Below are 72,089 nucleotides of genomic sequence, written 5' to 3'. Positions count from 1 at the left end.
ATCTAACCTTTATATACATCTACCCTTTATCTACATCTACCCTTTCTCTAGATCTAACCTTTATCTAGATCTGCCCTTTCTCTAGATCTAACCTTTATCTACATCTACCCTTTATCTACATCTACCCTTTATCTAGATCTACCCTTTCTCTAGATCTAACCTTTATCTAGATCTACCCTTTCTCTAGATCTAACCTTTATCTACATCTACCCTTTATCTAGATCTAACCTTTATCTACATCTACCCTTTCTCTAGATCTAACCTTTATCTAGATCTAACCTTTATCTACATCTACCCTTTATCTAGATCTACCCTTTATCTAGATCTAACCTTTATCTAGATCTAGCCTTTATCTAGATCTACCCTTTATTCATGCAGCGACGTACATGAAACCTGCCTTGGCGGAGATCTGTGCTCTCTGAGTGCACTTCTAGTTCATATGTCCCCTTTAATGTTAATATTTCTGCCATTTTCTACCTTAGTGTTCTCTAGGGGACATGGATTTTACTAATTTACTTAATTTGATTGATGCTTTGATATCCGTGTCAGTGTGCACTCAAAATGGTTCATCACTTCAGTTCCAACAGACATACAGGCAGAGAATCAGCTGGAGAGCTGATGTTAAACTGGTGTAGTTTGAGCACTCCCTACGTTACTCTGTGAATCCATACATTAGTTACTCCATGTTGTGATTGGAACCCTAACCCTAACAGGAGGACAGACGGCTGAAATCGCTAACAGAATATAACCAGCACCATGTAGGCTTACTGCTGTAGTCAACGTGCTGTAATTCGTAGACACCATGAAAGCTGACAGCACATATTCTCACAACACCGGCTCTCAAATGTCTAAAAGTGCTTTCTGTCAAGACAAATGGCCACCCAGAGGCATGGAGGTGATGTTTATTTGTGTTACCAATAGCCATTAAAAAAGATTTCATCCTTTTTGACATATTGTTACATCGTGCACAATAGCTCCATTATCAATATATTTAATTACATAGTTCAGTTTGACCTAAAAAAAAAAAAAAGTCCAATAAAGGTGCTAAATGCATTTGGGAGCATTTCTATTTCCTCCGCATGTCTCTCAACATGGCGACGGCTGATCCGGGTGGCTAGCAGCTAATGGTGCTAACAGTGCTAACAGTGCTAACAACGGCAGCAGTTCTGATAGAGCTAACAGTGTTAACCTTGGGGGTGGGGGGGATCGGAGGGTGGGCACTACGCTTCCACAACGGCTTTGTGGGTCGGGACGGCGTTGTCAGCTGTAACCGCTGAAGAGCGGCGGCCGTTAGCTAGCCAGTGGAGCACGCTCACATGCGCTAACATGCACTAAAATCAAAGAGGAGCTCTGATTACATCACACACAGAGGGAGAGAGACTTCATTCTCTGCTCAGGCAGACATTACTCCTCTTTATTACTAGGCTGTGTTGAATACTCGATTCTGATTGGTCAATCATGGCGTTCTGTAATTTCTCTATAAGAGACCGTTGCTATGTATAGCAGACTGTTGCTATGTATAGCAGACCGTTGCTATGTATAGCAGACCGTTGCTATGTATAACAGACAGTTGCTATGTATAGCAGATATTTGCTATGTATAACAGATCGTTGCTATGTATAACAGACCGTTGCTATGAATAACAGACCGTTGCTATGACTAACAGACCGTTGCTATGTATAACTGACCGTTGCTATGGGCGCAGCTCTGATGTTGGACTCTGGAGGACCGTCTTTGTGTCAAAATATTGATTTCTTCAGTACGTAACCGTGTAATAAGCGGGATAATGTACAGCTAGCGGGTCATTGTCGTGAAAGAATCCCCGACAGGGCGATGCTGGTCTCTCATCGACCTGAAGGGCTTCAGATACTGACAATAATCCTCCATTAACCTTTTGATAGGAATGACAAAGGTAGACAACAGAGCGATGGTGCAGAGAGGGAAAGAGGAGAGCAAGGGGAAAGCAGGACAGAATGAACCAGACATCGAGAAAGACCGGCTTTTCCTTTCTATTTCTCTCTAAATCCACGAGAGCATTTAGGAACAGAAACTTAAAGGTCCAAGGAATCCTGTGAGATGATGCCAGTAAACTCCACACAGCATGTTCATATACCAAGCAGTTCATCACGCTTCATGTTTTATGGCGTATTACTGCAGAGGATCAGCTTTTTGCATGCCTCCAAAATGTCCTGACGTTCCAAAAATGTCCTCAATCTCACGAAAAACTCAAATGGGTCCTCACAAAAATAGCAGTACAAGAGCACCCACATACATAGATTTGTCAGCCTGCGTGTGTCAGGATGTTGATAAAATGGACACTACATGAAAATTCTCCATTACTGTCCGTTTCCAATTTAAATCACAAGTCTTTCACGGTAAATCACCTCTTGACAATCCATCATTTCAGAGTCGGCGTATGGGAGAAACAAAGCCATAAACTGTCATGGTGGCGACAACTGATATAAGCTGAGGCCTGGAAACATCAATCAGTCACGCAGAAGAGTACTGCCTGTATAAGCCTCTTATCAGAATACAATGTAAGAGGTAAAATGAATCATTTATTTGCAGTATATGCCTGTGTGTGTAAGTGTGAAAATGTGCATGTAAGTGTTTTATTCCAGGGTTATTGGGGAAAAAAATAATAATTCTATATAGGCCAGATGTGTTTTAACAGATGTGTCATTCATTCATCTCTTCTGCTTCCCATTCCAGTGCTGATGTCTTCTCTTCATAATGCCGGGCGTTTATTGGTTCTTGCCTATTGCCAGCAAGTCTTTCATGAGATCTGTGCAGATGGCATGTGGGGGTCATTGGATTGTATAGGCACATGTGTGTACACTAGGGATGGAACGGTTCAGGTAAAAAATCTGACCCGTCTCGGTTCGCTAGTCACGTTTCGGGACATGTATGAATTTTTACGGTTCATTTGAAATAAGTTATGAGGCCGATGTGTATTTTTTTCATGTAGAGTTTGGCTCCCGTTTATTGTCACACTAGAAATCAAGGCGTATGGAAGGAGGCTGGGACACGAATGGACATGGGTCTTGAGGCACGGGATTTAACACACGCGCAGTGTAACTGAAGCTGCTGTCGTGCGTTGCTATTGGCTCAATTTTGGCAAAACCAGATTTGACTGCGCATGTGTTGATGAAGCGTGACCCAGACCCCTTCACGAATTAAGTGGCGAGTGCGGCTTTCACTCAGGTAAGGAAATGGTGAGTAGACACGATAAAGTCCAGTTAGAGAATCCACCAGCATCGTTTGGCTCTGCTGTATGGGAGCATTATGGATTTAGTGTTACGATGAAAATGACGGAAAAAAAGTGGTGGATAAAACGGTGACTGTGTGAGCACTGTGCAACACGTGTGGTTGATGCTAGCGGCAACACTTCCAATATGATGAACCATTTATGAAGACATCACCCCGGTGGGTCCGTCAATAGCGTAAGGAGGAGAGAGTCGGGTTGGAAAGAGCAACTCCTTCTCCCCGCAACATTTAAACAGCCTCTACATGCAGACTCAGACTCAGACTGGGCAACAAACACAACTACAGCATCGGGGAGGTTTATAGTGAAAGATATGCAGCCTTATGTAGTCGTGGAGGACGCTGGATTTCAGCATATGATTAACGTAACGTTACTTGAGCCACGCTATACACTTCTAAGCAACACAGTAATTCCAGCAGCACAATCCCTGTAATGTGTTTTATATTTATTCATTATTTTTAAATAACACAGTGGTACAGAAATCCAACCGTAATCCTCCAAATAATGCACTTTGAGTGGAAAAACTAATCTTTCAATTAAGAACTGATAATCAGGGAATTGAGACATATGTTAAACTGTTGGGTTCTTTTTTTTTAGTATAGTTCTGGTTGAGCTTATGCTTCAATTTATGTTGATGGCTTTAGTCTATTATTACATCATATTTATATGAAAATAACAAAGCTGCATTTTTTGTTTGCACTAATGACTGTAGAAGACCTATTCTTTCAATTAAGATTTGACAATGAAGAAGAGTTTATGTTTCTTATGGAAGCCATACTTTTGTTAAGGCAAACATTTGTTAACTTATTTTTGCCAAATAAATGAAAAGCATGTTGAAATGAGAACATGACCTCCTTGCTGTAACATAAACGAACCAAACCGAACCAAAAACCGTGACCCCAAAACCGTGTTATGAACCCAACCGTGAATTTTGTGAACCGTTCCACCCCTAGTGTACACACATAGGCTAAACATGCGCACACACACGCACACACGCACACACACACACACACACACACACACACACACACACACACACACTAACAGGAATCTTGGGTGAGCTGAGGACAGCGTATCCTCAGGGCATGCTACTTCCTGTAGTTGATGCATCAAACATAAATAATGCACTGAGAAAGGAAGTTGAGGCTAAATGATTCAGACTGAATATCTACACTTTATATACAGTATGTGTGTGTGTAAGTGTGCATGCGCATGAGAAACTGTGTGTGTATGTACTTTACATAAATGCATGTCTCACATGTGACCCTTGAGATATACTATGCAGCCGGAAGAATGTAAACACTGTTGTATCTCTAATCTTAGCAGGAATTACTTTCCAATCTGCCAATATCTACATTTTAGTTCCTGTTGTGGTGATAGTACAGTAGTAGGTAGTAGTAAGATCTGCCAACATCTACATTTTAGTTCCTGTTGTGGTGATAGTACAGTAGTAGGTAGTAGTAAGATCTGCCAACAACAACTCTAAATGTCTCTCTATTCTCTATTCGCAAGCTGGAGTGAATTCAAGATCCCACTTGCACGAGATAGTGTGATGTATATGCGTTTTACGAACTGCATGTCAGTTTACTTCCTGTCAGCTCTACAGGAAGGTTACTGTCACCTCCAGTTATCACCTTACTGTGCTTTTTCTTAGTTATTTCTCTTTGCACGGTTAGCTTTGTACAAATTGTTAAAGGCCCCATATTGTAAAAAGTGAGATTTTCATGTCTTTTATATTATAAAGCAGGTTTAAGTGTTATATAAATACTGTTAAACTATCAAAACGCTCAATATACAGAGTAATACACAGAGCCTGTATTCAGATATTGTGTGTTTGAAATAAGCCGTTAGGGTTTCTGTCCATTTGTGATGTCACAAATATACAATATTAAGACCATTATGTGGTTTTCAACATAAACATTCTAAATGTGTCCCAGTTTATTTCCTGTTGCAGTGTATGTAAATGACATTAGTTGACAGGATATAAACATGGACCCCAGCTGTTGCCTAGCAACGTGATTTCGTTGCAATTCCGTTGAAATGCACTAAAACGGAGCGTTTCAGACAGAGGGTAAATACAGGTATATTCAGGCAGACAGTATGAGGAAAATAAAGTCTTTTTTGATAATTACAGGATGTAAACATGTTCTTGTAAAAATCCAAAATTATAAGTATGAACCTGAAAATGAGCACGATATGGGACCTTTAATAGTATTTACTGTTCATATTAAGTGTTGTTAGCAAGTTTCATCGTTTTTGATAATCGCCTCAGTCTCTTTAAATAGCGAGGTTAGCTTTCCTGGCTACTAAAATGAAGTAAAAGCACCGTAAGAAGAGCTCGGTCAGCTCTACTGAGTTTCGCCCCTCTTTGCTCTTCGTCGGTTAATGTTCTCTTCCGCGTGGGCGGCTGTGGCTCAGAAGGTAGACCAGGTTGTCCACCAATCGGAAGGTCGGTGGTTCGATCCCTGGCTGCTCTGGGTCACATGCCGATGTGTCCTTGAGCAAGACACTTAACCCCAAATTGCTCCCGAAGGCATAGCCATCGGTGTGTGAATGACTATTTAGATTAGATCCTGATCGACAAAGTTGGCACCTTAGCCATCAGTGTAGGAATATGTGTGTGAATGGGTGAATACTGACATGTAGTGTAAAGCGCTTTGAGTGGTCGGAAGACTAGAAAAGCGCTATATAAATGCAAGTCCATTTACCATTTACCATTCCGCGAGCTTTTGCTCCTTTCCAGCTGATGCTGAGCCATAGCGACCTAATGTTAAAGCTGTGAAAATCAGGATGACCTTGGTGTGATGCACAGCAACCACAATAATAGCACAACAGCTATAGGTAGTAATACAAATAGGACTAATAACAATAATCAATAGCAGTGGATGTAATAGAGTGATATCAGTAATAATAGCTGTAATAATAATATTAATAATATAAGTATAATTACTACTAATAATAAAGAGGCTGATAATAATGATAGTAGTAGTTGGTGTCAAGCAGGCAGCAGACGCGGCAGCAGACACAACAACGAGTGTCTCGGTGTAACCCCGATCCAGGTGTAACCATGTATACCTGCGAGACGAGAAAGCACAAAGGCTCCGGGGTAGAAATCACGTTAGTAACATGGATGAATGGGACATGAATATATACAGAAATAAAAATGAGAGAGGAGCTCAGTGTGTCATAGGAAGTCCCCCGGCAGTCTAGGCCTGTATCAGCAGAACTAGGGGCTGGTCCAAGGCAGCCTGAGCCAGACTTGGGCCAGCCCTAACTATAAGTGTTATCAAAGAGGAAAGTCTTTAGCCTACTCTTAAATATAGAGAGGGTGTCTGCCTCCCGGACTGAAACTGGGAGCTGGTTCCACAGAAGAGGAGCTTGATAGATGAAGGCTCTGGCTCCCATTCTACTTTTGGAGACTCTAGGAACCTCAAGCAACCCTTCTGCATTCTGGGAGCGCAGTGCTCTAGTGGGGTAATAGGGTACTATGAGCTCTTTAAGATATGATGGGGCCTGACCGTTTAGCGCTTTGTAGGTGAGGAGGACGATTTTAAATTCTATTCTTGATTTTACAGGGAGCCAGTGCAGAGAAGCTAATACAGGAGTGATATGATCTCTTTTTCTAGTTCTTGTCAGTACACGTGCTGCAGCGTTCTGGATCAACTGGAGAGTCTTAAGAGACTTATTGGAGCAGCCTGATAATAAGGAGTTGCAGTAATCTAGTGTAGATGAAACAGGATGTTGCTGATTTTTGCAATGTCACGTAGGACATATCCTGATCAAAGATTCTTTCGGTGGTGCTGGAGGCCAGTGCAATGCCATCTACAGTAACTATATCATTAGATAAATTGTTAGAACTTCAGTTTTGTCTGAGTTTAACATCAGGAAGTTGCAGGTCATCCAGGTTTTTATGTCCTTAAGGCATGCTTGAAGTTTAGTTAACTGGTTGGTTTCGTCTGGCTTGATCGATAAATATAATTGGGTATCATCTGCATAACAATGAAAGTTTATGGAGTGTTTTCTAATAACATTGCCTAAAGAGATCAACTCATATAAAAGCACCGCCTACTGACCAATCAGAGCTAATATTACGTAGTATTACACAAAGACAAAGAAGTTTAAGTCATAATCAGGCTAAAAGTAAAACAGTTTAAACTGACAGATGCAGGAAGGAAAGCTGGCTGTGTGCTGTGGGTGTTTACCGCTTTGAATTATGTTTTTATATTTATTTTTTTATTTGCTCCCAAGTCTGTTTCACACCGCCGGAGACGGGGACGCAGCTGAAAGAAGGTTGAAATAGTCGCACACGCCACAATATTATCAGAAGGCATAATGTAGGCTACTGTAAGCTATTCTGAGAGCTATTTATACATCACTGCCCCATCTAGATAAATATATCTGACTTTTGAGTTGGCTTATTCTGTTAAATGAATAAGTCTGTTAATTTACACATTCACACATCGGCAACTTTTTTTTTTTCTTTTGCCAGCTGTTGTTTCTGCATTTGGCAGCTTCAACTGTGTCAATTTTAGTCTGATTATGTGTTTAACTTCTTCATATTTGTCTTCATATTATAGTTTGCTCTTGGTTTGTAAAATGTGCCGCTCTGCTGACAGTAGACTTGTCCATGTTTGTGATTGGTCATATGCTGCAAACACCACCCCTTTTATGTGAACGCGCTCATATCCAGACTGAGAGACCCTGGGTTGATTTACCGAGTTGATAACCACCGTCGTATGATGGTGAACACGGTAAACATGACCTGCTATCAGCTGACGTTAGAATTTATTTATACTTACATGCCAGAGACATGGCTGTAGACAAACTAGGACGCAAAAACAACTCCTGCAGCTGTTTCGTGTTACTTTGTTTCATGACAGTTATGGGATGGAGTTAGCTGTGGTATTTAAGTAGCTATATTTCTCAGAACTTCACTGAATGAACGAGTGAGCGAATGGAAAAATAAAAAAAAGAATTTTGTAAATAAACTCCAACTTGAATGAACCCTGAGTTATTCAACACTGTGCCACTGCTTTCTGAATATCTTTTCTATATACTTAAGAATCAAGAACGGCTTCCTCACATGGCCTCAGCGAGTGTGTGAGATGCTTCTGCTAAGAATATGTGCAGAATGTCTGCGCTCGACCGACCTTGTGTGTGTTTGAGAGGGAAAGAGAAAGAGAGAGCCAGTGCTACAGTCTCAAGTTCTAATGGTGTGAATCAACTTGTGCTTTTACCAACCGTATTTTTGAAAGAATAAATTCCGACTTCCACACAGCAGCAGTCAATCGGCCTTGAGCTTTCAAGAATCAAAGCAGCTTTTTTAGAGAGATTTGTTTGAATAAACCATTTAGGGTTAGGGGTTACAGGTTACATTGTAACCCCCGTTCTCTGAGAGAAGGGAATGTCTATACGTAGATGGAAAACAAAATTCAGTCAAAGAGAAGGAGGGGTAAGAAGTTAGCCTGTAGGAGCTAAAGTTGCCTGTTGATTTATTTGATTTTCTTATTTGTTAAGTGTGAGTCTAGATTTTGGGTTAAGCCAGAGTCGGACTGGCCATCAGGAGCACAGGTGGGCCGGGACTTTGATTGTGCACCAGCAGCTGCACATTCTAACCTGTGTCCTATTGATCCTGCAAGATACAAAACCCAGTTCCCAGAAGGAGGTCGGGTCTGCCGGGCGCCTATAGTCATGCTAGCGGCTAGGGATGTCACGATACCAGAAATCTAGTAGTCGATACCAATACCAGTGAATTTCCACGATTCTCGATACCCAATTCGATACCAGAGTAAGAAAACAACAACAACAATAAATCCCATGTAATTCAACACGCACTCTTTTATTAAAAACATTTGAACATTACAAAAAACAGAGACATGTAGCCTTTAAGTAATAAATAAAAATAACTAACCCTTTTTGTTCATTTTTGCGTATCAGCGGCATGTTATCAACCGATAGTCAGACAACAGACACTACATACTGACTGTGAACGCATCTGGTCCGTCAGCTCAGAGTAGCAGTAGCAGGAGCAGAGGATTTATTGTGGAAGCGAAAAGCAAACGCTTCTATTTGGCAATATTTCACGTTTTGTCCCAACGCTATAAGGGAACCATAACGTTAATGAGGTAATCGCCTCGAGCACGGATGGAGTCGTCACAGCCGGTGTGCACGGAGCAGCGGCGACAGGTAGACCCGACTTGGTACCGAAGTATCAGTTCTCGTGACATCCGTAATAGTGGCTCTGTGAGGCTGAACTTCGGCCCAGCTGTACTTTGAGCTAAATGCTAATGTCAGCAAGCTAACAAGCGGATGTTTAGCAGGTATGTTTACCATGTCTACCATTTCAGTTCAGCATGTTAGCATGCTTACATTTGCTAATTAGCACTAAATACAGTACAAATAAGAATTGAACAAACTAATCAACTCTCAACAAGGAAAAGTCAGAGGATCATTGGTTCATTAGGATTCATCCTCTGGGGACCATGAACATCTGTACAACATGTCATGTCCATTCATCCAATAGTTGATGTTCACTGTTGCAGCCTGGACCAGAAGGGTGGACTGAACGACTGACATTGCCATACCTAGAGCCTCTCTTTAGCCCCTTAACAAAGTCTTCACACTGGGGGAAGGGGTATGCTCTATGACAAAGACAACAAGTTGAAAGAAACAGTGCAAACACACATTTATTAATGTAGAGACAGCAGAAACACACTTCATCTCTATATTTCTACCAGTATAGCCAAAGGTGGCAACAAGACAGTAGATTAGAGTAATTAGGGACACCTGGAGAAAGAAATAACATTGGAACCTCTCAGTGTTCGGTAGGTCCAGGGTCTCTCCTCTCCCTCTAACATGGTTCAGAGCCGAGCAGCTTGCAGCATTAACTTAACTTTTTTTATGTTTTCCGCATCAAAGTGCAGCTACTTAAACGCGGGGGAAAATTCATCTTCTAAACCTCGTGCACAAATCTGACCTGATACCATCTGCAGTCCTCAGAGATCAAAGGTTGATTCTGAAACTATGAATTATACATGGTCAGACATGTGGCGTGTCAGGCTTATTCATGTATGTAAGCAAAGGAGATCCGCTGCAGTAGCACAGGCCGCCCCAGCAGAGAACGTTTAGAGTTCATTTTATAAGATGTACAGTATACATGGCCTGTCAGGCCAACGTGTTCCACTTGAAACTGACTGTTTTTTTATGTTATCAGTGTTCAATTTCTTATACATAGATTTCTATTAAAGCCAGTTCTAGCTTCTCAATGTGAGGATGTGCTGCTTTTCTTCACCCTCTATCATTGTACAGTGAATATCTTTGGGGTTGGTTGGACAAAACAAAAAATCTGAAGATGTCACCAAGGAATTTATGGAATTTTTTGTGATGGGCATTTATTCATTGTTGTTTCACATGTTGTGGACCAAACAATTCAAATGATATCTCATGAAAATGATTATTAGTTGCAGCCCTACTTTTAATTGACTTTACTGGTTAAAAGCATCTAGCTAGGGACATTTTCTCATATGTAGAATCAAAAACCACAATGGACTGTTTTATGCTCTCATTTGGGGGGAAATGGGGAGTTTTGATGAATGTTGATGTTAACTTCAAGATCTGAAGAATTCCTTTGCAGGGAAGTTTTAAGCAACATTTCAAAAGCAACACAGGAGATATGAAATGTATTTTGTTAAGAAGACAAAGCTCACAGGTTACAGAATATAGTCAAAACTATTTCACAGTTTCATTTATTTGTTTTCATTATATATTAAAATCAAAATCATTAAAGGTCCCATATCGTGCTCATTTTCAGGTGCATACTTGTATTTTGTGTTTCTACTAGAGCATGTTTATATGCTGTAATGTTCAAAAATACCTTTATTTTCCTCATACTGTCTGCCTGAATATACCTGTATTTACGCTCTGTCTGACACACTTTTCAACGGAATTGCAACGGAATTGTGTTGCTAGGCAACAGTTTGGGTCCATGTTTACTTCCTGTCAACTGATGTTACTCATATACACTGCAACAGTCAGCAGAGACTCCGGCCCTGGAGACCAAAGCTACGGTCTCCCCCGCGTCCTCCGACTGCGGCCAACACTGTTTAACAGATGGGCTTCACTAGATACAACCAAGAGGTTTTGGTGCTTCCGTGTAGTTTGTGTTGGAGTCTGAGTCTGCGTAGCCACATGCGGGTGCGCATGGGACACCGACCTGGATTGATTTATACGTGTCCCTTTAATGAGAACAGAGAAAAAACTATTTTCAGATTTGGCCAGGATAGTGTGGCTGTGATGTTAGTGATGTTGTCTTCCACACGTCAGCTGCTTCTCTCTCTCACACCTCCTTCTACTTAACCCCAGCTCTAATCTGCCAGCTTGTTCTTCGTGCTATATGTCCTGTGCAGGAGATTAGGGAAAGCAAAATGTAAGATGTTGGTATGCAGAAACACACTCACAAGTTGTCAGTACATATGTCCATAGATGCCATTAATAGTGGAAGATAACCTTGAGCATGTATGAGCATACACAAACATGTACGTGTAGAAATTCGCACATACACACATCAATACTCACTCATTTGGCAAAGAGAGCAGATCTGTGTGGACCAAAGCGAAGCTGAGGAAGCCGCCCCGAGGCAAACCTTTGCCCGCTGCATGCTGCATGCTGGTGCTGTTGCTGTTGTAGTGAATAGCAAAAAACATGGAGAAGCTAATATAGCTCTTTAGCTCAAAGACTATGCATGCTAGAGGCTGCGATCCTGCACTGAAGCTACGCCAAGTGTGTGGGCATGAGTTTCTGAGTACGTGTTTGCATACATGTGTGTACGAGTGTTTTCCGGAGTGTATCGGAGTGTGTGTGGGCGACAGAGAGGTGGAGGAAAAGAGCCAGAGTGCACCGTGATAAAATCAAGAGGTAGAGGATGAGGGGCGATCAACAGAGGCTCCAACGCTCATCCCCCGCCGGGTATCTACAAGTCTCTGTGAGCATGCATGTGCTCGTCTGTTTGTGTGTGTGTGTGTGTGTGTGTGTGTGTGTGTGTGTGATGCCTCAGTGCTGTTCTTTTTCCGAGTGTCAGCTCTACAGGGGGATAGCCACCTGCTAACTCCTCCTTCACTGACTGCTGTCGAGCTTCATCCATGTGTGTGTGTGTGTGCTGTTTGCATGCTGTCTTAGTGAGTATGTGTGTGTGTAATTCACTCATCTTCATCCTGCATGTCTTCAGTGTGAAACCAGTTAGATCTGATGAACTGGAGAGCAGCAGGTCTTCCTGATAGGACTGATGTGCAGCTTGGTAGTAACTCAGTAACAAGCGTTCCCAGAATGCTTTACTAACCGTACCGATGGTTCGGTGTCCCTCTGTATAGGGTTAGAGTGAATGGATAAATATGTCTGCGATTGGCTGAGGACATCGCCGGTTGTTTTTTTGTGTGATGTTTGTCATTTTATTTTGCTGATTTAATGGTCTGCCCCCGAAGAACGAGAGCTGCTCGGCCGCCGCTCAGCGGGCAGACAGACAGACAGACAGAGATACAGCGGTGGAAGACAACGTGAAGAGTCGGCATATCTAACTTGGTGAAATAAAGGTTCATTTTGACTGTATTTAAACCAGAGTTGGTGAATGTTGGAAAGACAAACCAAGACGGTTTAGGTGAGTTTTATTTTGTTTCTGTCGACTTTGAATGAAGTGTGTTTTATAATGATCTGCCACTAGAACAGCTGATCTCTCAGCTGTTCACTAACATACTGTACATACACCTGTGCAGATATATTGGCAATCGGCAGTTGTTGTGCTGATGATGGACTGTTGTTTAACCCTTCAGGGTTTTCATACAACGGTGGATGATTTCTTACCGGGGTAGATCGCCATAGTAACTGATGCTGAACACCTGACCTGCTCCAGAGCAGGTTATGTTACAGATAAGAGATCAACTCGTATAAAAGTACGTCCTACTGACCAATCAGAGCTCGGTGCGCGGATCGTAAGAAAATATTACACAAATACAAAGAAGTTAAAATCATAATCAGACGAAAAGCGTTGACGAAAATGTCGTTCTGATACAACCAGACTGCACTATGAATTATATTTCAATGTTTTTTTTGACATATCACAAAATATGTTTCTAATCTTAGCAGAAGTCGGAGGTCCATGTAGGGAGGAGGTCGGGGTGGATTGGTCAAACACACAGGACATTCCCCCAGGAGACCCCTGTTACAGCCCGGACACACCAGGAACGTCAGGAGCGCGTGGCGGCTGCGTTAACTGTTGTTTTTTATTTCGGCGTCCGAGTTAACAAGTTAGAGCAGCCACACTGCCCGCGTGAGACGCGTGTCTCATCTAGAGAATAGAGGTCTCGCCTATTTTTGACGGTTGCCACGTGCGTCTCACAGCAGCAACAGACAGTGAAAGTGATCTATTGACTGTTTATTAACATCATATCAGCTACATTACTACAGTTTCAATGTCTAGACATCTGTAGAATATGTCACGGACAGTGAAGGTGATCTATTGACTGTATATTGACATCATACCAGCAAGATTACTTTTTTTCGATAAAAAAGTTTTAAAAAAAGTAAAGACTTATTTTTAAATCAACACTTCCTGCTTTCATTTAAAAATAAAAGCCCTCAAGAGTATTTTTCTGTGGACAGAATTTCTTCATTTGTTAACACAAGGCTTTTATTCTGAAATATGTGCCGTGTTCTAGAACATGCAGTGACTTGGAGAGCTCCATGAATGAATATAGTAGAGTTTTAATTGTGGATTATTACTATTATTTACAAATTACCACACGTTTCTTAACCTTTCTCAGTCTAAAATAAATATAAATTATATTTATAATGAAATGAAATGTCCATTAAAAGGCAAACTCTATGTAGAAAGAAAGGGCTGACAGCAGCAGCTGCAGCAGCAGAAATGCAGCTGACACGCAGCTGAAATGCAGCTGGTGTGAACGCCCGACGTGTGAATCATATAGCCGCCACGCAGCCGCCATGCCATGCAGCCGCCACGCGTTCCTGACGTTCTTGGTGTGTCCGAGGCTTTAGTGTCCCATGTGAAACCACAAGTCACCGTTGACGTTGACGTTTGAATTTACGTCCATAACTTAAATCACGTAACTAATAAACTTGATGTTTTACTAAACCTAACTAGTTTTGTTGTGCTTCTCTTTTGGTTTTGTTTCAGTTTACAACCATGTAATACAAATATTATTACCATGTTTTTTATCTGCGATCGGGAGAAAATACGTTTCCCCTGAGTGCAGTTCAGTTGTATGGGAACGTAGTTTTATAGAGGACAGTGTTGATTGAGTGCTCATCCATCATACCTGATGACACACAAGTATCTGTTTGCTGACAACAGCTCATGTCTTACGACAACACACTGAAACCTTCTAAATGTCATTTTTCAACATTTTCCATTCCCCATATTCTCGTAAAATTACAACTTTTTCTTGTAATATTATGACTTTATTCTTGTAATGTGACGACTTTTTTCCCGTAATAGTATGACTTTATTCTCGAAAATCTCAAATTTGTTTTCCCTCGATCTGGCCCTTATGCTCCGTCGTACATTCGCTCTTTGGCCCTCACCGCATTAGACTTATATACTATATACTTAGACTATAAACTGTGTTACCTTCATCACAATGATCAAATGTTTTGCGGCTCCAGACAGATTTCTTCTTCTTTTTTTTTTGCCTAAAATGGCTCTTTTGATAGTAAAGGTTGCTTACCCCTGTCCTAGTACATCAGAGGTGTGTTTGCCTCTCGGTTCACCTTTTCTTGCATACTTCGAAAGTGTCCGCTGTACCCTTACCTGGCAACCTTCAGACGCTGCATGTCGAGAGACTTCAATTCATACATAAATTTGATTGGATAGGAATCCTGAATAAGCTGACGGCTAGCAATGAATATAGCGCGTTGAATGGATTTCAGAGAGGACGGCCTGTGATTTGTTTCAGTCAGCGTTTCTGTGGGATTGCTTCCACCAAGGAGATCCTCACTTCCTTTGCTCTTGTCCTCTTGGAAAACCCAATGCAAATGTTGCTGCAGTAGTCAGATTGGGTTTGATACAAGTGTTAGTGAAGGATGGTGATGAAGGGTTGAAGGGGGGGAGGGGGAAGTGGTGAGTGGGTGAGGTAAAGAGAGAATGGGCGACAGTGATCATGGAGAATGGAGGGGGAGGGGGAAGGGGATGAAGAACGTATTTGTATGGGAGAAATGGGGGTTGGTGTTTATGATGTGCATGGATGTGAGTCTGTGTGTGATGGGGGATGGGTTGTGTGTAACGGGGGGTTGGACGATCAGTAGAAGTGGTTAGTGGCTGCTTGTGAGAGATAAATGTGCAGGGAGGCGTTATTGATGATAATTAATAGAAGATGAAGGCGATTCATGGCCAGTCGTTCTCCGTTTAGAAACACTGTGAAGATGAGGTGTCAGCAGTGCTTCTCTTTAGTCACACAGAGGGCCATGTCAGGGTTTACTAACCATTATGGCGCCTTTTTCTGGACCTACAAATGAAATAAAGCAGCCCTTAATAACTGTAACCTGATGGCTCAATACTTCATGAACACACTAAATTATTAGAAAGGTCATTGACTGAAATCCAGTCGTTCTTGTGACTGTGATATTTATGTTCTGTGGCGTTCTTTACACCATCTCTGCATCATCTTGCCATTCCTTTACCAGAAATCAAGGCATCCCACGTCAGCCATTTAGAGAATTATGGTCTTTCACACTGTTAATTATTTCAGTGTAATTCCTATTTCACACAAAAATCTCCTGGATGTTTTCTAATGACCTATTTCCTTCCAAACAAATAGTAATGGGAATATGTTCAGTGGTTATTATTAAATGTAGGATGGGTTGTGATTCTTTGACAAATCTATATTTATATAGCAGAGTATGACTGAGCAATGCTCTCTGTTTCAGGTTATGCTTGAAAAAAGTAGTTTGTACAATATGTTGTCTGCATTGAAACAGAACTAACATTAAGATTTAGGAAAGAAAAGATCACAGTTTGGGTTAGAAGAACTTTGATTGTTACGTAACTTCTTATTTAAAATAACCCAACGTTGATTTCTGGTTTCACTTGGGACAAGAACAGCGGCCTCCTGGGTGAACGTCCTGTGTTCGACGCACCCGTCCACCTCAACCTCCTCCCCACACGGAGTCTGATACAAACGTATTTCCACTGAACCAGAAAAATGCATGTGTCCACCACGACAAAGGAGCTAAGAGACTTTCCATTGGCATTGTTTCCGTGGTGACTACACGTAATTTTGACATTGCGTGTAGTCACCACCACGTTACGTGCTGCTACAAGGTAATGTGTTGTCAAGGTCACATTTGACTTATTCCTGTGTGATCAGGCTGGTTTCGAACTGCCACACTTGTTGAGCCAGAGAGGACGCGTTGTTCATATGGGGGATAATATTGGGAGCATACATTCAGACCGACTTTCCTCGAAGGAATTCATGGCGTTGCATACGGAAAGGGACCGAAAACGGTCGTGTTCAGAATAAAAGTGTTTTGGTTTCACTGCGGTACACTGCAGGAAACGGACTATGTCGGATTATCTGTTTGAGAAACTGCCAGATGTAGCCCCCCTACTCTGACCTTGAAACGGTGTGTGTGGGGGCGGGCGGGGGGGATTTCAGATGCTGTTGGAGGATTGGACAAGCTCTTTAGTTGAATAATACTGATTACACCTGGAGCCTGCCCGGTTAAACCAGCATTTTACAGTATTAAAGACATTTTTTTCAATAAATGATTTCCATGGAAAAGAGGTTTCCCTCATGGAGGTGAGGTAAATGTCTCTGAAGCTTCAGCGTTGAGTACATTCAATGAGCTTTGTTATTGTTTAATGTGAATTTACAATTTTTAATCAAACTGTTTTAAAGGGACTGTAAGAATCAGAAATTGCTTGTTAACAGTGACACCTGTGGTCGTTTAGTCAACGAAAGTCAGCGTCCTGTTGCTCGTGCTTGTGCTCGCTCTACATAGACATGAACGAGCATCGCTCAACACAGTGAGGCGACACACGTCAGCTAAAACCACAATATCACTCTATATTTCAGCTGCTTGCAGTAATGTTAGCTGACCAGACGAAGGTCTCTCCATGAATCAATGCTGATCCTAGTGTTGGCTTTTCCTGCCTCAGCCTCCCGACCGCGGCCGGAGGGAACAGGGGAGACACCGGAGTTTTGGTCGGAGACGATAACGTTTCTCTCTGCAGAGCCCCGTCACTTCACAAGACACGGGAAACCTCTGTTGGTCTGGAGGAGCTGCAGCAGTTATTTCTGCACAAACGTCCACTGTACATTCACTAGATATTCTCAGAGCTAAACTAACTCTTCTGCAGTGTGGAGTGTGCGCGCATGCACGTGAGAGCGGAGCAAAAGCGCGAGAACGAGCGCGGTGTGTGAGTGAAGGCAGGCAGAGGAGCAGAGTACAGCAGAGACTCCGGCCCTGGAGACCAAAGCTACGGTCTCCCCCGCGTCCTCTGACCGCAGCCAACACTGTTTAACAGACGGGCTTCACTAGATACAACTTTGCGGTTTTGGAGCTTCCGTGTAGTTTGTGTTGGAGTCTGAGTACAGCGTAGCCACACGCAAGCGCGCATGGGACACCGACCCGCAATGATTTATACGTGTAAGAATTGGTGTCTGAACACGTTTAAAGGAATAAAGTGTTTACAACTGTTATGAACGGCTACACTATAGAGCTGCAACGTTTAGTTGACTGACAATTGATTAATCATAAAAAAATTGTCTTTTAGGAAAACTATGCCCAAATTCTGTGATTCTGGCTTCTCAAGTGAGTGTTTTTGTTTTAGTCTTCCATCATGGTAAAGTGGTTCTTGGGTTTTGGACAGTTTAAGATCTCTGAGATGAAACCCCAGTTACATGTTCAGAGTTTGACAGCATGGAATGTGAAGCGTCTTCTTGGTGTGTCTCCCGTCTCCATTTACAGTTGGAACATAAGCTTGGGTATACTTTCTGCATGCGCATGTGATTGTGTGCTTGTGCGTGAGTTAGTGCCACTGTAATTGAGACCTTTTGGCATCACATGACATAAAACCATGGGATGGTATCTGGATCACAGAGATTCTGATTGGCTGAGCATCAGTGAGAGGTCCACCTGATCTGCATCATGAGAAACGCACACACACACACACACACACACACACACACACACACACAGCAGGTGGAGCAGTCAGAGGAGGATAGGAGGCTGAATTAAATGTGTGGAGCTGTCAGACCAAACATAATGCATGAGTGTGTGTGTGTGTGGGGTGCATCCACTACGATACTGGCACACACACACACAGCTGAGGAAGCTCCGTGAGTATACGCCGCCCAGTGTCCCCACACATATATATAAACCTTGATGCGTGGCGGGACGATAAATCACACGACTAACAGAGCGAAGACCCCGTCTGCTGAGGAAAGATGGCCTTTCATGAATATATATGGAAAGAGCGTGCGTATCTTTGCCAAGCCGCCATTTCAAGTCTGCTCTCCCTGACATGATTGAAGATGGAGTGATTATGGGTGGTGGCACGCCCGCTGTTTGACAGTGGATAGACACGTATATAAACACACACACACACACACACACACACACACACACACACGCAGGTATACACACCTGACATGCATGAACTGGAGACGATGTGTGTGAGGAGGACAGAGCTGGACAGAGTGAAACCCACACAGAGAGATTGGACTCCAGGAACTGCAGCTCTGTCACACTCACACCTGCAACATCCATCTCCAACCTGATCAGGGACGCTGATGAATTGCTCTTCGGGCTGCTGATCGAAGGGCCACCGGTGCCAGTTAGCCAATCACAGCAGGAGAAGATCCAGCCAAGTAGCTGAACCCTCAAGACCACAATAACCACCCAGTTCACGTCCCTGTCCTCCGTCTCCCTCTGTCCACTGCTTTATACAGTAGTGTCTGGAGACCAGCAGTGGGGAATCTTACTCTGAAGATCGGGTTGTTCTCATGTATCCCTATTTGTATCTCACCATGCAGATGGCTTGGGTTTCATTTGGCCAGGCATTGAGACACTCATTTTACATGTTTCAGTGTCCCTCCATCCACCAACTACATCCAACCACCACCAACTACCAACAACCACCACCAACTACCACCAACTACCACCAACCACCAACCACCACCTACTACCACCACCAACCACCAACTACTACCACCAACTACATCCAACCACCACCAACCACCACCTACTACCACCAACTACCACCAACCTCCACCAACTACCACCAACTACCACCAACCACCACCAACTACCATCAACCACCACCTACTACCATCAACTACCACCAACCACCACCAACTACCACAAACCGCCAACAACACCCCTCCCTCTCCATCCCTCTCTTTTTACATGTCTTAGTGTCCCTCCATCCACCAACTACCACCAACCACCACCAACTGTGCTGAGAGGGTAGAGCAGGTTGTCCACCAATCGGAAGGTTGGTGGTTCGATCCTCGGCTGCTCCGGGTCACATGTCGATGTGTCCTTGAGCAAGACACTTAACTTAAATTGCTCCCAAAGGCATAGCCATCTGTGTGTGAATGAGTATTTAGATTAGATCCTGATGGGCAAAGTTGGCACCTTAGCAGCCTCTGCCATCAGTGTATGAATGTATGTGTGAATGGGTGAATGCTGACATGTAGTGTAAAGAGCTTTGAGTGGTCGGAAGACTAGAAAAGCGCTATATAAATGCAAGTCCATTTACCAACCACCACCAACTACCAACACCACCCCTCCTCCTCCATCCCTCTCTCTTTACATGTCTCAGTGTACCTCCATCCACCAACTACCACCAACCACCAACAACTACCACCAACTACCACCAACCACCACCAACTACCAACACCACCCGTCCTCCTTCATCCCTCTTTCTTTACATGTCTCAGTGTCCCTCCATCCACCAACTACCACCAACGACCAACAACTACCACCAATCACCAACAACTACCAACAACTACCACCAACCACCACCAACTACCAACACCACCCCTTCTTCTCCATCCCTCTCTTTACATGTCTCAGTGTCCCTCCATCCACCAACTACCCCCAACTACCAACAACACCCCTCCCCCTCCATCCCTCTCTCTTTACATATCTGTGTCTCTCCTCTTCTACTTCTCTCTCTCCCCACATACAGTAGCTCTCCCTGTATAGCTCTACATCACAGCTGCCCTTCCATCCTCTAAGTCCATCCATCCACCCATTCCCCTTTGTATCAAGGCCCTCACTATTGACTGCTTCCTCCAGCCTCTCAGTCCTCCTCTTCCCTCTTTACTTCTGTTCTTCTCATCATCTTCCTTTCAAATCAATAGTTTCATTATTTCCATCTTCCTGATCTACTCTTCACATCTCCTATTTCTCTCAATTGATTTTTGCCGTTTCTTTTCTCCTCTTCCTGTCACCTCCCACCTCTCCATTCCTCTGCCCACCAGCTCTTATCTATTCTATTCTTCTCTCTATTCTCTCTCTCTGGATGCTGGCTCTTTCATCATTAGCTGTTAGACAATAATCACTCCACCCTTCCTTCACATTATTACAGCACAGCCTCTCTTCTCTCTTCTCCATCCCTTTCTCTCCTCCTTCCATCTCTCACATCACTCCATCCATCCTTCTTTCTCTTCTTTGTTCTTTAATACAGTACACTCTTTCATCCATCTCCTCTCTCACTTCAACCCTTCACCTCATAACACCATCATCATCGTCATCATCATCAGCTCCCCCGCTCTTTCACCCTGCCCCATTGGGGAAGACGCTGCATTCAGGTCACCATGGCAATGACTCAAACACTGTTGCCGTGGCAGCCCTATCAGCTAATTGAGGCAATTCTCTCCTCATCCCCTTCCCCCTCCACTTTTCCATCCCTCCGTCTTCTTCTTCTTCTTCTACCCTCCCCCACCTCTTCCTCGACTCTCGCGTCCCTCGCTGCTCACTCCGTCTTCTAACCTCCATCCAATTTGAATTCTCCCACTCCCTCCACATCCTTCATTCCATCTTACTCTACATGTATCCATGGCTTTCCCATCACATTCCTATTTTTTGATATATTTTTATCTTCCAGTGAAAACCAAATGAGAGCTCATGAGGAGATCAACATGATGCTTTGTTTTTGTGCCTTAAACTGCAAAAATCACACAAGTAGTGGGTGGAAAAGTAGGAAATCACTGCCTGTTAGCTCAGAGTGAAGAATTACATATTAAAGGGCCCATATTTTAAAAAGTACGATTTTCATGTCTTTTATATTATAAAGCAGGTTTAAGTGCTATAAAAATACTGTGAAAGTATCGAAGCACTCAATATACGGAGAAATACACACAGCCTGTGTTCAGCATTTGAAACAAGCCGTTAGGATTTTTGTCCATTTGTGATGTCACAAATATACAATATTTAGACCATTACACGGTTTTAAATGTAAACATTCTGAATGTGTCCCAGTATATTCCTGATTGCAGTGTAAGTGAATGACATCAGCTGACAGGAAGTAAACATGGACCCAAACTGTTGCCAGGCAACGCAATTCTGTTGCAATTCTGTTGCAATTCTGTTGCAATTCTGTTGCAATTCTGTTGAAATGCACTAAAACGGAGCGTTTCAGGCAGAGGGTGAATACAGGTATATTCAAGCAGACAGTACGAGGAAAATAAATGTGTTTTTTTTAACATTACAGCATGTAAACATGGAATGGAAAATGCATCACGATAGGCTTGTGATTTTTCAGAGAGAAGAAATCAAGTCCTGTAGAGTCTCTTTTCATGATCTGCTTCAGCTGATCACTGATCAGTACTTATTCAATCTTGTACTGACCCACTTTTGTCTGCAAGCATTGCAGCCATCTAATAATGTGTCCACCTCCACCTCCCCATGTGAAGGGCAGATGATGTTATTCATCATTTGTCAATAGGAAGCAATGATGGTGTTGTCTTGTTATCATCAAGAAGGCAGCGATGGTGCTAGTGGGTCCTCTTCCTCCTCTCATTCACTGAAGAAGCACTTCAGGTCCCCCCCCATGGCCACCAGAGACCACAAGCACTGATGTTACGGGAAACGAAGAGGGGTGGGGGGGGGGCACACAAATTAAACTGTGCACGTTCAAATGTAGACACACACACACACACACACACACACACAGAATTCCCTGGTGTGTGATGTGTGTGCAGCGTGTCATTCAGTGTGATTGCTGAGGGGCCTGCTTGGCCTGCTGGGCCCTCGGCTTAGACACAGAGCTCTGAGGGTTTCAACATGTTTTATGTTCAAAAGATATTTGCTTATGCAAATGCTCAGGTTTATTAAAACATCACAATGTGTGAAGGGTTTAATGCATCTAATAAATATTGGCCAGTCTTGTGTAATTAAATGAGTGAAGAATCACTGCATCACTAAAAAGAAGCAAATGTGTTAATTTTACAACTATAGCCACTATATCTTAAATCAATTCAAATAAAACAAATGTCCACATATCCCTGACAGATTCAGACTCTATAGATGACATATATTAATAATATACATATACTCTTTTGATTTGGTCGGGCGTCGGCGTCGATTTGAGATGTCAGAGGGTGAACGCCCGAGAGCGGCTTGGAACGTGGATGGCTGAGCGTCACCGGGGTCGCCGGCTGCGTTGGATGTTTGGAGATGTAGAGGGCTCCGGGACTTCAAGAGTTTGCAGATCTTCTTCAGACAGATCGGTGTCTGAAGGATTGAGATAGAGCTCCTGGTCCATGGTTGAGGTCAGCTGTTTTCAACTCGTCTGTCGCTGACACGGGTCATGTGAAAACTGAGTTAAGAGGAATGGTGAATGATAAATGGTAAATGGACTTGTATTTATATCTCTCCTTTCTAGTCTTTTGACCACTCAAAGCTCTTTACACTACATGTCAGCATTCACCCATTCACACATACGTTCATGCACTGATGGCAGAGGCTGCCATGCAAGGAGCCAACCTGTCATCAGGATCTGATCTAAATACTCATTGACACACCGATGGCTCAGCCTTCAGGACTGCTCCTTAGGGTTCAGTATCTTGCTCAAGGACACATCGACATGTGACCGGAGCAGCCGGTGATCGAACCACCGACCTTACGATTGGCTCTACCCTCCGAATGGATCAGGCAAGCTCAAATACGTATGTACGGAAATGGGATGTGTTTGAGGCATGGTCCTTGTTCCTGAACTTAGATATAAAACTTCATACTTCATTATATATATACAGCATATATGGCATGCCGTTTAGGAAATTATTATATATATATAATGTGAAATTTGAGAATATTGAATTAAATCCTGAATATATAGAATGAACCCTGAGAATATTGAATGAATGCTGAGAATATACAGTATATATCAGCATTAATGAGCTTTTTTTTTTTTTAAATTCAGCTTCTTCGTAACGTTCCCATGATGACCAGGCAGATGATAATGACGTTGTCATCCCAACTCGTCACATACTGACACTTTGGGATCCACAGTGCTCAGTGTGGTCTCTGAGCCTCTTTTTGAAACTGGTGCTTCCATAAATACAAAAAGTTTTGTGCAGGGTGGAGGAAAATGAGGCATGCCTGTTTGTGTTGTTGGCACGTAAATGCATGCTTAACTAATGTATGCACAAACGCCTGAATGTGTGTGTGTGTGTGTGTGTGTGTGTGTGTGTGTGTGTGTACCATCTCATATTTTTCTGTGCATGCAGAGAAATAGTGGGAACTCCAATGCGTGAGCAAATGTATGCCAAACTCCTCATGTTAAGGAGCTGCTTGCATCCACTCAAGAGATTCTCCCGGCCAATTACTGGGAGGGCCTGTCTTGCGTGTTGTGGGGTGGGGGGTGGTGAATACGTGGGCATCCACACAAATGGATGGTTAAATGTGCAATACCACAGGGGAGTGTTCCTCAGCGAGGAAGTGTCACATCATCAAGAATTCTCTCCAAACACAATGTGTTGATGACTTATTGAATTTATAACATCATTTACAACATGATTTATAACATAATTCACACATATTGTGATCTCATCCACGTTCACATTGAACCCTGCTGACAACTCCTCAGATATCCTCAGACCAGTAGCAAAGCAAAGGAAACGCACCATCCTCTCCATGTGAGCTCTCCTTTGAACATTAAAGAAAGCTTGTAGGGAAAATCAGCAGGAGACTTGTGAGTAAGTGAGATTGATGCAGGAGGAACTTTCAGAGCGGCGTGCCCGTGCTCAGAGCGTGACAGGGAAAAGAGAGAGAGAGAGAGAGAGAGAGAGAGAGAGACTGGGGCGTGGGTGTGGGGGGGGGGGGGGGGGGGGGTGTAAATGTGTGACAGTGGCTCTTGTTCAGCTGTGGTCTTATCTATCTTACACAGATGTATTTCTCTACCTCTTTCTATGTCTCTGTACAAGCCTGTGTCCACACATGAGTGTGTGTGTGTGTGTGTGTGTGCGTGTGCATGTGTGTGTGAGTGGAGCTTATCTCTCTGGCCACTCAGCTGGAAGGCACCCTATCACATGCAGAACACAGTGCAGGAGAAACAGCAGACCGGCTGCCCGTAGCATTTCTGCTATACGCACGGCTGATCTGAATTCAGCCAGATGTTACGGTTAAGGAGGCCCGCAGAATATGATATCATGACTTATACTCATACGCTGAGCGAGGGAAGAGATACCCACGTGTCAGTTTATTCAGCAGCTCTAAACAGTGACATTAAACTGCTTTTCACTGGGCTCAGATTTCCCTTTTATAGCCCATTAAAGAAGCTGGATGGGATTGTGTTTTCTAGCTATAGAAATTTGTCTAAAAAATGCTTTCTGGTGAAGGATTATTGACAAAGCTGTAAAACCCCTTCAGTTAGCAGATCATCCAAGTTAGCTTGTTGCTCTGTAATGCACATTAGATTACTTAACATTACACAGCAAGACGTACGGCCAAAATTCCAATCCAGCCCCTACACCCTCCCCAGTCCGTGGTGGAGTGAACTCCGTTAGTTGTCGTTACACTCACAGTTCAGTGAAGCTCCTTCTTTAAGATGGAGGGGATCAATACAGCGGCCACTTCGGGACCAACTTCCCTCTCTCCGGCAAGGAAATAAATATATAAAATCATAAATACTTTATTGATCCCCTTGGGGGAATTGAGCTACGTTTTTCTCCCGTTCTAGAATATAAACATAAATATATAAAAACAGAGGAAAATAAGAGGAATTGGGCCATAGACTGTATATAAGAAGTGGACGTAGTCACCGTGATGTTGGTTTGTGGACTGCCATCTTGAAGCCGCGAGTGACACCAGAGGGTGGAGCTAAGTACAGCTGAACGCTGAATACGAAATTTTAGGAGACTGAAAGGTTATAATTAACTTTCATCAATGTGGTAGCGAACTGTCAATCACAAGGTAGCCCCGCCCCTAAAGCATCCCCTGCTTTATGGTCTATCTGACTCCAAATGGGACCATAATTTACTAAATGAACATCATGCTGTATTGAAGAAGACTTGAAACTAGCTATTGAGACCATAAACTCATGTTTACAACTAGGGATGCACCGATACCACTTTTTTCGCCGATACCGAGTACCGATACGAGTACTTCTCTGTGCCAAAAGACCCTCGTTAACAGCCAGCTGGAGGGTGTGAGCGACACACGGCAGGCTGCCGAAGGTGACTCGCGATCGCAGCTTTACAGCGCTCCCTGCTCGGACCTCGCCGGACACCGTGGACAAAGGACTCGCTGCGCCCTCTGTGGCCCCCTGCTCCCGGTGCGACTGTCGACCGGAGCGGACTGTCCTCAGTGCGCCCCAACCGGAGCGTGAGCATCCAAAAGATGGTGATGAGAGGTTAATGTCATGGCGCCATAAAGAGGTATCGGTGCCGTTGTATCGGAGCCGTTTTGCGAGTACGAGTACACAAGCACAGTATCGGACCCGATACCTGATACCGGTATCGGTGCATCCCTATTTACAATGTTTACTGAGGTAATGAATCAAGAGAGAAGTAGGCTTCATTTCATGAAGGAATAGTAATCACTGACTTCTCCTCTTGCGCCACCATGAGGTTCACAGTTTGGCTGTTTTTTAGCGGTCTAATGCAGCGTTCCAGACAACTCGGAGGTCAACATTTTCCCAGTTGAAATTTTCAACTTCCAAACTCCAAGCGTTCCAGGTGCACAACGCCAAACATCAACACAAACCATGACTGACCGTGACAAAGTGATGTTTCTTTGGCCGGTGTACACACAGCTCAGCTCTCAGCTGTGCAGCCTGCACACTTGATTTTGGCATTTTAATGTTTTCCTGAATAACTTTTGTGCAGAGAAGATAACGTTCAGATTTTTTACTGTAACCAGCTACCTGACGATATATTTTGACATCACTTTACACGCAGAACAGGTTTATGATAGCATACATTCATTTAATTAAATACAGGCAAATATACTTCATGTTGCTTTGTAGTTGATGGTTTAACATTTACAATGTGTTCTTCCTGTTGTGTGACGTGGGATGGCAACTGCTTCAATGCCATGACAATTCCGCTCCGCTGTGACTCTACGCTCCGCTGTGACTCTACGCTCCGCTGTGACTCTACCCTTGCTGTGACTCTGCACTCCGCTGTGACTCTACCCTTGCTGTGACTCTACGCTCCTCTGTGACTCTGCACTCCGCTGTGACTCTACGCTCCGCTGTGACACTACGCTGTGACTCTACGCTGTGACTCTACACTCCGGTGTGACTCTATGCTCCGCTGTGACACTACGCTGTGACTCTACGCTGTGACTCTACACTCCGGTGTGACTCTATGCTCCGCTGTGACACTTCGCTGTGACTCTACGCTGTGACTCTACACTCCGGTGTGACTCTATGCTCCGCTGTGACACTACGCTGTGACTCTACGCTGTGACTCTGCACTCCGCTGTGACTCTACGCTCTGCTGTGACACTACGCTGTGACTCTACGCTGTGACTCTACACTCCGGTGTGACTCTACGCTCCGCTGTGACACTACGCTGTGACTCTACGCTGTGACTCTACACTCCGGTGTGACTCTATGCTCCGCTGTGACACTACGCTGTGACTCTACGCTGTGACTCTGCACTCCGCTGTGACTCTACGCTCCGCTGTGACACTACACTCCGGTGTGACTCTATGCTCCGCTGTGACTCTGCGCTCCGCTGTGACTCTACGACTCTACACTCCGCTGTGACTCTACACTCCGCTTTGACTCTATGCTCCGCTGTGACTCTGCGCTCCGCTGTGACTCTACGACTCTACACTCCGCTGTGACTCTACACTCCGCTTTGACTCTATGCTCCGCTTTGACTCTGCGCTCCGCTGTGACTTCATGAATGAACCAAACATACTCATGTGGATAAAATCACACACACAGACACACAGACACACACCAGCAGCCACAGTGTGACGGTCCCAGTGTGGCTGCTGGTAATGAATCAGTCATTCAGGGTGCTATAACGCAGAGGGACGAGACCTTTGGAGCTCATGTAAAAAGGCCAGGGTCAGGAGGACTGTTATTGGATATTCAGCCATGGCATTTTCTTTCCTGCGCACGCACACACACACACACACACACACACACACACACACACACACACACACACACACACACACACACACACACACGCATACACACACTCACACACACACACACACACACACACACACACACACAGAGTGGGAATCTGCTGAATGATTAATGCTCTAGTCTCCTCCCAGAGTGGAAAGTGTGGATGTTAAAACATAAGGAGGAGAGGTCGACATTAAACACAGAGAGTCTCTTCAGTGCCTCTATTTAGTCCATGTGAAGCTTCATGGAGGCCATGACATGGTGACTGTTCATTGAGCTATAGTTTTTAGTATAGTGGTATAGTAGTATAGTTTTAGTTTACTTATGCAACAAACTACCTGGTTAAAAAGTTGTACATTTGTTATGTAACATGACTATGCTTGTTACAGTGACTGGAGTTAGTGAAGTTCTGGAGTTACGTAACAAAATTAGAGTAAAATAAGTCAACGATGACTTTGTTTCACACGGGACATGAACAGCGGTCTCAGTCCAACCTCCCCTCCCACCCTATGCACACTTTCTCTCTCTTGATACTCCATCATTGGCTTTGACCGTCTAAATACTGACGTGGGTGGGTTTGTGTTGGAGTTGGTTGAAAGCCCGGTACGTCTCATACAGACACTAAAGGGTGTCTCCGTGCATCGGTATCAGACCCCGAGGGGCGCTGACCGAGCGGTGGTGTTAGAGGAGTTGGAAGTGAGAGTTGGTAATCACCTTGCCTTGTCGCCTTGTCGCCTCACAGACTGAGATGAAACAAGTTGTCAGATTGTCTGACAGATTTCTTGTTGCCTGATTAAAATGAATGAAGGACCGGAGAGGAGCAGACCATCACCAGGTTTTGGTTGCTCATCGGTGACACATATCAAATAAACGGCAATGAATTATAATTTGTGTTCAGAGAAGCTGTCAAGAGGAAAATGTGTGTTTTATTGTGTGTGCGTGTGTTTTAGTGTGTGTGTGTGAGAGAGTACAATAGCAGTTGAGCTAATACAGTATATGAGTTGCTTTGATGGGCCGGACTGATGTTCAGCTGTTCCTTGATGCTCTCACCGTCCGCCTGTCTGTGAAAACACCTGAAACAACACATGAGCACAGCTGCCCTGTGACTAACCCCCCCCCCCCCCCCCCCCCCCCCCCCCCCCCCCCCCCCCCCCCCCCCCCACCCGGGCTGTTTCTACAGCCACATGCACACATTCACACGCACCTGCCAGTTGTGTTACTGCTATAAAACCAGCCATAGACCTCACAAACATTTATTATCAGATCTGAGGGAGCAGACAGACAACGTGCATTGATGCTTGTAGCAGAAGAAGAGGAACACTATTATTATTATTATGATAAAGATCATTCAGCATGTTGGTAACAACTCATATTTAACCTTAACACCTTTTCTGGGACACTTAGTGAATTCATCTGTTCAGTGAGCTGCTGCACTCGTCCCCTTCAGAGGAGGTAACATGACACTGTTGTGTGTTGAAGGACTAGCAGCAGCATGGCCATCAATAGCGTGTGTGTGTGTGTGCGTGTGTGTGTAGTTTGAGGGTATCCTGGTTACAGCATCACATCACCCTGGATGGCTTCTCCATGCACACACACGCACACACACGCACACACACACACACACACACACACACACACACACACGGCCTCTCTATATATAGCCCTGCTCCATCAGGCTGACTGAGTGAGTTATAAATAGCTCTGCTCCATGTTTCACACCGCCTCTCTCTCTCTCTCACAGACAATAACATAGCCCCTCACCCCCCCGTCCTCCACTGCTCTGCACTAGCTGTAAATCTGAGCACCCCCCGATCTCCCCCCCCTCATCTCCTCCCTCCTCATGTTCTGCCTACTGTACAGCTTCAGGTGTGAGAGGGGAGGGAGGGGGAGATACTACAGAAGAAGGGAGGCAGAGGAGGACATGAAGGTTAAGGTCTTGCCTCATGCTTCACATGGCGACGGCTGCAGCGGAGTGCACCAGCTACAAATGACGTGAATGCATCTGAAGCGCTGACGGTGACGTGATGTGTGATGTGAGGTGGCCCATGTGACCCCGTAACGGGGCTGACGAGGTAAAGAGGTTGTTACATGGACGTTATTGGATCGGTTATTTTCAAAATGGAGGATTGTGATGGAAGACTAAAGAGGAGCCCAGGAGACTTTCCTCAGTGCCTCAAGACATCCAGATGGCAGTAAAGTCTAAAGTGCAAAACACACTAGCAGCATGCGATGCCCTTCACAGAGCTACCGCTATCATTCAGTCATCGGTGCAAGTGAGATACGACCACAGCCAAATATGTCACTCTCCCACTGAGCTCCAAAAAGGCAGGATTATAGCCTCACTAGCAGGAAACCAGTGGATTGCTTACTCCGGGTAGGGAATGAGTCCTTACCCCAAGTGAAGGAGTTCAAGTACCTCGGGGTCTTGTTCGCGAGTGAGGGGACTATGGAACGTGAGATTGACCGAAGAATCGGAGCAGAGGGGGGGCGGTATTGCATTCGCTTTACCGCACCGTTGTGAAGAAAAAAGAGCTGAGCCGGAAGGCAAAGCTTTCAATCTACTGGTCAATCTTCGTTCGTACTCTCACCTATGGTCATGAGGGCAGGGTCATGACCCAAAGAACTAGATCGCGGGTACAAGTGGCCGAAATGGGTTTCCTCAGAAGGGTGGCTGGCGTTTCCCTTAGAGATAGGGTGAGAAGCTCAGTCATCCGTGAGGGACTCGGAGTAGAGCTGCTGTCACACATGCGTCTCAGCGACGTCTCTTCTCGCCTATTTTTGACGGGTGCCGCGTGTTTCTCACAGCAGCAATAGACAGTGAAAGTGATCTATTGACTGTTTATTAACATCATATCAGCTACATTACTACAGTTTCGATGTCTAGACATCTGTGGAATATGTCACGGACAGTGAAGGTGATCTATTGACTGTATATTGACATCATACCAGCAAGATTACTAGTTTCAATAAAAAAGTTAAAAAAAAAAGTAAAGACTTATTTTTAAATCAACACTTCCTGCTTTCATTTCAAAATAAAAGCCCTCAAGTGTTTTTTCTGTGGACAGACTTCCTTAATTTGTTAACACAAGGCTTTTATTCTGAAATTTGAGCAGTCAGTGCTGTGGAACATGCAGTGACTTGGTGAGCTCCATGAATGAATATAGTACGGAGTTTTAATTGTGGATTATTACTATTATTTACAAATTACCACACGTTTCTTAACCTTTCTCTGTCTAAAATAAATATAAGTACTTAAGTACGGAGCAGGGGACCGCCCCTCCCCGCAGCGAGAGAGGAAACAGCGAGCCCTCACTCAACGGCCCCGCAGAGCCACTCCCCCGACTCCCGGCCCCGGGCCTTACCGAGCCGAACTAGAGCAGTGAGCGGACTGTCGCGGAGGAAATGCGCCCGGTGAGGGCCAGCCAGCCAGCCAGCCAGCCCACTGAGAAGTGTAGAAGTATTTATCATTATGAAACTGTTCATGGCACTCATGTAAAGAGGCGGATGGAGCAGCTTTCATAAACGCAGACTACCGCTTGCAACAGCATTTATAAACGTCAACTAGCGATATAAAACTATATTAACACATCAAACGGAAGGGGAAAGGAGTCTTGTTTACTTTAGTGGGTTTTTTACTGTGGTTGTGAAACGTTACCAGCGGTAACACTGCTGCTCCCGCTGTGTAGCAATCCAGCCGAAAACCAAAACACAACGGCGTAATGCCGCCCGCACATGCAGTTACAAATGACTAAAATCCATCAAGTGCAATGCTCGTTAGAAAATTATGTTTTCCATGAAGACACCCGTCAGAGTTAGTCGCGAGCTGGAGGTGGGACGATATTTAACTGAAGCGGCCACCTCGTAATTCTCTCTGCAGGTAAAACCTGCACACACTGGACCAGGAGAGAGGTCTCGATGGGGGCGGAATCTGTGACGTTGGGTGTGTGAGAGGGAGCCGGAGGAGAGAGGGAGAGAAGGAAATGAAAAATCGAGTCTCATGCTGGTGGGATGGCTTAAAAACATTACATGACAATTTGTATTCGATGTTCGCGATATAGTCATTTTCTATATCGCGCGAGGGACAAGCCGCGATACATCGACTATATTCGATGTATCGCCCAACCCTAACTGTTTCTGACTTAATCAATGTCATTTCTGTTGTCATTGATGCCGGCTCTGTTCTGCACCCAGGGGGGTCTTTGCTGCTGCTCTCCCTGCCTTTGGCTTTCCATGTATGCACATGGAAGGGCAAGGAGGTGTGCTCTCCTTGCCTTATGCTACCACGTAGGCTCGTGGATCCACGTATGCGCGTGGATGGAAGGGGAGGTCCCAGAGCAGAGCCATACCGCCAAATATACTGTATATATTACTGCAAATGGAATAAGTGTCTTTGACTAAAGTGGTCCTGACTGAAATGCAGCTGGTGTGAACGCCCGATGCATGAATCACGCAGCCACCACGCGCTCCTGACGTTCCTGGTGTGTCTGGGGCTTTAACTTCTTATGTAGCGCCATCATCAGGTCAAAATATGACTTTTTCCAGTACTTTGGTTTATGACCAAATACCTGCGAAGCTGATGACATTCCCATCAGCTAATTAATCAAGGTTAGCATGCTAACACACTAAACTTAGGCTACGTTCCAAATCTCATACTTTATCTTTTTACTTTTAGTACGTACTGCAGCTGCTCTTACAAAGTACGTACTGTTGCATGCAGTATGCATACAGTTGGGACAAACTACTTCGTCATTACATTGTGCCTTGAACTTTGACCCTCTGGCTCATATATCCGCTGTGCAGAGGATTGTGGGTCACAATAGCCAGAAAAAAGCATGCTGGCGTGCATACTACAGACCGGATGTACAGTAGTAGCACATCCTGGTATTTTGTGGCATACTGAATCTTTTGACGTTAGCATTCGGTACAGCCTCACAGAGCTCTCAGTAAGAGTAACCATCCTGGTTACTGTACCTTGACTTATTGTCGTCAGGTGATAACACCTCTTCTTCTGTGGTCCTCTAAGTGTCACCAATGGATGATGAATAAGTCATGCTGAGGTCTAAAGATAGCCAGACCTCTATGACCCAGTGTTCAGGCTCTATAAAGACATCTATTAAAACAGACTGATGAGTCACAACTGGAGAAACTGGCTCTTCAGGAAACGAGTGAAATTACACACAAGAGTACGGCGTCCAGGGCAGCGCCACTGAATTATATTAATATGTGTTATGCAATGCTTTAATCGCTCTACATCCCTGGTAACATTCCTGGTGTCCTGCTCCAGTTGTCACATGATATACATCTTATGACATGCTTGGGCAGACACACGGAGTACATTGTTTCCGTGACACAGAAATACATGTGTAGCTGGAAGGAAACTAAACTAGTTTTCTAATATTAGCATATAATAATGTGGTAAACCAGTACAGGGTAACTGGGTTAAGACACTTGATTACATAAGTGAGCACACATTATAATGGTGTTTGAGAGTTGGTGTGAGAACACCACAGTACATGAATGACAAACATGCATTCATGTGGAGTTTGTCACTGCGTGCCACATGCCCGCAGCACAAACTCATCTAAACTCCATCTTTCTGCCGAAAAAGGAGCAAACAGCGTGTTGTCTCTTTAAGGGAATGACAAACAGCAGGAATGTAAAGACAAAGTAAAGCTTCCATCACCTCCCTACCAGGTCTGTCTTACCCTCATCCTAACTGTTGACTTTTTGCTTCCTATGGAGTTAGTTTTGAGACACCTACAGCACTGCACTTTAAAGAAAGAAAAATAAAGTGTACATACAGCTACAGTTGTGTTCAATTAATGTCACCGAACTAGAGTTGTGGTTGTATGCCTTTACCATCTAGTCAAGTGTCAGTTTACATCCATGTCTGTCCTAAATGTCATCACCTCATCATTTGATCCTGTTAGACATTTGTGTAAAAATTTCATAATTAGGGCCCGAGCACCGACAACGTCGAGCCAGCGAAGGCCCTATTGAAACTGTAGTGTTTATTACTATCTCGATTGAATCGCCTTTTTGAGGCCTTAACATGCTCAAAAAGTTGTTAAACTTGGCACACTTCATCAGATGTGGTAAAACAAAATAATATTTTTCTTGGGTGTTGCAAAATGGCTCGCTAGCGCCCCCTAGAAAGTTGGAAAAATGTAGCCCCTCGCTCCGGTTTCACCTACATATATGAAATTTGGCAGACAGATGTAACATGTGGAGACGCACTAAAAAGACTCTTGGAGGTATGCCCAAAATACAACAGGGAGTCTGCCATTTTTAATTTAATGTGCGATTTTCACCCATTTTTAGCGTTTTAAAGGACGTGTACTTTAACAAACTCCTCCTACAGATTTAATCAGAATGACTTGAAATTTGGTCAGGACCATCTTAAGACCTTCAGGGTGAAACCTTATTCAAATGGTGAGTTTTCACTGAACGACCTGACCGTGGCGTGGCGGCCATTTTGAGCCATTCGCCATGAAACAGGAAGTTGTTGTAACTCAACTGTACATAGTCCGATCTGCCCCAAATTTCTCAGGCTGATGGTGGTCCAGTCCTGAGGACAAAAATATACTCATAGCCCCGCCCCAATACATTAGCCAATACCCTCTTTCATAACTCATGAACCGTTTGTTGTAGACTCTTGTGGGAGGTGTCATATCACTGTTTAATTTGTGAAGGTTATCCCCACCCCCTAAACATAAGCCACGCCCCCTTTCATAACTCATTAACCATTTTTCGTAGAGTCTTGTGGGAGGCGTCATCGCGCTCATCAGAGTTCCGGTTTCATCGTGCCTGGCCACGTCAGTTGGCATTCCGCCAGTACCCCCGACACGCGGGAAGGTGCGAGGGTCCGGGGTCCGTTCATCGCATATGAATTAGAATATGAATTAGCATATGAATTCTTCAGTTATGGCCAAAAACCTGTTTTGTGAGGTCACGCTGACTTTGATCACCAAAATCTGATCAGTTCGTCTTTGAGTGACGTTTGTGCCAAATGTGAAGAAATTCCCTCCACTGTGTCAGTTGTTTTACTTCATTCTGAGTGTTCACAGGATGCTCAGCTATGAACTAACTTAATGATCATTTGTGCGTACTGTGCATGTTACATCAGAAGCACTGTTGAGGAAGTTCATCTACATGCATATCGAAAAGAGAGAGGTAGTCATGGCCAAATAACTCAACAACACTTTGGGACACGAACAGCGATTAAAGTCCTATGTTTGTTGGACCCATCCACTTCCCCTCCCTCCCACCATCAGCAGTCACTCTCCCTTTAGGTCACTAGCTCTTCCTCACTAGCTCTGAGCGGAGCATATTTTCATCTGCTTGCACAAATGGAACACCTCGACTGAAATAATGAATGCATCTTATTTTTATTCTAATAATGTTTCATGTTGAATTGAAATAAATAGAAATACTTTTGCAAATATGAAAACAAGTATTAAACAAAACACTCAAGCAACACACACCGAGCAGGAGTTTGAGGGCCGTCGGATGCTTCAGTTTGTTCTGATGTGTGTCGAAAGTTATATAAATGAACACTTATGTCTGAATAAGTACCTGAGTCACCTTCACGTGAAAGTCACGTTGGAAATCTTCAGGCCTCGTAACATTTCCATAACGAGTTGACCGATCCAAAGTCCAGCCCCCCTTAGTTACTGTTAGATACTTCAACATCCTCCGGGTCAGCACAAAGCGGAGGAAATATAAACTAGCTGCCCCCCCCGTTCAGCTTGCACCATCATCACATCATCATATGTGTTTTTGTTTATGTTGAGATCAGCTGTATGTCGCAGAGCAGCATAGCATAGCGGAGCAGCATAGCATAGCGGAGCAGCATAGCGGTGGAGGAAGAAAGGAATCAGACGAAGTCATGCGGATTCACCAGAAACTCCTTCAGCTCAGCCTCCGGCAGCGAGCTGCCGTCCAAGCTCCGGCGGGAGGCGGAGAGCTCCGCGCCCGGCAGCAGCGGCTCCTCCTCCGGCCAGGAGCATCAAATACTTAATTTCCTGCATTCTGGTGAATTTTTCTCCATCAACTTATGGTGTAAATGTCTTTATTTCTGAAACGGAAAACACAATATTCAGGTACAGGTGACAAATTCAAAATATAATAATATGATAGAATATGATGAAGTAAGGCTCTCAGGCTTTCTGTATGTAGGTGATTTACTCTTCCATCCTCCTCTGTTTGGCGAAGTAACGTTTTTAATTTGCATGTGGGACCTATTCACCTCGGTGATACATTCATTCATTTTAACTCATTTATAAACTCCTGGACTTTAATAGCTTTCAGCAAGATTTCTGCTCATGTTCAAAACTTTCAAATTCAAAATATATCCCACGCAGATGTTGAGAATGAATTTGTAATATTTTGAGAAAATAGTTGTAATATTACAAGAATAAAGTTGCAATTTAATGAGAATATGGTCATAATATTTTAATGAAAACTTGAAGGATTTAGAAATGTAAAGTCATCCAACTAAGACGTGTGTGTGTGTTGAAGTGGTGCAGAAGGCAGTAACCTCCATCCTGTATCCCCCGGTAGATAAACATGTTGTGTGTTTTTATGAATGGGGTTCAGAGGTTAATGGCTACTCATGCTCACATTGTCTTTGCGTGTCCACAGGAAAACGGTCCATCGCTGTCACATCCTGACAGGAAGCTGGAGGGGAAACTGACTGTGTTTTTTTTTCATCAACACCGACTTGTTGACTCAGTGGGAAGGAAGACGTGTGTGTATTTATTTATGGTATGGACATCTGGGTGTCTGCCCACCTGTTCATCTGTGCACACAGATGCATTCACACGTGAAGGTTTGTTGTTTGTGCGTCTTTGAGTTTGTGTGTTTACACACATCCAGATCAGGAAGGGCTCCACGGGGAACTCCTCGCTGAAAACTGGCAAAAACAAATCCTGTTTCCCGTTTCCTCATTTCTCCAGCCGGTGTGTGTGTGTGTAGGTGTTACTCCGTTACATAAGTCGGTGAGAGAGGACAAACACGGCTGAACAAAGATCTCTCCATAAAGCAGAGCACAGATCAGGAAGGATCTCACACTGCAGGGTGAACGAGCTCTTCATATTCACACACACACAATGCTCCCTTTGTAAAACACTCATGCCATGAGCGTGCAAACACACATTCATTGATCACACACATTCTAAATTGTTCACGCACATGCACACACAATCCTCAAAATGTCATCATTAATGTGAGATGTCTGCTGCAGCTGCAACATGCATTATTTTATTAAATCAGTCTTTCTGAAATAACATTTTCAGAACGGTTAAAAAGTCACTTTATTTTTTTACAATGTCCTGATATCATCATTCAGTCGTCGTGGTATGCAGGAAGGACGGACAGGTTTCTTTAGTCTTATCTAACAAATGCTTGCAAACTCATGTTCCAACGATGTAACGAAGATGCTGGACATGTTTTCTCACTATGAGTGGTAGGGTCCGACACAAATACAATAGTTTCAACAGTTTGGGTTATTTCACAGAAGAGATTTCTCTGTTTCCATTTTCACTTCCTGGTCTGAAGTGGGCGGGGCTCAGTTGTATACGAGTGATGTCACATACGTCCCTGTAACGGTCAGAGTTTAGCCACATTTGAATGAAAGTTTGGTGAGAGTTGGAGGATCGCTTGGGGGACAGGGGATGTAGCTCAGTGATAGAGCGCATGCTTTGCATGTATGAGGCTCCAGGTTCAATCCCCAGCATCTCCAATCTCTCCAGCATTTCTGATGGGGTGGCTGTAGCTCAGTGGGTACAGCGGGTTGTCCTTTCACCACAAGGTTGGCGGTTTGATCCCCGGCTCCTACAGACTGCATGTCGAAGTGTACGAGAAACCCCAAGTTGCTCCCCGGGTGCTTACAGCAGCCCTCTGCTCCTAAAATACATGGGATGGGTTAAATGCATATGTCAAATTTCATGTATATATCTGTATGTACTATGACAAATAAAGGTTTCTTCTTCTTCTCCTTCTTCTTCTTGCTTATGTTGCATCACCAAACCACACCCAACCAGTCGTGATGGAGCAGATCAGCTGAGAGACCTCATGAATAACAACTAAGAATGTGTTTATTCAACCTCTGATTGGTTCTTAGTGCAGTGCCTGCTTGGGGCGGGCTCCGGGTATGGCCGATTGCAGCGTTCGGACAGCCCGTTTTCTTTCCCAGGGTGTCAAATACGGAGGCGTGTTGATAACTCCACATATGGCACCCTTTAGCACCACAATGAGATGCACCGGGCGTGCCTTTAAGTACAATGTAAACCCATCTACCCAGGGTCTGTCAAAGCGTCAGAATGTGATGAGTTGAGCTGGGTTGTAATGTAATATCCAGCATGCAGCAGCAAACGGCGTGTCAATATACACTTGTTACATGCATAGTGTCCTTTCAAAATAAATAAGCCGTTTTCACAGGAAGTTAGGTTTAGGTAACACAACCTCTTCTGTAGAGTTAGGAAACGGTCATGGTTGACGTTAACTTCACTGACTAGTGACTCACAGGACTCTCAGGACTGACGATACCGACGAGTCACGTGACTAAAGCCTGACGTGACTAAAATAAGTCAACGTTTCTTTTAGTAAAGTCTTGTGTTTGTTTGACCCGTCCACCTCCCCTCCCTCCCTCTCTGAACGGACTCTCACTCTCTCGACCGTCTATCAACGCCGCGGCTGGGTTTACATTGGAGTTAGTTGTAAGCCCAGTTCATCACATATTGTTGCTAAAGGGTGCCTCCATGCGTCGGTCTCTGTTGCCAAGAGGCGCTGCCCAAATGGCGGTATTTGACGAGTTGGGAGTGAGACCGGGTTGGTGAAGTAGATTGGATGAGCGGTTCTGGAGATATGTGGAGGACACACAAACACACACGTTCTGCGATCACCTATTCAATATCACAAAATTTCATAATTACACTTAAACCGTCTTGCTTGTTGTCAAACTGCTATTTGCGAGGTCCAGAAGGAACCTTCATTCGACATTTCTGGAAGAAGAAAGTGCTCTATGCTCCAGATAGGAATACCACACACAATTAATGCTCTCATCACCATGTGACACATCAGACCAACAATGTTTTTAATATTTCAGATTCTCCACTATCACCTGCTGTCACATTTCTGCATTACTCTCCCGTACTGACCAGAACACACAACCATACATCAACACACACACACACACACACACACACACACTGTGAATTGTTAAACAGCTGTTTATACCACAGTGCACTTGTGTCAAGTTGTGCCGTAGGCCAGGAAGCTACTGGATATTGAGCTTTACAGCAGGATATGTGTGGGCAGAGAGGACCTGCATGGGGCAGATGGAGTGAATATTCATTAGTAATAAAATAAGAGCTGATAGAAGAAGATGAAGCATCGAGGGAACGGAAAACAGAAAAGTGCAGATTAGTATTCTGTCACATCCTGCTTTCCTTCTTATTGAGGCAGCTTCTTGGTTATTTGCTGCTGCAGCTTTCTGCTGACAGGACGTAGGGAGTTGTAGGGCAGTGGGCTATGAGAGAGACAGAAAGACATGCAGCTCTGCAGCTGCTGCCAGCTGTGAGCCGGAGGGAGGACTGTGCTTCAGCCAAGACACATCTCTCAGGAAGCTCAGTGGAGGCTGGTCCATATAGAGGCAGAGGACGCTGCTCCGCCGCTATTTTTGAGAGGCAAGAGGGTGATCAAAATATTAAACAAAAAAAAGAGTAATTGGTTGAAATAAACCATTACCAAATCTCAGTGTCATTTCTAAAATAAATTTTCTTTCTTCTTTGGAAAAGATCCATTATTCAAATCCAGATAAAAATGCCTCAACAGCGACCCTGCAGGTCAGAGGGGAAAGGGCAGCCTGTGTGTGTGTGGTGGTTGTGGCATCGTGGGGGGGTAGAGCACCCTCCGTCCTCCCTTAGGAAGGGACCTCTCCTATCAACTCTTTTCAACTTTTTTCATGCTTATCTATGATTGGCTAAAACACGTCAAAGAAGCTAAGGGAGGTTATCCTGCCTTAGCTTCTTTGACTTTGACGTGTCTTGTTATCAATCAACAACCAGCAGAATACATGACTGACAATGAGGATGTCCAAATGTCCTCTTCAGTCTCTACCGCTGTATGTACGTGATAAACTGGCAGTAAACTATCAGACAGCAGCTTATCAGGAAATGAATTATAACGTGTAAATTGTGAACTATTTTTAAACACATAAACAAATCCTGTTTATTTTTGCTTTTTGTTGAGCTGTAGATAGCTACTAGTGTTAGCTAACTACTAACACTATACTAGTGTTGTTATTTATCGGTCAGCCCTATTACTAGTGTTATCTAACGCAACAGTTAGCTTGTTGTAGCATCCCTGAAGGACCCGTACTGCAGTCCTTCGTCCATACCGGGATCCAGTACTGGAGCACAGCAGCACGTCGACCTCTGCATACCACCGTAGTCCCGCCGTGGGTCAGTCTGGACAGCTGAGCGAGGGTCGGGGCTGTCTGGGCCGCGTGGCAGCGGCAGGAGTCGGACCCCGCCGGAGAGAGGATGGAGCGAGATCCGCCCGGAGCTCGCTGCTTGATGCTCACTGCTCGCTACCTCGCTGTCAGCTCTCCGGGCTAGACCCACAGCGGAGCTACGGAGATGTGCCGGTGCGCTCACCCGAGACAGGAACCCGGTGAGGGCAACGGACTGCTGTACGTGCAGTTACAGACAGGCTTCTAACACACATTACAAACACTTCTGAGGCCGCGTGATTGTTTTTAATAAATCTCATAAACAATTGTTTTACTGCTTAATTTTTCGTTTTATATAAGAAAGTAGAGATAAGTAACCAAGGCGGCTAGTGTAGTAATAATAATAATAATGATAGTTGTATAGCACTTATCAAACTTAAGTGCAAAGTTCTTTCCAGATTAAAAGATTTACAGAATAAAAATGTTAAAAAAATCTGAATCCCCCCCCCATATGACATGCCTCCCCAATTGTTTTAGTCACCAGCCGCCACTGATGCACAAACACGTACACATGTACACATGCACACATGCACACTTGTACATATGTACACATGTACACCGTGCTCTCCCTTAATGCAGCTTAAATGGTGGACAAGGAAACACTTTTTGAAAGCATATCTATAAAGACAGGAAATAGTTTATGAATAATTTGTCACCTCAAGGGACTTGTGCTGGGGGGGGGGGTGATCAGAGCAGAAGGAGCTGAGATTCCATACAGAGAAAAGAGAGAGAAACACACACAATCAGCAGTTCACTGTAGGAAATATAATGTGAGAGAGACAGGTACATAGACACAGGACACACACACACACACACACACGCACACACACACACACACACATTGTCCATCAGTCAGACAGACGAGCAGGAAGAAGGTCAATGATGGTAGTAATGATCCTGCTATGAATAAACCAGTTGGAGGAAGTAGAGCTCCCATTAGGCTTCTCTCCTCAGGTTATTAATAACTAATATTAATAACCAGAGAACTAATACCTGCTGCACAAATCAATACACACACCCACAAGGACACAATACACACACGTTAAAGACGTTTGATGTGCGAGCACTGCTCAGTGGTTGAGGGGATCCGGTCTGTTATGACCATCTGTAGCTTGCTAATGTTTAAACAAAATGTATCACATATTGAGAACATATTCTGAATCTTTGTCTCCTTGTTGTAATACAAAACATGACACGGATGACAGGTGACATGTGACTTGAGATGTTTCTGTCATCTCAGGAGTACGGTGTGATGAAGAACATGTGAGTTTAATATGCTGTAACTTTTGATTGAGCAGCATCCATCACAGAAATGTGATTTAAACCTCATGTGACCCATTTTGACTCCTTTTCTCTCCAAATCAACTAAAATTAATTGCGTGAAGTCTTGCAGGATTTTAAGGCAACTTTGATCTACCACATCAATCTCCTTTCAATCTGGGGTTGAATGTGGTTCTCCAACAGTATCGCTGTTTTCAGACGACTCCGTAAAACCATGGATTATGGTCAAATATATCCAATATGTTTGCTCTGTGATGGTTTCATAATTCTTTTCTTTACAATATTTGCACATGGCAACTACAGTATGGCTAAGTTTAGAGAAAGGGCCACATTGAGGAAAAAAATAAATGTGAGATTTCGAGAATAAAGTCATAATATTACGAAAATAAAGTTATAGGTTTACGGAAAAAAAAGTCGTAGTATTATGAGAATAAAGTCATAATATTATAAAGTAGTAATTTGACGTGTTATTTATTTTTTTCTCGTAAAGTTATGACTTTATTCTCGTAATATTATGTTTTTTCTCGTAATATTAAAACTTTATTTTGTAATATTACAACTTTTTCTCGTAAAGTTACGATTTTTTTCTAGTAAAGTTATAACTCTATTCTCGTATTATTACGACTTTTTTCTCGTAAAGTTATGAATTATTCTCGTAATATTACAACTTTTTTCTCGTAAAGTTATGACTTTATTCTCGTAATATTAAGACTTTTTTTCTCGTAAAGTTATGACTTTGTTCTCGTAATATTATGACTTTATTCTGGAAATCTCAGATGTTTTTTCCCTCAATGTGGCCCTAAAATTCCGTAGTACATTTGCACATTGGCCCTTACTGCATTAGACTTATATACTATATACTTAGACTATAAACTGTGCTACCTTCATCACAATGATCAAATGTTTTGCGGCTCCAGACAGATTTTTTTTTTTTTGCCTAAAATGGCTCTTTTGATAGTAAAGGTTGCCGACCCCTGGGTAAGGCAAATAAACAGCTGGCTAAGGTAAAGATGGAGGTGATGGTCATCGACCCCACAGTCACCGCTGGAAGTTCATCCCTGTGTGCTTCTGAGGTAGGCAGTGTTGAAGGATGGGTGAAGTAGGGACTAGCAGGGTTAGTTGATTAACTACAGTAACTGGCAAGCAAACAGCTAGCATGCTAGCCAGCTAGTAACATGCTAGATGTAGTCAATCACTGTACCTCTCTGAGCTAGCTAGTTTGCTGACTGTCACTTGATGAGTCAACACGTTCACACAGTTTATTCAAAAGACATATTTGTACATTTCCAGTCTCATGGCTATGCAAACTATGCCTCTTTGATTGAGTACTTTATACTCAGAGGAGGGTGAGAGTGGATGGTGCATGCTAATAAGATGGGATATTTTTCCTCTATTTTGGACAGTTGACTGCAGATTTGCTTTGTGAGAAAATCCACTGATCACAACGATTCTGTTCGAATGATGCTGCAAAATTTCGCCGCTGCAAAACAAGACAGTCCAGTCCGTTTTTATTGGGTTGTCTATATCAGAAATGTGATTCAACAAGCCAATCAGAGGTGGCTCCCCTTCCTATGTCACATACAGGCTCAATAGAATATACCGCCCACAGCTGGAGAGCTACCTTTGTTAAGGTGCACCATATTGTTCTCTCTAGCCAATCAGAGCAGACTGGGCTTTTTCAGGAGGGGGTCTTAAAGAGACAGGAGCGACAGGGTGAGAAGAATAATGTGTTTTTGAACATTAAAGCATGTAAACATGTTCTAGTAGAAACCCAAAATATAATTATGAACCTGAATATGAGCAGGATTTGTCCCCTTTAAATGCTGGTGTGACTGGGGCTTTACTGGGCCTCTCTACATACAGTAAAGGGCACACCACTTCATGCACTGAATGCTGGCATTGGATGTAAATGGTGCCTGTGGAAATGCAGTCCGTTCTCATTCCCAAGACGTCAAATACTGAGGCTTTGTCACAGCTGTCGGCGTTTAGAACTGCCACAAAAGGCACTCTTTAGCACCGATATGAGACGCACCGAGCGTTCCATGAACTACAATGTAAACCCACCCACGGCAACAGTAAATGCTCCGAGAAAGTGCGCTGGGAGTGTGGTGACGTAAAGAGTTAAAAGACACACAGGGCGGGCAGGAGGGAAGGAAGGTGGATGGTCCAACAAACACAAGGCTTTCATCCAGGAGACCGCTGTTTGTGTCCCGTGTTCACTGCATCAAGTCACATTTTCACTGAACAAACGTAGTATTTTTAAGCCCAACAATGGAGTTCTTTCCTAAACCTAACTATAGTGTTTTTTTTGCCTAATCCTGAACTGACACCAAGGCTAACTATAATGGTTTGGATGATGAAGAGACGCCAAGGGGCAGTGGTATGTGACGAGTTGGGATGAGAATGTGTTGGGAAATATCTGTGACACGTGAATGCAATTCTTAGGATCCCAGCTTTTACATTTTTTGTATTGTTACTACAATTATACTTTTAAGGTTTTGTTTCCCATTCTTTAGATGTGACCTCTTACGGAAAATATCAGCCACTGCTCCATTTAGTAGTAGAACTGTGATGATAAGCTGTAAGTCGGTCTGTCGCCAGGGTTCTTAACTGAGGATATACAGTACATTAGCTTTTGCGTAAAAGGGTGTCCAAATATCAGATTGTGACTTTATGGTCCCAGAACAGGAGAGAGGGGTTGATAGAACATTTCCTGTAAGTAGTTAAAGAGAGCAGACCGCACACGGACGGTCAAACCCACCAAGCTGATCAGTGGAGGTTCAGTTCACGGCCCTGTCTATCTCATCTGAAATCCCCCCCCCCAGGGCTGAGCTGTTACTACACATCATGGCTGGTTAGACAGAAAGGAAGAGCGTGGATCAATACGACCATGCCCCGTCTAATTGAATTTTTTCAACAAGGGAAGGAGAATTTTTCAAAGTGTGTCCACAGATACGGGCTGGGTGGTGCTTCATACTAAGCCTCATAGGATACAGGTCAGACCATTAAATGGTGTTATCTGGTTAACTCAATACTCTCCAACAGGAAGGATTCTCATCTTTGTGGACAATGTCGTGTTTATTATTAGAAGCCAGCGAGCACATATATATATATATATATATATATATATATATACTGTATATGAGCTGGACTCTGTGTGAATGATTAGATCCTTAAGCCTGCTGGAGTGGGATTGGTTTCCAGTGAGAGCAGGGAAGAAATGGATGAAAGGCACAGGAGCGACCCTGTGGCATTATCCATCCACCCACCCATCCATCTATCCGTCCATCCATCCATCCATCCATCCATCCATCCACCCATCCATCCATCCATCTATCCATCCATCCATCCATCCATCCATCCATCCATCCATCATCCATCCATCCAACCACACACCCATCCATCCATCCATCCATTCATCCATCCATGCATTGATTGATCCATCCATCCATCCATCCATCCATCCATCCATCCATCCATCCATCCATCCACCCACCCACCCACCCATTCATCCATCCATCCATCCATCCATCCATCCATCCATGCATTGATTTATCCATCCATCCATCCATCCATCCAACCATCCATCCAACTATTCACCCACCCACCCACCCATCCATCCATCCATCCATGCATCGATCCACCCACTCATCCATCCATCCATTCATCCACCTACCCATCCATCCATCCACCCATCCATCCATCCATCAATATATTGAACAGCAAGTGAACATGGGCCAGCGTAAAAATGTGAGCGACTTTGACAAGGGCCAGATAGTGCTGGCTAGACGATTGGGTCAGAGCATCTCCAGAACTGCAGCTCTTGTGGGATGTTCCCGGTCTGCAGTGGTCTACCAAAAGTGGTCCAAGGAAGGAAAACTGGTGAACCGGCGACAGGGTCAAACCCGAGGCTCATTGATGCATGTGGGGAGCGAAGGCTGGCCCGTGTTGTCTGATCCAATAGAAGAGCTACTGGAGCTCAAACTGCTGAAAAAGTTCATGCTGGTTCTGATAGAAAGGTGTCAGAACACACAGTGAGGAGCAGTTTGTTGCATATGGGGCTGCGTAGCCGCAGACCGGTCACGGTGCCCCCTGCTGACCTAATGTTATGGCTGATCGGTGTATGTTAAAGTACAGTACTAAGACATTAGAACTGTTTGAATGACGTAAAATGATGTGATCAGTTATCATCCGTTCTCATTGATAACAAGGGACATTACAGCAGAGGTGTGTTACTAAAATACTCCGTCCTTCTGTCCATTTGTTGACTTTGTAAAACTCAACTGTCTCGTAACAACGTTAGCTGGACATCATTCAATTCAATTCAATTCAATTTATTTTTATATAGCGTCAAATCATACCAGAAGTTATCTCAAGACGCTTTTTACATAGAGCAGGTCTTAGACCGTAATCTATAGTTTAGAGACCCAACAAGAGATCCCACCAAGAGCATTGTAATGCGCTGTGGCCAGGAAAAACTCCCCGTTTAGCTGTTACAAACCTAGAGCAGAACCGGGCTCTGGGTGGGAGGCCATCTGCCTCGACCGGTTGGGTTTAGAGAGAGAGAGAGAGAGAGAGAAAGAGAAAAAACACAATAATAGCACAGCAGCTGTAATAACTAATACAAGTAGGACTAATAACAAAAATCAATAGCAGTGGATGTGTAAGAGTGATAATACAATTATCGGAATTGATATCATTGGGTCGTCCTCAGACGGGCTTTCCAGCGAAGCTTCCAGCTAACTCAGTCCACCATACATCTGGCTAGCTCGCCAGCACTCCCCAGCATCTCTCCTCAGTACGTCCATGTATGTTGGTGTGGCACGTCCCTGTGATCGATGCCCGTGCGTTGGTTCCCACAGCACCAGCATACTTGCTGGGAGTTCTTGATGTCTTTGGCATTGACCGAGAAGTCTCCAGACTGCCACTTTGTCGCTTAGCCTTGGTCGTCCCTCGTACAGATGGAATTAATTAATGATGGTAGCATCATAAACTGCTCTCTCTGTGGGAGTAAATGTCTCTATTAAACCCTTATGGCCACTGAGTCAACCGATAGGCCTTTTATGAAGTGGTGTAAGTCATCTAACCACACACACACACATGCATACTGCTCCTGACCTGTAAATGGGGGTCCAGCCTGTCCATCAAAGCCCCCCACCCAACCCCCCCGCCAATGGCTTTGCTGTTGGAGTGGAACATAAAGAGAACGGGGAAAGCAGCTATAAAATTGATTTTTAATAGGTCTCAGCTCATTATGTCCCTGTGTGTATGTGTGTGTGTGTGTGTGCATGTCTACTGGTGGGGGGCGGGGAGTGATGGCTGCCGGGGCAGTTTAATACAGCAGTCGTCACGCCTGACGTTCTGTAGCCAGTGGCGAAGAGAGAGAGAGAGCTACTGTCACGCTCACAGACGTGCACACACACTTCCCTAAGTGAGTGATCTGTTGATGGAGACTTACGAAGACCTCTTCACACCTCCTGGAATTACCCTTTTGAATGATTGAACGTATGAGAATGAAGCCAACACCTGGTCCCAAACCAGCACAGAGGAAGACTAAGGAACAGGAAGAGGACACCAAGAGGTCCAATTCATCCCAGTCTGTCCTACTGGTCAGACACTCAGAGAGAGTCAAGCACCAGGAACGCCACGTGGCTGCGTGGCGTGGTGGCAGCGTGATTCACGCGTCGGGCGTTCACACCAGCTGTATTTCAGCTGCGTGTCTGCTGCTGCTGTCAGCCCTTTCTTTCTACATAGAGGTTGCTTTTTAATGGTCATTTCATTTCATTATAAATATAATTTATATTTATTTTAGACTGAGAAAGGTTAAGAAACGTGTGGTAATTTGTAAATAATAGTAATAATACACAATTAAAACTCTGTACTATATTCATTCATGGAGCTCTCCAAGTCACTGCATGTTCTAGAACACTGTCCGGCACATATTTCAGAATAAAAGCCTTGTGTTAACAAAGGAAGGAATTCTGCCCATAGAAAAATACGCTTGAGGGCTTTTATTTTGAAATGAAAGCAGGAAGTGTTGATCTAAAAATAAGTCTTTACTTTTTTTTCACCTCCGTAACATATTCTACAGATAGACATCGAAACTTTAGTAATCTTGCTGGTATGATGTTAATAATACAGTCAATAGATCACTTTCACTGTCTGTTGCTGCTGTGAGACGCGTGCGTCACGCGTCAAAAATAGGCGAGACCTCTATTTTCTAGAAGAGACGCAGCTGAGGCTCACGCGGACAGTGTGGCTGCACTAACCTGTTAACACGGACGCCGACATAAAAAACAACAGGTAACGCAGCTGCCACGCGCTCCTGACGTTCCTGGTGGTTCCGGACTGTTAGTGTGAGAGCCCTTGCCTTTAGAGAAAAAATATTTATAAAAGGGAGGGAAATAGTAGATGCTTGATTAGCTCATCTTTCATAGTTCACTGTCTGACGTCTGGCTAAAACATGAACTAATGAACTAACGTTATCAACAGAATGGGAAGAGGTTACAGTTTTTTTTGTTTTTCTTCGTGCAGCTGGAGAACGAAAGGAAAGAAATGGGATCAGGATCAGAATTTTTGTTTATTGCCAGGTGAATCAGGTATACACTTGGAATTTGCTTTGGTCTGTTGGTGCACACACAGCAAAAGTGCCGTGGGTCAGAATCTAACCCGGGCCGCTGCCAAGGACTCAGCCTACATGGGGCGCACGCTCTACTGGCCGTATGAACACGTGACCAGAACAGTCATACATTCTGTCATCGTGTTGCTTATAGATGGAATTAGAGTGAAAATAATCATGTCCCATTTTTGCTGGGGACCCCCTGGAACCCCCTCATGAACCCCCTGGACACTTTGAAAAAAAACACTGAGATAGAGGCGGCCCCCAGAGGTCACAGTGTTGACGTTGTGTCAAAGACGTCTATGTATTGTGTTGCAGAATCAAAAAACACAGGACGTGGTGTTAAAATCTGTCCCTTGTCCCATCAAGTGGTGAGCACTTCCACGAAATTCACCTTGTTGTTTAGAGTGGTTGACAATTGACAGGTGGGGTTTCTCAGAGTTTGTGGGAGGGTTGTCTGGGTTGTGACATTTCAGGACAATTGGGCACAGGACGCATCATCAGTAGTGTACCCTTGTATCATCAGATGTTTCGGCCTTTTAACACTATACACCCTCCACAAAGGCGGCCAGCTGCAGGGTGATCAATCCTCAGCTTGTGTACTGTGCCCAAGTGTCCTGAAATTCACCTTGCTGCTGGGAATGGCAGACGGCTGAAAGGCTGATAGGTAGGGGGTTCTCCAGTGGGTTATGCGGATGTATGTCTAGCCCTGCCCGGATCATTCCACTTGAGCCAAATCCACTGGCTGCTTCTTTTAGCTGCTTCTGAGATTGCTCTGATGGTCTGCCGCAGAGTCTGACCGTAGCATCCCAGCTCTTTCAGCAATCTGATGGTAGAAGAAGCCACAAATCCTCTGCATCCTACCTCCACTGGATGGACTTTGGTGTTCCAGCCTCGCTGCTTCGCTTCTGCTGCTAGCTCTGCATAGCGCAGCTTTACGTTCATAGGCCTCTTCAATCAAGTTTTCCCATGGAACTGTGAACTCTACTATGTAAGCAGTCTTCAGTGAGGGGGACCAGAGTACCAAGTCTGGCCTGAGGTTGGTGGAAGCGATCTTGGGTGGAAAAATTAATTGCTGGCCGACGTCCACCAGCATCTTCCAGTCGCGGGCCATGAATAGGCGTCCTGTGTGTTGTGGGAGGGTGTTTAGGTGTTTTCTGTCCTTCTCCAACAAATGCTGTTGCCTTAAGTGTATCGGTTGTTCTCAGGGGGGGGGGCAAGGAGTTGGTCGACCGTCGCTTGTCTTCCAAAGCTGATGCCAGGCTCTTGAGGACCTGATTGTGCCGCCAGGTATATCTGCCTTGCGAAAGACTGGTCTTGCATTCTGTCATGATGTGTTTGAGAGTCGCTGGAGCTGGGCAGAGGACACAGGTTGGGTCCTCGCCATACCACTGATAGAGATTGTTTGGTGATGGAAGAAGGTCGTATGTCGTTCGACCAGAGATATCCAGTGAAATGAGTCTGAGAAAATTAGTGAATTATATGCCGGTATGTCGTGTAGTCGACCAGTAGCATGGATGAAATTATCAAAGGCCAAAATGTCCTTCGGGAAATATGCCAAATAAATAAATAAATAGCATAGTAAATTGCCTAATATTGTGACCTAAGTGACCTATAAGAAACATGTATGTTGTCAAGACCACTTAAATGTAAACTTATATTATACAGGAAGGGGAGAACACAAATACACCAAAAGTAAACACAAATATTATATTTAACAAAAGGAAAGAATGCAAAAGGCCGTAGTAGGGAGGAATAACTGGATTTATTGGTATTTGTGGGTGCAAATGTTCATGTTTACTTCCTGTTAGCTGATGTCGTTCACATACACTGCAAGGGGAAATAAACTGGGACCCATTTAGAATGTTTACGTTTAAAACTTTGAAATGGTCTAAATATTGTAGATTTGTGACATCACAAATAGACAGAAATCCTAACGGCTTGTTTCAAACGCACCTTTTCTGAATACGGGCTGTGTGTGTTTCTCTGTGGATTAAGCGTTTCGATACTTTCACAGTATTTATATATCACTTAAACCTGCTTTATAATATCAAAGACATGAAAATGTCACTTTTTATAATATGGGACCTTTAACTTATTTTGAAGTTATGTCAAATGTAGGGTTAGAGTTAGGGTCAGGTTATTATATTTTTTAATACAACCCATGATGTTAGATTGTATGGACCCAGTAGTTGAGGTGAAATGCTGCCTCCTATTTGTGGCCAGGTATTACACATTGCAGCTTTAATAAATAATAGTATGATACAATATGAAAAATAGAAATAAACTGGAATTTTAAACTTTGATAGCAAAGGGAATGTGGACGGATCGTCATATTTCATTGATACAGAATGTGAACTCACTGAACCATGCACAGACTACATACAGAAGTGTATCAGCCCCTTTACTGGTGCCTATAGGGCTCTTTTTAATGACCATGCTGCTCATGTGAGAATCAATCATTAGTGCACAGAAACACAGCATTACCCTCCTCCAAAGTCCACAGTGAATTCATCAAATCTGCAGTTTTGGGAACGGCATTTGAACACAACACGAGATTTTATCCACGTGTCCACAGTGCTGCTAAATCCATGGTGAATTAATTAGCTTTGATATTTTCCATTGTTTTGCATATATGTATGCTCCACAGTGCCTGATTTATTATTTGTACATCTATTGACATCACAATGCTCCTGTGATTTCAGCCAGCCCATTATATGAGCAGTGTTAACAGCAGCCCTCAGTGAGCACACATCCTTGCCTGGAGCACTCTTCCCCTCTCATCCCTCCATTCTGTTTCATGCTTTATTCACATATTTCCTTCCATGCATCCGTCCCTCTCTTCAGCGCTACATCCCATGCTCCCCAGTGACTGCCTATTACACGGGGAAGCTTCCTCTGCTCCCTCCCCTGCTGTGCATGCATCGTGTATCTGTGCGTCTGTAAAGCAGTTTTGGGTGTGTCGACCTTCAGCTGTGGATAAGTGCTCTCTGAGTCAGACCGATGCATCATTCATCGGACTGTCCAGGATGTACTGCTGTGTCCCGTTCAGACCACATGTTCAGACCCTCGTCTTCTTCTCCCCTCCCCCACAATCACAACCCACCCCACCCTCACCCATCACGTCTTTGCTCTCCAACCGTCCAGCTCCCTCCTGCTCTGATGGATGCTCAACGGAGCCACAGCCTTCTCCCTTAATCCCCCTTTCTTCATCCTCTTTGACCCCCCTCCTTTTATCAAGCCCTCTTACACTCTCACTGTTCCTGCCTTCTCTCTTTACCCTCTTCACCCACTGCTACCTCTGCCTCCCATCCTCTGCCTCTGCCTCCTGCTTCCTCTGCCTCCCTTACTCTGCCTCCCATCCTCTGCCTCCCATCCTCTGCCTCTGCCTCCTGCATCCTCTGCCTCCCTTCTTCTGCCTCCCATCCTCTGTCTCCTGCATCCTCTGCCTCCCATCCTCTGCCTCTGCCTCCTGCATCCTCTGCCTCCCATCCTCTGCCTCTGCCTCCTGCATCCTCTGCCTCCCATCCTCTGCCTCCTGCATCCTCTGCCTCCCTTCCTCTGCCTCCCATCCTCTGTCTCTGCCTCCTGCATCCTCTGTCTCCCATCCTCTGCCTCCTGCATCCTTGACTTTACACTCCCATCAACCTCACCAGTGAACCAGGAAACAGGCCCATTCTGAAGCCAATTATTCTAAATAACTCTCATTTACATCCAGCCAGCCTAATCAATATGAACACAGAGGTCACAATGTTTCATGTGCTGACTCACACACCCAGTCTGACATATATATACTGCTCTTTCACCATGATCACCAGCATGATCTGGATTGTTCTCACTTTTGTTTTTTGTTTTCTGTAGAGAGCTTGGTAACACTTTCTATGACGCCTCTGTCTATAATGCATTATAAACATACTTATAATGCATTATAAACTGCTTTGAGCTCTGTATAATTATAGTTATAAGCACTCATAAATATTGATTAATAACAATATAATCAGAACACATAAAGCATGACTTATAAGGTCAAGTATAATACTTCATAATTGCTGGTCACTGACTGACATTTGTTTTGCAAGGATAATACATTATTATCACTGTCATAATGCATTATAATGTGATTATAAGTTAATGGTCATCGTTTGCTTTCAGTAAAGTAAAAAATTATTTAACAATGGTTTGTGTGTTGTTCTTGCATAGATTTAATAATATTATTACTTCAAACACCCAATGACCACTTAGAGTAACTTATAATCACATTATATAAAGACAAGATGCTAATGTATTACAACTATGAGAATTATAATACATTACTACATGTCAGTCAGTGACCAGCAATTATGACGTATTATGGTACATGACCTTATAAGTCATCATAAAATGCTTTATAATGTGTTATGATTGTCATTATGAATATTTAGGACCGCTTATAGCTATAATTATACAGTGCTATAAGCAGATTATAAATGTGTTAGTAATACATACAGTATGGCTGGAGCGAAGCGAGGCAAGGGTGAGAGGGTTTTTGTGGGCTGTTTAGATCAGAAAACATGTGATTCAACCAGCCAATCAGAGATGGCTCCTCTTCCTATGTCACATGCAGGATCATTAGAATATACCGCCCACAGCTGGAGAGCTACCTTTGTTAAGGTGCACCATATTGTTCTCTCTAGCCAATCAGAGCAGACTGGGCTTTTTCAGGAGGGGGTCTTAAAGAGACAGGAGCTAAAATGGAGCGTTTCAGACAGAGGGTGAATACAGGTATATTCAGACAGAGGGTGAATACAGGTATATTCAGACAAACAGTGAATACAGGTATATTCAGACAGAGGGTGAATACAGGTATATTCAGACAGAGGGTGAATACAGGTATATTCAGACAGAAGGTGAATACAGGTATATTCAGACAGACGGTGAATCCATCCATCCATCCATCCATCCATCCATCTATCCATGCATCCATCCATCCATTCACCCATCCATCCATGCATCCATCCATCCATCCATCCATCCATCCATCCATTGACAGACAGAGGGTGAATACAGGTATATTCAAACAGACAGGATGAGAACAATAATGTGTTTTTGAACATTAAAGCATGTAAACATGTTCTAGTAGAAACCCAAAATACAAGTATGAACCTGGAAATGAGCAGGATATGTCCTCTTTAACTTCTGAACGTATTATATCTTGTTAGTTTACACAAACAAATGTGTAAAAACCTCAAGTTGTTGTGGGGTTACAGGGGGTTACATCATGGATATGAGAAGAAGGATATCCGAGTCAAAGATGTCCCCATTCACTCGAATGCCTCTGCACATGTGCATTAGTGTTTGTCCGGCTGGCCCCGCCCACGCGTTCCTGTCACTGCGTCCAGCCAAGAAATTGTTTCAGCACGCAACTCCTCTTCAAATACAATATTTTAGGTTCTGTACAGTTTAAACAAACTGTATATTATGTGTTGCTTATTGAGCTTTTGAGGCGTTGGTAGGTATGCTAAGCTAATCGCCTGCTGACTCTAGTTTCATATTTAGTGAACAGATATGAGGGTGGTATTGATCTTACTAAGTAAGGGATAATGTACAGCGAACCGGTCATTCTTGTGAAATAAACCCCGACAGGGCGATGCTGCACCCCGACGATCAATCGAGTATTCAACAACGCTGTGTAATAAACCTGGATAGAAGCTTCTGCCAAACAAACTCAATGGAACTGTGTTTTAAAAAGTACTACATCACCTAAATGTATTATTATTATTGTTTCTAGAATTAGTATTAAAGAGATTCAGATTCCTTTTCTTCCTCCACACATCCGGTCCTTATTCTTCATTCATTATTTATTGAGGACAGAAGCCCTCTGTATAGCCTCCAGGGAGCCCAGGGCATGCTGGGAACATCCTGTGTGCATGGCCAGAGTTACAGCTGATCTTCCTCTCTGGGCTGGTGCGCACGCACACACAAATTCACACACGCACACACAGAGCCAGCCATGTCTTGTCTGATGAAGACAGTCTGGACAAGTCGTCCTGACATGTGGAGCAGCGTATATGAGAGCATCATCGACATAAGAAGCAAAGCTCATTGTGATTCAATCAATACTTTCAGTGCTGCACTGTCAAGGTTACAGGAGACACACGTGTGCTCGGTCTGTGTGTGGAAGAGGACAACTGTGTCCACAACTGTGAGCCTTGTCATGAGTCATCCCGTGAAATTAATTATTGTTCATAAGTGAACAGAGAAAATCGGTTCCGTGTGATGCTATGCAGGATGAATTATGTTTTTCTTTATGTGGTTTTGGGCCGTGTGTATGAAAGTCATGAACTGCGATGGATGAGTAATGGATAAGATATAATATACATATATTATAATACTGGATGTTGTGTTGCAAAGTCCATTTGGACTAGACTAGGGTTGTCAACGGTTAACCATCGAGAACATTTGTGACCGGTTACATATTGGTCTATAGGTTCATTAAACATGGGCGCCGAGGGGAAGCTGTTCAGACAGGACGCACTGCGGCGTAGCTTCAGCGAAGCCAACAGAAGATACGATAAAAAGACATCTACAGCACAAAACCTTAAAATTGCTTCCAGATGCTGTGTGTGAGTCAATGTGAGTCAATGTGAGTCAATGTGATTCAATATGAGTCAATGCGAGTCAATATGAGTCAATGTGAGTCAATATGAGTCAATGTGAGTCAATGGAGTAAAAGGAAAGCACCTCTTGTATTTCACGTAATTTTTTTTTAATTAACCAGTTAGTTACTGGTTAGTTACATTAACCAGTTAGTTACTCGTTAGTTATATTAACCAGTTAGTTACTGGTTAGTTACATTAACCAGTTCGTTACTAGTTAGTTATATTAACCAGTTAGTTACTGGTTAGTTACATTAACCAGTTAGTTACTGGTTAGTTACATTAACCAGTTAGTTACTAGTTAGTTATATTAACCAGTTAGTTACTGGTTAGTTACATTAACCAGTTAGTTACTCGTTAGTTATATTAACCAGTTAGTTACTGGTTAGTTACATTAACCAGTTAGTTACTCATTAGTTATATTAACCAGTTTGTTACTGGTTAATGGGTTTCGGACTATCGAAAGCAAAATGAACCAAAACAGACGTCCTTTGCTGTTTGATCTTTGTATTTTATATGAGAGATAATGACTCTTTTCCTCCTTATTAAAGTGCCTATAAGGATATGTATCTAACACCGTGATGTGTGTAACACATCTCCGTTCCAGTGCGTCAAAGGCATCATACTCAGTGTAGCCACGGGGCTGGATGCTCACGGCAGCAGCATGTCAGCTATACTGAGGATGATGAGAGAGAGGAGGGAACGTGAGCTCTAGTATCTATGTAGGATGGATGGTTACGCAGAAGGGAGGACCGAGCTGACGTCAGAGAGTGCGGTGCTGATGCAGAGGCTGGACAGCCAGAACAGCCTGCTCCTCCCTGGAGCATCCTTCCCTCCATTCATCCCCATTATTCTCTGTCCTGAGGCAGCGAAGGCTTGGAACGGGCCCTGACCGCAGAGTGTTAATCATAAGTAAAGGCTACCAAGGTAGCATGAAGTAGAGAGAGAGAGAGAGAGAGAGAGAGAGAGAGAGAGAGAGAGAGAGAGAGAGGAGACACAGATGTAGATGTGGAGCTGCTGCTGGCTTTGAGAGGCAGTGATGACGCAGACCTCCCCCACCCCCCCGGTCTAATTCATGCTGAACGTGCTTGTCATTCAGATCCAAGGCTCTGCATGTGTCACAAAGTCCTCCGCAGTGGGAGAATAAGACAGAATGGGGAAAAAGCTAGAATGAAGGGGCTCTAATATAATATAATATAATATACAGTATATAAAATATGCTTTTACGTTGACCATTAACCTCACAGCAATGCCTGAAACAGCCACAGGATGTTCCCCCTGTAATCCCTACACACTGACTCTGGCTGACACTCCCTCCCTAACACTGGATTTATGACGGTTTCTAATGGCCCCATTAATAAATCATTGCAAGCTGACATCGGTGTGTGCTAGCTACATCCGTCAGCGCCAGGGTCACTGAGTTCGTCCCTATAGACGTGGCTCCTGCCCAGCAACCCCCCCTGTCAGGGACCCCGCCCTGCCCTGGCACACTGTCTACTACATTATAGCCCTCACCCAATTCCCAGGCATTCATAGGGGGCACTGAGAAACTAGGAGATGGACCCGGGGGGCTGCAAGGACTCGTGACCCACTTCCAGTCACCCCCCAGCCTATCACACGTTGCCCCCCCACCCCAGTAACAGTGATGAAACTGACACTGGCTAATGCAAGGAGAAGAAGTACAAGTATAATTTGGAAAGAGGAAAATGAATTGTAATATTTAAGTATACCATTAAAGGTATAGAAAAGGGGTCTGCAACCTGCGGCTCCGGAACCACATGTGGCTCTTCGGCCAAGTGGCTCCCTGTGGAGTTTTAAAAATGGATATGAATAACTGTTTTTTGTTAACATTTTCATTTTTATTTATCATTGTTGTAGGTCTATGGTACGATGGTACGACGGAGTATTAGGGCCACATTGAGGAAAAATAAATAAATCTGAGATTTCGGGAATAAAGTCATAATATTTCGAGAATAAAGTCATAATATTACGAGAATAAAGTCATAGCTTTACGAGAAAAAAGTCGTAATATTATGAGAATAAAGTTGAAATCTCAGTTTTTTTCCCCTCAATGTGGCCCTAATACACTGTAGTTCATTTGCACTTTGGCCAACAACAATACACATTTAGGAGTTTACTTTACTACCTTGTCGATAAGCGTCTGTAGATTTCTCACCAAAAGTTAGCATTAGATAATGCCTCTTTAGCATATTTAGACATAACATTACAGAAGACTTGTAATACAAATAGTAATTGTCTTAATGTCAGTAATAAACTGGGGGAGTTCCATGATGATATCTATTAGTACATTTTTACCATATCCACCTGTAGTGTCTTCAAAATGTATACAATTTTACAATAAAAGACCGTTTTCTTTCAGAGTCTGAGCCAGAAATCTCCTCTTCAGCAGCTCTCACATCCACCAAACTCTCCACTTTCATTCCTCTCTATATTCTGAAGGTTTTTACAGAGGGGTTTGTTCATATATCATTCATAGCCTGATTTAAACAACATATTATTCACAAAAACATGACGAATGTGGACAGTATTTTCTGATTCGTGAAGTGATAAAAACAGATATCCAAAACTCCCTCAGTAGAAACCTTTGACTCTAATACGTAGATAAAATGAAACAAGAATTTGGAAGCTGACTTCATCCAATGTTCAGATTTCTGTTCTGGAAATTCATTCATTCATTTCAAATTAGCACGTATTTAATAAGGTAATGCCTCACCTGCCTAATTGTCTCAATGTCAGTAATCAACCGGGAAATGTCAAGGTGATATCTATTAGTTTGAATGTTGACCCTATTCGTCTGTAGTCAGTCTTACAGCCTGTTTATTACATGTAGATCAGTGGAATAGTGTGAAATCGCCAGCAGGAATGTGTGTCACTTCACACGCATGTACGTGCATGTGCATCTTTGTGAGTGTGCACAGAACAAACAAATCAGGAACCCACCAATATAGACATTGCTCCTTAGCACTACTATAGGTACAGTGATGAACTCCACGGGGCACCTTTAGGTTAATATTCAGCATCTTGGATCGAAGTGTTCCAAAGAAGAACATACTCAAAGTGGTTCTGTGAACTTGTGCAGTACATGAACGAGAATATGTGCACGGCCCACCTACATGCAAGTATAAAAGAATCTGTGCTACAGTATGTTTGATGAATGTTTAATTTAGTCTTTCTAACTTTAACTAACACAGTAGATCCCATGATGTCCGATTCAGCAGAGCAGCCACCACAGGCAGATGTCAGGAAGCTGTTTAGACTGACAGATGTGGCTCAACAAGGATCCACCAACCTTCTCTGGCATGTCTGAGCAAGTGATGTCAACAGAACCGATACTTAGGCACCAAGTCGATGCCAAAATTCTGAAAACGTGACTGTACTCGTTTTTTTTACAGTACCGCAGATAGCGTCAGGGCTCGAGACTAACGGGGTCCCGCCGTCCCGTCAACGATCGAAAATGTCCCCGATACAGCTACATTATGAACAACAAATCCATGTTGAAATAAGAAGGAGGAGAGCTAGTTTGCATTACTATTAGCTATTAGCAGCCGGTGGGCAGCACAGTCCTGCTTGGCTAAATAACGGAGGCTAACAGCTAACGTACAGATGTTCAAGCGCTACTCAGTAAAAATGAATATTGGGTGATTATGACGTTATCATGATGTGTTCAAATGTAATCTTGTAAAATGTGTTTTTTGGCAAGAAACTTCAGGCGGATCATCAGGAATTAATAATACATTATCAAAAACCAGTATACAAACGGTAATAAAGGTGTTGAAGGACCCTGGGATTTATTGTTTCCTTTCTCTTTGTTATCGTGGTATTGAATTGAGTGTTGACAATCGTGGTATGGACTAATGACTGTCTAGTATGGTGACAGTCTGAGCCACTGTGGTGCATTGCTGAAGGAATTGTATCATGTCCTTTTTTGGTGCATCACCTTGGTATAACAAGACCCAGCTATGGACCCGAGCTGGATCAGTGACATGCAACAGCATCTGTATCGTCTGCTTCTTGTTTCGGGTGCTCAGTCGATTGAAACTCCGCCCCACGGAGATTACATGTTTTATCTCGGACACCTGTTTTGAGATAATTCTCAGTTGTTCTTATAGGATCCAGTGAGGTGCTGTTTGTGTTGTATCCGTGCACAATAATTAGCAAAATCAACACACATGCCCTTCCAGCCTTTAGCAGAGTTAGAAGCCAGCCAAGCTGCTTCTCTAATGGGATCCAAAGCTGTCCCGGTTGTGAGGAGGCGATTGTGGTGTATTTTTCCACAAACAGCTAGGCCTCTTAAAAAAGCCACTTCTTCTGGTGCCAGATCATGTGAACGGAGCATGCAAACCATTTTTCGAAGAGAGCTGTGAAGCTAAATTATTATTTTTTTCAACAAAAATCTAAAGCTAGGACAACGAATAGACTGCAGGGTATGAGGTGAGATGAGAGAGAGAAACAGCAGCCCTGCAGGTCATCAGTTTGACCCGTGATCCCTGACCTCTGGTCCTTAGCTGCCTATGGTCATGCCCGTCCCTCCTCATAGGGCACTTAAGTCATTTTGGTAATTTGGTTGTGAAGGAGATAATAAGGATTTAATGATGGGCTGACCCCTCCCCCATGGCCCAGTCCTGACTCACACACACTGACAGGTCCTGGTCTCAGGAGACGTATGAAGAGAGGCAGAGCCAAGCATGTCTGGAATTCAATGATTATCTCCAGATTTCCCCAGAGGGCCCATGGCTCCACAATGCCTTCAATGATTCTATTTTTAACCTAAATAGAAATGTAATTGTTGTTTCTGTGTCAGTCCTTAAAAGGACATAAATCAGTTCATGTAATGTTGCGTACGTGAGCTGTGGTGCTTATTGGCTGGTAATTTGGAGTTTGGATTAATCTTGAAAGAGTGGATCTGGTTGGGATGTGGAACACTAACTGAAGGTTGTAGCTGAGGTGTGAAGGCTTTTAAGCAGCTTTTGAATGAGCCAGTACCGTCTTGGAAATTCTGTGATTGTTTGTTTTGCACTACAACAGATCACTTCTGTGTGCACGGAGCACGGGTGTTGAACAGTTAAGGCAACAAAGCATTGAAATTATTGCCAATTCCATGGGGCAAAAAGAAGAGTAATGCCATGGTCACAGCAACATTCAGTCCCCATTCATTTGAGTGAAGAAGGGGGCCATTTTGTATTTACTTCCTGTCACACTCACGAGTTCAATCTGACTGACCTTTGACCTGCCTATAACACGACTCAGAGCCGAGATTGGGAGGAACGCTGGATGGCTGGCAGTCAGGGTAAGGACGGGGGTAGAGGGGTAGAGGGGTCCTACATACGGCGACAGGGCTGTAGTCCAGTCTCAAGCTTCGGACAAACCAGGAACGTCAGGAGCGCGTGGCGGCTGCGTGGCGGCTGCGTGGCGTGGTGGCTGTGTCATTCACGCGTTGGGCGTTCTCACCAGCTGCATTTCAGCTGCGTGTCTGCTGCGTTTCTGCTGCTGCAGCTGCTGCTGTCAGCCCTTTCTTTCTACATAGAGTTTGCGTTTTAATGGTCATTTCATTTCATTATAAATATCATTTATATTTATTTTAGACCGAGAAAGGTTAAGAAACGTGTGGTAATTTGTAAATAATAGTATTAATCCACAATTAAAATTCCGTACTATATTCATTCATGGAGTTCTCCAAGTCACTGCATGTTCTAGAACACTGTCCGGCACATATTTCAGAATAAAAGCCTTGTGTTAACAAATGAAGGAATTCTGTCCACAGAAAAAAACAGCTTGAGGGCTTTTATTTTTAAATGAAAGCAGGAAGTGCTGATTTAAAAATAAGTCTTTACTTTTTTTTTTATCTCCGTAACATATTCTACAGATAGACATCGAAACTGTAGTAATCTTGCTGGTATGATGTTAATATACAGTCAATAGATCACCTTCACTGTCTGTTGCTGCTGTGAAACGTGCTGGGCACGCGTCAAAAATAGGCGGGACCTCTATTCTCTAGAAGAGGCGCAGCTGAGACGCGCATGTCACGCAGGCAGTGTGGCTGCTCTAACCTGTTAACACGGACGCCGAAATAAAAAACAACAGGTAATGCAGCCACCACGCGCTGCTGACGTTCCTGGTGTGTCCGGGCTGTAAGGACGGGGGTAGAGGGACCATTCATACAGCGACAAGGCTGTAGTCCAGTCTCAGTGTCCACTGAGTCCCTTTGGCTCGAGGGATGGCAATGACAGTTGTTCTGTCACGGTCCGGCTGTGCCTCTCCCTCATTCCTCATGTCTTCTGTTATTTAGCTCTTCCTTGTGTTTCTGGTTTGGTCCCCGCTTTGTTGCTCTGTGCACATCTAGTCAAAATCCTTCATTTGTATTCCTGATGGAACATGAACCTTTCCTATATATATATATACTGTATATATATATATATATATATATATATAATATCCTCATCTGCTCAGCACACACAGTAACTGATTGGATCAAACAAGACTGTCTTTAGAGCCTTTATTATTTGATAGTCCAGAGAATAGACCGGAAAGGAGAGACAGAGGGGACGACATGTAGCAAAGGGCCTCAGATTGGATTCAAACCCAGGCCTCTGTTTATGGACTCAGCCTTGGTATACTCCTAACGGAGTGTACTCAGGGGTTAAAGGTATACATAGCTGATTGTAACTGTGAACAATAGTAAGACAGCAGGAGGGAGAACACAGAAAGGGGGCTGCTTTTTTTTATCTGTCTTGGTCTACACTCTTGAGCAGTTAGACTATAGGACCTGTCTGGACTTAACCCGCATGGCCAGACGAGCTCAAGGAACTGACGATTATTTCCTGCTTCCTGCTTTTCACCACATCCTGCGAGTAAATTCAGGCTTGAAATGTTTGAATGTGATAACATGACAGTAAGTCTGTGTACTGTCATTGATGCAGTGTCCTTGAACTCCTCCTCCAGACTGACGGGGTTAAATATGATCCTGAATCACATCGTCACTGAGCTGTTCTTCTGTTGGTGCCCATCTCTGCATCTCCACCGCCCTTCCTCGTTCCCGTCTTTCCATGCCTGTGTGTGTGTGTGTGTGTGTGTGCACATCGACACACGCTTGAGTCATGCTGTTCAAAATCAGTAGAAGAAACGGAAATATTAGAAATAAACACACTATCACATATTCCCACAACATATGCATGGCATACACGTGTAAAAATAATCACATTTACATGAGTATTAAAGCATCTTACACACACACACGCACACTCACGCAGACACACCTACACCCATCACTGCAGGCAAGCACCCTCCCTAGCATGGCTTCCCCCGTCATTTCTCTCCTCCTCTAGCTGTGATCCAATTGGCTGTTGGATGGGTGAGGCTCACTGCAGAGGCAGAAACGATGGGAGGGGAGGGGGGAGGCTTCCCCCGCTTACCACGACTCTCTCTCTCTCTCACACACACACACACACACACACACACACACACACACAGGGAATCCCTCCCTTCTGCTGTTCACCACACATCCCGCTCTCCGTTACACACCGCTATTAAATTATTCAGCACAGCCAGGTTTGACTGTGCTGCACACCAGATATGAGGAGGAGGAGGTTGAGTGGCGTCTCTGAGCTAGCTCCTCGTTGTTTTTGAGAGTTTCACCTGGTTTTACCTTCGCCGAGAGGAGTTTTGGGTGACGTGCATCATCAGCCAAAGTGAGATTCCCACCAGTGTGTTATTAATAGGAAGGTCTCAGGTTTTAGCGCTGATGGTTATGCATAGTTACGCAGTCACAGGGTGAGAGGACGCACACCGGGGTGCAGCTGTCCAGTGCAGACGTTAGGTCAGGTTTCACTACTGTGTGTGTGTGTGTGTGCGCGCGTGTGTGTGTTTGTGTGTGACAGCACCATAGTTTGCATGAGGGAGCCCCCAGCCGATGGAGAGAGGGAAGTATTTCAAGTCCTATGTTTTGAGCATGTGTGTGTGTGTGTGTGTGTGTGTGTGTGTATGTGTGTGTGTGTGTGCATCACTGGGAATACACGTACACACACACACACTGAAAAGGGCTGAAAGGGGCACGGCGACCTTTTATATCTCATCTGTGCCATTTAGGAAGAATCCAATGACAGGATGAGGGTGTCAGCACTCTGATCCAATAACACTGCTGAAGGTCATACTGAAGGTCATGCTGAGGTCATACAAGGCGTTGTAGAGGGGACTGAACAGAACAGACAGGTGGGACAGCAGCGTCCCTGCTAGTCAGCTGTGTGATTCTCTGTCGTCTCATCGCTCCGTCATTTCTCTTCATTAACAACGAGCCCGATATCAGCAGCAACAACATGATCATCCATTTATCATATTGTTTATTCATTTCTATTCATTTTGGTTGTTGGAGAAGCAGCAGTGATGTGAATATGTGCTTTTTGCCTTTCCCGCACTGAAAGCCAACTGCACTGTAGCCTTACTAATAATAACTGAGCTGTAATATGAATGGAGACGTCCATATATGGCGAAGGAGCCGCGGAGGCAGGGGGGGGGGGCTGTGGACTGATCTCATGGCCACATCAGTGTCAGGCTGACCCTCCACTCTCACTCTCTCACTCTTCATATGGTGCATGAGGTCTGACTGTCACAGAAAGGGTGGGGGGGTGCATGGCGGCTCTGCACGGTGCCGTAAAGTGTAAATAAAGAGCCCACGGCACGGCCACCACGCCACCAATGTTAACGTGAGGAATGTGAGGAATGTGAGGAATGATAAAGAGCAATGTGAGAGACACGTGGATCCTGTCGGCTCTGATAAGATCATGTGACGCGTTCTAGCTCCAAGTTTCTCATTTTAGGTGAGATGATTACAATGATGTGTGTGTGTGTACGTATAATGATCAGCTGATATCTTAGCCCCTATGTTTGGACGGGGGTGTGTTACACACTGTAGCTCCATGCAGCAGTCAGGCCTCTGCCCCTGTAGATTGCAGATTCACTCACAATCTGATTGGATCTATTCTCTATTTGACCCATTAAACAAAATCAATGCAGATGTGCTCACAGTGACATCAGGCTTATTAGTGGAGCGGATAACATCCATTTTTCAGTCAAATCGTGCAAATAGTGATACAAGCACCAAAATTGCTGAGGGGTCACTTAGCAAATATAAACGACTGGCCACATGAAAATCCGAGATGGCGGCCATTTTTCAAGATGGCCACCAAATTGAACTGCCGATTATGGTTTCTGTCATAAAAAATTCATCCAGTTGGTCGATTTGAGTGATCTTGGTGTCTAGCTGGATCTAATTTTAATAGTTTTGATAATTTTTTACTACAATATGGCGGCCATTTTATGTCTGTTTAGTGTCTGCTTCCTCATGAGAGCATGGGGTCACAGCATCCAGGGACTTCCTGTTGGTGCTGATGGCTTTGTCTCATTGTGTCGCAAATGACCGTGCGAGATATTTCAGCTTCACACACACTTTCTCGGCGGGAAAATGAAACAGGTGGGTCTTGATGCTCGATTCCCTGGCCGCCATATTGCAGTTAAAAATTATTAAAACTATCAAAATTAGATCCAGCATGCTAGAAAACATATAATTTGACACCAAGATCACTCAAATCGACCAACTGGATTCATTTCTATGAGAGAAATCATTATCAGCAGGTCAATTTGGTGGCCATCTTGAAAAATGGCCGACATCTTGGATTTTCAAGCGGCCAATTGTTTATTTTCTTAGTGACCTCTCGGCAATCATCATGGCAGATTTGGTGCTTGTATCACTATTTGTTATCCATTCCACTAATTGTAATCCATGAAACTGTTGTTGAGATATTTCAGTCTGGACCAAAGTGTTGTATCTTTTTAAAAGTGCAACGAACATACGGACTTTATGCACAAGTCAGCATGAGATGATCAAAGACATGCTCGACGGAGGGGAGGCAGGGAGGGCGTTTGTTTATGCATTATGCTGACATGACGTATGCGCATGCCATATGTTGGTTGCATGCAGAATACATGTGAATTATGCATATTTGCTCTATATATTCTGTATATGCGTCAGTTTTGTGCACCAGCTATGGAAGGATAATTGAGTATATTGCATGCTATTTTAAACACGAGAACAACCGACTCTACAGCAGCTGAGATCATACGTAGAAAAGAAGAGAAGTATCTCCTTCGGGCTGACACCTGACAAGCAGTATGATGCACGTTAGCCCTGAAACTGTGTGTAAACTGCAGCTCATGTGTTTACTGTCATGTGCAGCGTTTATGAATGGACAAGAAAGCTGACACAGTCATTTGTTAATGAAGACGTCCACAAAGTGACAGAAAGTGGCCATTTAGTCTCCCTATCACGAGGAAAGAAAGGCATTAATACAGACTGTTTAAAATATTTTCACCATCATCATCATCATCATCTGTATCTATAATCACGTTGTGCGTCCCACTCAGACAGAAGTGAGATGACAGATCTCCATCAGTGTGGTTTGCTACACATATCAGAGAGTTACTGAGGATATCCTCTGATGGATGTGCATGAAAACACACACACCTATCTGCTCTGTTTCCATGGCTACCTGGATATTCTATTAACCCTTCATACTCGTGTAGACAGGTATGAAGGGTTATGTCTCCTCCTCCTCCTCTTCCTCCTCCCCCCCTCCTCTTCCTCCTCCTCCTCCTCCCCCTCCTCCTCCTCTTCTTCGTCCTCCTCTTCCTCCTCGTCCTCCCCCTCCTCCTTCTCTTCCCCCTCCTCTTCTTCCTCCTCCTACTCATCCTCTTCCTTCTCCTCCCCCTCCTCCTCCTCCTCCTCTTCTTCCTCCTCCTCCTCCTCTTCACCCCCCCCCTCCTCTTCCTCCTCCCCGTCCTCCTCCTCTTCTTCGTCCTCCTCTTCCTCCCCCTCCTCTTCGTCCTCCTCTTCCTCTTCCTTCTCCTCCCCCTCTTCCTCCTTTTCCTCATCCTCTTCCTTCTCCTACTCCCCCTCCTCATCCTCTTCCTCCTCCTCCTCCTCTTCATTTTTGGGAATGTTCCTTTTTTTTCCTGCCTGTCTTCATGAAGGTCAGAGGTCAGATACAGAATGGCACCTCTTCAGGTGGGTGAAGGTTAAAATCTGGGACCTCGTGTTGAAGGACAATCTCCTAAAACATGTGACCTCCCATCCTCGATCTAACGCCCCCCGCCCTTCCACAACGCTGCTTCCATACTGTGATGCTGTGCACTTCCTACACTCAAACACACACACACACACACACGCACACACACACACACATAGGGAGATGAAAAGTGATGACAGATCTGTCACGTGAGAGAGAGCTATCTTTGTTAGCAGCAGGTTGACATCATGATTAGTGAGATGAATGGAAGCAGTCATAGATTATAATTAGTTAATAAAGACATGAACATCTGTTGGACCTTGTATGTACGAGTCTCTGTGTGTGTGTGTGTGTGTGTGTCCCTTAGTTAGATACATTAAGGTCCTATTTCCATCTGTCAAGTGAATTTGGAGTGAAAAATCTTAAATCTTGCAAAAATATAAACTAGTGATTATATACTATATTATATACTGTACATTTCCATCAGCAGTTACACATTAATCAGAAAACAATGTACGACCCTCACTGCAGACGTAGACTGACCTTTTTATGGAGATTAAAGGTAGTATTTGATGAATCCAGTGTGACCCACAGACGTTAGGACCGCAGATCGAGGACGAGCCTCGACGTGGAGGATCAGCAGCCACTCAGACCTACACGTTTTTGAAATATGTGCCGGACAGTGTTCTAGAACATGCAGTGACTTGGAGAGCTCCATGAATGAATATAGTACAGAGTTTTAATTGTGGATTATTACTATTATTTACAAATTACCACACGCTTCTTAACCTTTCTCTGTCTAAAATAAATATAAATGATATTTACAATGAAATGGAATGGCCATTAAAAGGCAAACTCTATGTAGAAAGAAAGGGCTGACAGCAGCAGCCGCAGCAGCAGACACGCAGCGGAAATGCAGCTGGTGTGAACGCTCGGCGCATGAATCAAGCAGCTACCATGCCACGCAGCCGCCACACGCTCCTGACGTTCCTGGTGTGTCCGGGCTGTTACGCAGTATGCTACACATCGATGCTGGAACGTCACAACTAGGGATGGGCGATACCAGACTTTTTCAATTTGATACGACACCGATACTTTCTGTTCTGATTTGACCAATAGCGATACCGATCATTTCTTAAATTGGTATGTAGTGAGAGAGAGGTATTATCAGCATAGTGTACTGAAATGTACTGAACGTCTGTTTACAGTGGAGCTTTCACTTCTGATATGATGCTGCATAGATTAATTAAAGAACTAGAATGGCACTCGGACAGCCCCCCCCCCCCCCCCCACCCCCCACCCTCCGTGCAGCTTGCGTCATCATCCACGTGTATTTTTGTTTATGTTGAGATCAGCTGTATGTAGCGGAGCATCGTAAAACACTTCATTCAAACTGGACAGAAAGAAAATAAAACTCACCTAAACCATCGTCATCGCTTTGGTCCAACTCAACTGTGATTTCACCAAGTTGTGTGAAACAACGCAGAATCTACCTCCCTCCACGCCCCCGCTCTCTCTCTGTCCCTCTCTCTGTAGGCAGAGAGAAAGAGGCAGGGGGACGCATCATGAACGCGTCATCAGTTACACTGCAGATGTCTTATAGCCTGTGGTGTTAATGCACAGGCTGAGCGGAGATATTCAAAAAAATTCCCGAAGCCGGATCATGAGCCACCAAAAGCTAATGGATTGTTCACTGTGCCACACTCCACGCCTCCAAAAAATTTCATTCAAATCCATTGCGGACTTGTGGAGTAATCCTGCTAACGGATAAACCAACAAACAAACGCGGAGCCAAATCGGAAGGAGGTAATAATGCATCATATTTTAATTGTTATATTTTCTGAGTCATATCTGAATATGCAACGTGACCAGTAACATTTCTCCGTCATAAATACAGTACATGTATGGATTTTTAATAGTTTGTGAAGAAGCACGTCATGCACTTATAATAATTATTATTTCTATCTATTTAACATGAGGTAGATGTTGGTTTCTCTCTTTGTCCACCATCATCATCATCATCATCATCAGGAGGACACTCAGACACACGTGTTTAGCCCTACCTATACATTTCCATTTTAGATGAACACACATTAATACTTAGCAGTACTCATTCCAACACAACTACCCAGTCATAAATTCATAAATTCATGAAATAGATGCATATATATGCATGAAAAATAAATCAGAGAGGCAGGCAACAAGAAATTAATCTTTAGCGGATTTTAAAAGGCGTTGTCTTTGATCAGCTGCGATAGCGTAATTGGATTTATTGTACGAGTGGGTTTGCTTTCTGGTGTGGCTGTTTCTAAGAAATGTATCATCTTAAATATGAATGTGTGTGTGAATAATGAAAATATGTAATGGATAAATCATTTTGTGCATGAGGAGGGAAAAGAAAGGCTTGTTAACCCCTTGAGATGCTGGTTTCCTGTTTAACAGAATAAGTTGATATAGAAATGTAATTAATACAATTTTATCAATGTAAATCTTAAAAAATCGTAGAAAAAACAAACATGAGAATACATGTCGTCATTGCGAACAAATATGAAAGAAGTTGAAACAAAACAAACACTTGAAATGACCTGAGACCTGAGTGGGGTCCAGATTCTGTTCACTGTAATCCGGTGATTTTGTGTCATTGTTCCGACGGATCATTATCCCCAAACACCAATAATCCGGAAAATGGCCCATTTGTCCAACAGCCAGACATCCCGAAAACGAACACGCCTGAAACACACGGAAGCACATAGCTAATTATTATGCACAATGACATCATCGGACCTTTCCAGTTACAGTACCATGGTGAAGGCATGCCCCGCCCTACTCTGCCTCTAATTGGCTTACAGCCCGGACACACCAGGAACGTCAGGAGCGTGTGGCGGCTGCGTGGCGTGGTGGCTGCGTGATTCACGCGTCGGGCGTTCACACCAGCTGCATTTCAGCTGCATTTCTGCTGCTGCAGCTGCTGCTGTCAGCCCTTTCTTTCTACATAGAGTTTGCCTTTTAATGGCCATTTCATTTCATTATAAATATAATTTATATTTATGTTAGACCGAGAAAGGTTGAACGTGTGGTAAATTGTAAATAATAGTAATAATCCACAATCAAACCTCTGTACTATATGCATTCATGGAGCTCTCCAAGTCACCGCATGTTCTAGAACACTATCCGGCACATATTTCAGAATAAAAGCCTTGTGTTAACAAATGAAGGAATTCTGTCCACAGAAAAAACGCTTTTATTTTGAAATGAAAGCAGGAAGTGTTGATTTAAAAATCTCCGTAACATATTCTACTGATAGACATTGAAATTGTAGTAATGTAGCTGATATGATGGTAATATACAGTCAGTAGATCACTTTCACTGTCTGTTGCTGCTGTGAAACACGCGCGGCACCCGTCAAAAAAAGGCGAGACCTCTATTCTCTAGAAGTCTCAGTCACGCGGGCAGTGTGGCTGCTCTAACCTGTTAACACGGACGCCGAAATAAAAAACAACAGGTAACGCAGCCGCCACGCGCTCCTGATGTTCCTGGTGTGTCCGGGCTGTTACCCTAAACTTAACTAATCTCACTCCTCATGCCTAAACCTAACCAACCCACCCACTGGGTTGGGTTAGGGTACCAGAATAAGCCTGATAACCTTAGTGGATCCATGCAGCCTGGCTGTCTCCTGGCTGATCATCACATGTGTGGGGTCTCTCTGTTTGATTCTGTTCAGCTGGCCTGCATCAGGACCGTCCTCGGGTCCCTTTCAAATCTCTGTTTTTTATATATATACTGGAAAAACAAAGTTTGGAAACTTGTGTTTGGTGGATTATTTCTCTGTTGTTACAATGCTAATTGGCATTGTATTTTACATCGTTGGAAAGCCTGTTTATTTACCTTCGCAATGATGTCCAACTTGTAAGGATCATGCATTTGTGGGATGAGCAGCACAGCTGATTATGTGGGTAGCGCCCAAGAAAAATTTGCCAAAATGCTCTGCCAATGGTAAACAGTGTATTCTCATAAGGCTACCAGGAAGCCTGCAATGACTGCCCTTCACCGTCAGGCCCGTTTGCGCTGGTGTCGACAACACAGACAATGGAACCTGAACATGTGGGGGAATGTCATGTTCAGTGATGAGTCCAGGTTCTGTCTGCCAAAGTTGGATGGCAGGATCAAAGTATGGAGACGACACGGAGAACGCTATGCTGATTGTTGCACCGATCGAATAACAGCTTTTGGTGGTCGGCATCTCCCTCACTGGCAAAACAAGGCTTGTCATCATTGAAGGCCATCTCAATGCAGTGAGATATCGGGATGAGATTCTGCAGCCAGTGGCGATCCCATATCTCCACAATCTGGGACCTAACTTCATCCTCCAAGATGACAACGCTCGCCCCCACAGAGCCAGGGTTATCACAGACTACCTCCACAATGTGGGAGTAGAGAGAATGGAACGGCCTGCCAAGAGTCCAGACCTCAACCCAATTCAACACTTGTAGGATCAGCTTGGGCGTGCTGTACGTGTTAGAGTGACCGACACAACCTCGTTGGTTGACCTGCAACGAATCCTGGTTGAGGAATGGAACGCCATCCCACAGCAACGTGTGACCAGGTTGGTGACCAGCATGAGGAGGAGGTGCCAGGCTGTTGTGGCTGCGTATGGATCTTCCACCGCTACTGAGGCTCCTGACAGTGTATTAAATTAATAAAGTGTAAAATAGCCAATATGTCTTGTTTTTTCCTTGTTACTGATAGAGAGTTCAATCATCTAATCCACCAAACAACTCAAAACAAGAGTCAATACCAACAGGAGAATACACTGTTTACCATTGACGGAGCATTTTGGCAAATTTTTCTTGGGCGCTACCCACATAATCAGCTGTGCTGCTCATCCCACAAATGCATGATCCTTACAAGTTGGACATCATTGCGAAGGTGAATAAACAGGCTTTCTAACGATTTAAAATACAATGTCAATTAGCATTGTAACAACAGAGAAATAATCCACCAAAACACAAGTTTCCGAATTTTGTTTTTCCAGTTTATTTATTAAATCATGCATGTCATTTCAAAAGACCCGTTTACTCAATTACACCATTTTTGGTTCGCATGCAGTTGAATTGAGTGCCTTGGCTTGTTACACACAGATGAAAGCAGAACTTCAACCAGTCCATAAAGTAAGGTTCTGTAAGGGAAGAACACAGACATTCTCCTTTTATACATTTGATACATAAAAAATGTATTCGGTAAAGATATACTGCTGATTCCACTGAAAACATTTACTACCTTTCTGTCCTTCTGAACATGAGGAGTGTTTCTGGTGTTAACTGCCCACCAAAGAGAGGTCGTCCCCAGGGTTTTATAGTTTAGATGTCTTCTGATACACCATCTAGTTAAAATCAGTGTTAACTGTAGGTGTGAACAACAAACGGACAATGTTGATGGTGAAGTGTTCCAGCAGCAGAAGGACCTGCAGTATCTCTGCTTCAAACACCACAGATGAAGGAGTCTGACACTGAAAGAGCTTTATAAGAGCTGACAACGAACGGACCTCAAACAACTTTCTTCATTTATTAGAAAGAGTTTTCTTTTCATGATCTGTTATTTCCCCCGTTAACTTTTATTAAGGATACAGTTAAAGTCAGAGAGAGAAGGAGGGTTTGTCTTTTACAGCTTTTACATCATTTATCCTCATTTCCATTCAGTCACATGAGGCTGATAATTCCTGAGCGTCGGGTTTGATATGAGTTACATCTTTTTCATTTTCCCTCAAACATTTAGCCTAATACATAATGTCTAGTGTCAGAATATCAATAACTACAGACGCTAATAATGAATAAATAATATAAAGGCATTGTGCCAGTAGAGATGGTTCCTGGTCCTCTAAGCAGGACTCAGTCCACAGTAGAAATACAGACTGCAGCTGTTATTCATGTTCAGGTGGTTATTAAACAGGTAACAGGCTACAGAGAGAAAACACTGCTGCTCTGCCACTGAGAATAACTGAGTGTCTTTATTAGTATTATTAGAACAGCTCAGACACAAACAGCTGTTAAAGCCGACTGACAGCTGATCCAGCTGTGATCAGCTGCTGCTGTC

The 72,089-nt window shown here is 43.8% G+C and overlaps 1 long non-coding RNA gene across 1 annotated transcript; it reads left to right on the top strand.

Annotated features, from left to right (window-relative positions):
- The first annotated feature begins 20,488 nt into the window (after positions 1–20,488).
- LOC119489377 lies at positions 20,489–53,051 on the top strand. The gene is made up of 3 exons (XR_005207160.1): positions 20,489–21,860; positions 49,822–49,829; positions 53,012–53,051. It is a non-coding gene; the product is annotated as an uncharacterized LOC119489377 (long non-coding RNA).
- Positions 53,052–72,089: the final 19,038 nt, after the last annotated feature.

The sequence above is a fragment of the Sebastes umbrosus genome, chromosome 6 (assembly GCF_015220745.1).
Source record: "Sebastes umbrosus isolate fSebUmb1 chromosome 6, fSebUmb1.pri, whole genome shotgun sequence".
Taxonomy (NCBI): domain Eukaryota; kingdom Metazoa; phylum Chordata; class Actinopteri; order Perciformes; family Sebastidae; genus Sebastes; species Sebastes umbrosus.
This window is presented reverse-complemented; position numbering and strand designations above follow the sequence as displayed.